At 31.1% G+C, this 72089-nt stretch overlaps 6 protein-coding genes and 1 non-coding gene across 7 annotated transcripts; 2 read left to right on the top strand and 5 right to left on the bottom strand.

Moving 5' to 3' along the window:
• Positions 1 to 5095: 5095 nt before the first annotated feature.
• On the top strand, positions 5096 to 7485 carry LOC140877190 (uncharacterized). Its single transcript, XM_073280722.1, has 3 exons — positions 5096 to 5418; positions 5575 to 6568; positions 6658 to 7485. The coding sequence occupies exons 1-3, from the start codon at positions 5096 to 5098 to the stop codon at positions 7483 to 7485; spliced, it is 2145 nt and encodes a 714-aa protein (XP_073136823.1).
• Positions 7486 to 18477: 10992 nt separating this feature from the next.
• LOC140884079 (uncharacterized) lies at positions 18478 to 19836 on the top strand. The gene is made up of 2 exons (XM_073290746.1): positions 18478 to 18632; positions 18897 to 19836. The coding sequence occupies exons 1-2, from the start codon at positions 18530 to 18532 to the stop codon at positions 19634 to 19636; spliced, it is 843 nt and encodes a 280-aa protein (XP_073146847.1). The 5' UTR covers positions 18478 to 18529; the 3' UTR covers positions 19637 to 19836.
• A 3336-nt stretch (positions 19837 to 23172) lies between these two features.
• Positions 23173 to 23244, bottom strand: TRNAQ-UUG (transfer RNA glutamine (anticodon UUG)). Its single transcript has one exon. It is a non-coding gene; the product is annotated as a tRNA-Gln (tRNA).
• Positions 23245 to 24273: 1029 nt separating this feature from the next.
• On the bottom strand, positions 24274 to 26127 carry LOC140883856 (UDP-glycosyltransferase 708G1-like). The gene has a single exon (XM_073290452.1). It carries the CDS (start codon positions 25728 to 25730, stop codon positions 24366 to 24368), a length of 1365 nt encoding a protein of 454 aa, XP_073146553.1. The 5' UTR covers positions 25731 to 26127; the 3' UTR covers positions 24274 to 24365.
• A 3746-nt stretch (positions 26128 to 29873) lies between these two features.
• LOC140877189 (UDP-glycosyltransferase 708C1-like) lies at positions 29874 to 30780 on the bottom strand. The gene is made up of 2 exons (XM_073280721.1): positions 30741 to 30780; positions 29874 to 30673 (listed from the first exon to the last, which is right to left on the bottom strand). Exons 1-2 carry the CDS (start codon positions 30778 to 30780, stop codon positions 29874 to 29876), a joined length of 840 nt encoding a protein of 279 aa, XP_073136822.1.
• A 16639-nt stretch (positions 30781 to 47419) lies between these two features.
• Positions 47420 to 49068, bottom strand: LOC140883829 (UDP-glycosyltransferase 708G1-like). Its single transcript, XM_073290423.1, has one exon. It carries the CDS (start codon positions 49052 to 49054, stop codon positions 47609 to 47611), a length of 1446 nt encoding a protein of 481 aa, XP_073146524.1. The 5' UTR covers positions 49055 to 49068; the 3' UTR covers positions 47420 to 47608.
• Positions 49069 to 63583: 14515 nt separating this feature from the next.
• LOC140881224 (UDP-glycosyltransferase 708G1-like) lies at positions 63584 to 65240 on the bottom strand. Its single transcript, XM_073286361.1, has one exon. The coding sequence runs from the start codon at positions 65190 to 65192 to the stop codon at positions 63783 to 63785; it is 1410 nt and encodes a 469-aa protein (XP_073142462.1). The 5' UTR covers positions 65193 to 65240; the 3' UTR covers positions 63584 to 63782.
• Between the last annotated feature and the right edge of the window lie 6849 nt (positions 65241 to 72089).

Here is a 72089-nt window from a genome sequence, read left to right as displayed (position 1 = left end):
AATTGAGTTATGAGATTATCTCATAAAAATTTCATGTTAAAATAAATTAGCAAATATCTCTAAATAAACTTTCTAGACTCGTGAATAAAATCGGAACATTAGCTTTAGAAAATTATTAATTTGTTTTCTTATGTATATTATTAATTTGTTTTTGCATATAGAAGTCAACCGAAGCGATGCAAATATGTTGAGGTGATATTTGCATGTTGCCTCGATCACTATCATTTGAACTTTCCAACTAATTATGTGCAGCGCAACACAAATGTACATTTTTAAAAATTAAAAAAAAATACTAATCAACGGTTAATTAATGGAACATTCCCCTAATGGTATATACTCGAATATAGTAGAAAAATTAAAGTTTTCTGAAAAATTAACATGATAGGAGATAAAATACATCATTCATCCCAATTTTACAGTTTTTTGTTTTGTTTTTTGTTTTTATACGTATACGAAGAAAATTATTTTTTCAAAAATTAAATTTACATACAAATTTCATTTTTATCTTTATTTTATTCATTCAAAAAATAGTTTTATGATGTTCTAAACTTAAATAAACAAGATTTCATGTTTGGGACAATAAAAAAATAATCTAATATAACTGAAACGGATCGCAAAAAAATACTTGAATGGTTATAAGATATTTTAAGAATCATAAAAAAAATTCACCGTATTAAATGTATTTTAACTTTAATAAACAATATAATATTAAAGTAATAATAAAATCTCAACCTAACTACCTAAGCCAAGAAGCTCCACACCCAAAAACAAATTAAAATTTATTAGCTAATTGTATGAATCGAACATATGACTTGATTCTTATTTCTTGTCTATAATACCAATTGATGGACGTAGCAATTTACTATATATATATATATTTATGATAATAACCATGCAACTTAAAGTCCATAAAATTTTGCGGGAAATAAAAACGTCATTTTTCGATTACTCTTATTTTGATTTTTGATCAACGTATATGATTGTGACAATATGTACGATGTATATTTTTTTAAAATAAGAATAAAATAGTAAACCAAAAATAAAAAACTTTGTGGGCCGATAATATATTTTGTGGTTGATGATTTCTGGAGAAGAAGAAAAATTCAATATGGATTTGAATTGCAGCAAAGCACTTATTATTATTCTTCTTATAGATGTCTGTTCACATTCGACCACCAATCACGTGATGCCACGTGTGAATCTCGTCGTGGATTTGCGTGTAATAATGATAAATCTGAAGAAAATTATGCACTTCCCTTTTTTCTTTTTCTTTTTTGTTCCTTTTTTTTTTTATGGTTTCCAATTGGGATGGAATCTTATGAATAATTAGAGGCTGAAATTTTATGTATGTATGCATAGATATGTAAAAAGGGTGTTCATATCATGAGAAAAATGAGTTTCCGAGCGAAATTTAAAATATGAATTTTTTTATTAATTTGAACCGTCAAATATATAGATATGTATAATTTCATGATCAAAGTAAATCATAATATTATGTAATTAGATAAGTAGAATATAATGTTTTAATAATTTATTAAAATAACTTATTCAACAATCAATATTTTTTAAAAATACACTCTTCTCTTCTCCCATTTTTTGTAGCAAAGTCAACATTTGTTGGCATTTGATGATGAATGATCGTACAAGAATGAAATTATTTAACTAAATTCATGAACCATATAAAATCATACGGAGTAATGAACTAAAAAACGAACAAAAATAAATGTGTATATGATAGAAATAATAAATTATTGTGATATAAATTAATGAAATAATGATGCAACAATCAATTTGTAAAAAAACTGGACAAAATGTTTCCTTTTGTATGATTGTTTAATTTCATAACTTGCAATCTGAATAATCAACATGATTTAATTAAATGATAAGCAATAAAAACTTCATGATACATCTATTTAATAAGTAATAGAGGTTTGATAGAAATTTTCATGCTCAGATCAAATTGTCTTGCCTACGATGCCACAGGAGAAATGAGATTAAAGTTGAAAAAATTTTATGAACTATGAGAATTTATACACGGTGATTTAAATCAACTGGAACAACAATTTTTCCAACAAAAAAATTATAAATTCTTTTATTTTGTTACATCATTTTTTATTAACTAAAATTATATAGGTATTAAATGTTAATTTCATAAAAATATATGAAAGCTCCACTCCAGGTAGGGCCTTAGGCGGCTCGCCATACCTCGGGGTCTACCTTGTATGTCAAATACTATGTATCATGGTGTAATATTTATCGTTTCTAGAAGAACTGCATGTTGAATCGTAGCTCCGAAGATGTTGCACGATTTAAGATATTGAAGTTTACATTACTAGCTACAACATTTCGATACAGTGAAGTGTTTGGTCTTATACTATAAGATACCGTTTGGTATCATGGATGAAATGTACGATAGATGAATAAAAACATGATGAGATATGGATAAGCAAAACATAGTTATAAATAATATGTTGTTTTGTATGTTTTTTATTTTGTAGAATTATTGTGTTTATTCTCTTAATTGTCATTGTCAATTTCACAAAATGTCACTTATATGACACTCATCATCCACTAATACCATGGGTGGAGAGGTATTTGTCATCAAACCTACATCTAATCTCATATCGGGTCATGAGATATCATTGAGTTAACAAAAAAATGAGAGAAACATGAGATGAGTAAAAATTTGTGTCTCATCCCACTTTCATCTCATGTACCAAACAATACCTTAATATGTAATCTTTCTGTTTTATTGATATGGGCAAGTGTGTGTTCACACGTATTAAAAAAATATTTGGAAAACTAAATTTTAGAAAACAATTTCTCGTTTTATCATTATTTAATGAAAATTTTCATAGAATACAATAATTTACTAGTTTATGATATCAATTTAATAGAGGTGGATTATTTTAAAAAAAAATACGAGAGAAAACATTAAACATGAAACTAAAATATATATATTTGAGACGAATGAAAAATAAAAAATAGCCTAAATAAGTGAAACAGAGTGATAACGTGATGACATGTGTGAGTACGATCGCTCTCGCATGGTTAAGCTATTTCATGTTCACACGAATGTACTTATCTGGTGTTCATATGTTTTTTTTTTTTATTATCAGGCGTTCATACGTGGTTAATAAGATCGTACATTATGTGTTTTACCCAAATCAGGCATCCGATGGTCAATATCTCTACACATGAATATAATTAATAAGATATTGTTGATGTGACAAATCATCGAGCCTGACCGGGTTTGTATGCATCCGAGAGGACTGAGGCCACTCTCATTCATCTAGTTTTTAAACGTAGAATAATTTAGAGAAACAGAAAATATAATATAGAGAATGTGCTATGTTTTAATAGTTCCAACATTTATATTAACTGTTTTTTGTATTTCAAATCACACCAAAAATTATTCACATTTTACTTCTAAATTTAATACATTTTTTTATGTTAAATCTTAAATTACTAAATTCTATCCACTTTTATCTGACATTTTTATCTTCTTTTATCTCTATCTCATTTTTCAAATTTGATTATTTATCAATTTTTATTAAATTATATACATAATATTTTTTTATAATTTTTCTATACTTTATATCAAAACTCTCATATTTTTTCACCATGATAATATTATATTTAAATAATAATTAAATTATCAAAAACGTGAAAATCCACGTGTAATGATCGTCAACTGAGAATAATATTTTTCAAAAGTAAATAAAATTTTACTCACACGAAAAACGATAGAAATTGTCATCGTGTATTCGCCTTGTCGTTTTGGGTTATGGTAGTAATTTTGGGTTGGACTATTCAATAAACTAGCCACTAAGCACACGCGTTGTGTGTGTATAAAATTATTATTTTTTAAATTTAAATATATATTGTTTTTAAAATCTTAATATGGTGACATTTTTTAGACAATCATGCACTCTATTTTAAAGAGCAAATACTATGAACTATATAAAAAAATTGAAAGTTAGTTAGTGAGTATGTTAATGGGTATGCACGTGTGTGTGTGTGAATTTAGAAGTAGATATGTGAAATTTTAGGACTAATTTAGGTATGTGTATTTAATGTTTTTATTTTTATTTTAATTAGCAATGCATGTAATTATAATTTTAAAAAAAGAGCAATTTTTTCAGAACACTTAAAAATACCAAAAATAATTAGTATAACCCTCTCTTGCTTTATTAATAGTAATAGATAATTAATATATTATTATGATTATTATTTGTTAAAAAAAGACTATGATTGCAATCACAGCCAATGAAATTTTTATCGATATTATTAAATGGGGTTTTTGAAGAAAAATCCCCAAACACATATACAATTTTAAATTCAGTCCCTTTGCTTTTAAACTTTTGTCTGCACTCCCTAACACCACAAAATTTTATCTTTTACTCCCTATTTTAATTATTTATTGATTTTACACTTTAAATTTAATTAAAATAAGATATAATATAATAAAATAAAATTCAATGTCTCGGGAATATCATTCACTTCCATTCCAACGAGAATGGGTTCTCTCAGTTGCTTGAAACCCCACGGCTGAAGAAATCCATCAACTAGCGGCACCAATTGACCGAAGTTTGGAAGCGACCGACGACGAGGAACAAGCATAACCAATCGAGCAAAGGTTCGCTTATTCTTCAGATGTTGGATTTATATGAACGATTCTTGGAAAATGTTATGCAGTATTAATCAAAGATGAGTTACTGTGTAGATTTCTGAAAATTGATTGATGTATAAATTTTCAAAATTATTTATTTAAATCTTCAGCTCTAAGCTGGAAACATTAAGACAAATTTGGTATGGGTTTTTAGATTGTTTATTTTCTTAAGTTTAATAGATGGATCTGGATATGGTTTTTATATGTGTTAATGTCTCTTATATTTCATCTTAAAATTTTATTGATATAATTGATTTTGGTAGTTGTGAATTAATCTGTAGTGATCCATCTAAAAATGATGTACAAATCTTTTAAGTAAATAATTTGTATATATATTTTTAATAAATTTGTGTTCATTGTAAATCTTCTTGTAAATTACATAGTTCTGAATTTTGTGTTTTATTCTTGATAGGCACAACCAACATGGAGTCCTGTTCTGGAGGAAATTCTAATTTTTCCTTTATTGGTAGTTGTCAGTACCTTAAAGGCATTTATCTAATTTCAATTCCTAATGGTGCTACGCTGATGGAGTTGTTCCAGAATCTCGGACAAAAATGTCCGAATATTAACCCTGAAACGACGACGTTGCTTTTCACAGCCCCTCACAAGAAGATGGAAGTCACTTTGATTGACAATGATGATGTGCGTAACATGATAAATCTTCATATGTGTATGAAGTTGAATATCATTGAAATGAGAGCAGAAAGAAAGACTGATCAAAGTCACCGTAGCACAAACGTTGGCAGGTACTAATTTTGCATTGTTTTATTATTAATTTTTTTATAGTCACGTATTTGAGTTTCATTTTTGTTGTATAATTACTTAATTTATTTGTGAAAATCTGAATAAATGGACCATGCATAGTTATATTGTCTGAGTTATATTTGTATTGGCGTGGTAAGGGTTCAAACTGAAGATGAGACACATTCGACAAGTGGCTCCCATCTCGAAGTTTGCAGTATGAGTAATTCTATTGATTCGTGGCGTCAGTGCATACGTGGCGTTGGTCAAACATTTAAAGATGCAGCTAATTTCCGAAATTGTGTTAAAAACTATGCCATTGCTATCAGACGTTCATTTTCCTATGTGAAAAATGATAGTCAGAAGATCATTGTTGTGTGTACTGATGCAAATTGTTCATGGAGAATATATGCATCTAAACATCAATCAGATAATGCATTTGGTATTAGAAATTGTAATTTAACTCATAGTTGTGGTGATGACAATTTAAGAACCAGAGGACATCCTAAAGCTGATTCCTCTTGGGTAAGTAACTTGGTGAAAGATAAGTTGAGGGGAGAGCCATCATATCGTCCAATTACAATGATTAAGGACATACAAAGAGATTTTGGAGTGGAAATTAAATACCACAAAGTTTGGACGGGCAAAGAAATGGCAATGAATGAAATTCATGGAACTGAGAAGGGGTCATATGATAAGTTGCGATGGTATTGTCACGCCGTTAAAGAAACCAATCCTGGAAGCTATGCTGAATATGAGATTGACACGATGACAAATAGATTTGATCGGCTGTTCATATGTTTTCACACTTGCCTTGTTGGTTTCGTTTGTGGCTGTAGGCCATTAATATTTTTAGATGGAACCCACATCAAGAACAAGTACAAAGGAAATATTCTAGTAGCTGTTGCAAAGGACGCAAATGATGATCTTTTCACCTTGGCATATGCAGTTGTGGATGCAGAGAATGACTGTAACTGGCACTGGTTTTGTAATCGATTGAAAGATGTTCTAGCTTCAAAAAACGTAACGTTCTTTCATAGCTTTACTTTCTTCTCTGACAGGCATCCTGGTTTGATTAAGGCTATTCAATCTGTGTTCCCTGGTAGTCATCATGCATATTGCTTAAGACATTTAGTAGACAATTTTGTGAAACAGGTTAGTATGACATAAATAAATATTTATTTACTGTTATGTTATATTGACTGTTTGGTTCACAATTTAAATATTATGCATATTTCTTGCAGGTATTGCGGAGGTACCCACTCCATAATAAGAAGAAATGGTCATCTGTATTGAAAAAAGCGGCATATGCCTCATCACGACATGAGTTTTTTGAGCTTATAAAATCTATAACCGAGCCAATGCCAATTGCACAAGAGTTTCTTGTAAATTCTTCACCTGATAATTGGGCAAATGCTCTATTTACGGGTAACCGATGGGGTGTGATTAACAACAATATTGCTGAAAGTTGGAATAGTTGGGTGAAACCTGCGCGCCACCTACCAATTGTGGCAATGGTAGACAATATACGCATCCAAATTATGACAATGATGCACGAAAGAAGAGAAAAATCTTTGGTGATGGATAAAGATTTAACCCCTAGAAAAGAAAAGGATGTTTCACTTGCTTATTCTCAGTCCCGCAGCTTGAAGGTCCATAGGTCATGTGGATTGAAATTTGAGGTTATAGATGGGGATAAAACTTTGGCAGTTGATTTGAGTTCATGGACGTGTTCATGTCGAGGTTGGCAAATCTATAAACTTCCTTGCAAGCATGCATGTGCTTGCATAGAATCAAAGTCGTTGTCGGTTTATGATTTTTGTGACAAATATTTTACGATCGGAGCTTATCGTGAAAGTTATAAATGTGTCATCAATCCTATACCAACATTTGATATGTATGAAGGTTATAATGATGAAGGTGAATCAATTTGTGCTCCTATCGTGCGTAGTCAACCAGGTCGTAGACGAACTATGAGGATCCCTTCTCAAGTTGAACATCGTCTGACAAAGTGTGGAAGGTGTAAAAAGCAAGGGCATAACAGACGTACCTGCAAAGAAGCCTTTGAATGAACAGTTGATGATTTTGTATTGTTTTGTCTATTTTGTTTCTTATCATTCATTAAAATATTTGTTTGTTTAATGAAGTTAATTGAAAACTAACTATTTTTCTTTTATTTTGTTAGTCGTAAGAGGTTGCTACAACTCGAGCATGAAACAAGTGTTGAAGGCCATTGTAGGAGGCGTACAAGATCTGGTCGTGCTGCGTTTTGAGTTGTTTACATTATGTTGGTTAAATTGTGTGTCGGAATAATTATGTAGCAGTCTATGTTGTTACTTTGAGACGCATTATGTTGTTGTTCGTATTCAAGCGTGAACTTGGATTGTGGTACTTTTGGTCAATATATAGTCGTCTACTTTTCCATGGTGCAATGGTGTTTTTATGAGAATTCGTTGGATCATTTTTTTGTTGGTTTATGGTGGTTTATCATTTTTCAAATGGGTCATGTCAAAAAAATTTAGGATGGTGGTACGAAATCAATCAATTAGAAAACAAATACGATTATATATGGAACTTGATTGATAAAATTTGGTACTAACAATAATTAAGTGGGTCATGATATTATAGTTACACAATAAACTTGAAGTTTACAAGAGTTCACATCAAATTCATAAAAGCGATACATCGTAACGATTTTCAATTACAATACTAATCCACATATGCATCAGAAGTCAAGACTACCCATCTAAATGACCCACAGATTGACAAGAGTCATACACAACTAATCAATGAGTCATTATGATAATTAATAACAAGAAAAAAAGGAACATTGCAAAGATAAAACAACCACATCCAAAACAGCAACACACAAATACCATGCTTTCATAATGTTTTCCACCGGCATCACAGTGGTCTTGCGTCATATGCGGTATAGTCGGTGCTGACCCGCGATCAGAAGAAGCTGAGGATTGCTCGTTTACTGTAGAATATATCTTATTTTCGACCGAGAACCACTGCTAAATTCTGAATTAGGTGGTTGTGTTTGTCCGCTGTAATTGTCATACCAAATAAAGCGGTTTGGATGATGAAGATCTTGAGGACATATATAGTAATAAACCCCTGGACGAGTCGAGCGTGGTCCTGCTTTCCGAAGTGACATCTTGCCTCCCCCACATTGGCATTCGGGTGCCTCCTTCAACTCCATTATCTTTGAATATGGTTTTTGGGAAATAATAAAGATAAACACCCAAATATCAGCATTTATAAGAAATCAACTACTTTATCTTACAAACAAGCTTCTCGATTGAAGCATGATTTATACCTTATCAACTACATTATCTTCACAAATTGCTTCCGGACGAAAATAACAAAATTCCAAAAATAAAAACCCAAATGAACTCCATTAGCTTCAAGATAATATACCAGATCTAAGATATATCAAATCGATTTGTTATGGGTTAATGTAAAAAAAAGTACCTTTTGAAAGTAAAGCTTGCCACAGAATGCTTGTTTCCTTCTCCACCTATATCTTATTTTTTAGAGTTGAGTTTTGCCGATTTTCTTCTTAGGGCATGTACTAGGATAAAACCCCAATTTTTAAAAATAATTCAAACAAAAGGACAAAATAGATATTTCCATAGATTCATATTGACATGGTACCGTAATTTTCAAGTAGTGCTTGATTTTGTTATCATAGCGCTGAATTACGGAGGCATAATACTTAATTTACATTCAATTGTACTTAATATATGAATTAAAATATCTTGGGGATGTGCGAGCAACTCATGCAAAATGATTAAATATGATATAAGTCACCATAAAAATTAACTAAATATTAAATTGCCAAAGATCGTATAATTTTTCTGGTAGTGCTCGATTTTGTTACGAGAGATCTCAATTACAGTGGAATAATACTTGATTTACATTAAATTGTACTTGATATATGAATTTTAGTGTCTTGTGGATGTGCGAATAACTCATGAAAAAGATAAAATATGATATAATCCTAACTTCTATTTTATAGTTATGTTATGGATAACAAGTATTGATAATAAAGTTATTTTTGGGTTAAGTATGACATATGTTGATGTGATCTTTCATTGTGTTCAACTATATTGGTCTCTACTTGAGTATTGATCATGCATAACTAAACTATTTGATCCATCAATTGTATTATTATTTGATTTCATAATAATGTCTTACATGAATATATTTTTATTTCTTATACATGACTCATCTTAATCTGATAAGTCATCAGAATCATTAACTAAATATTAAATTGCCAAAGACCGTATAAAATTTCGAGTAGTGCTCGATTTTGTTATCATATCTCTTAATTACGGTGGAATAATACTTGATTTACATTAAATTGTACTTGATATATGAATTTTAGTGTCTTGTGGATGTGCGAATAATTCATAAAAAAGATAAAATATGATATAATTCCTAACTGCTATTTCATAGTTATGCATCAATATGATTACATAGTCACAGAAACATTTATAAATATTAAGTACAAAAACGTGTGTTAACGTAAAATTTTCTGGTAGTGCTCGATTTTGTTATGTGAGATCTTAATTACGGTGGAATAATACTTGATTTACATTAAATTGTACTCGATATATGAATTTTAGTGTCTTGTGGATGTGCGAATAACTCATGAAAAAGATAAAATATTATATAATTCCTAACTGCTATTTCATAGTTATGCATCAATATGATTACATAGTCACAGAAACATTTATAACTATTAAGTACAAAAACGTGTGTTCTCGTAAAATTTTCTGGTAGTGCTCGATTTTGTTATGAGAGATCTCAATTACGGTGGAATAATACTTGATTTACATTAAATTGTACTTGATATATGAATTTTAGTGTCTTGTGGATGTGCGAATAACTCATGAAAAAGATAAAATATTATATAATTCCTAACTGCTATTTCATAGTTATGCATCAATATGATTACATAGTCACAGAAACATTTATAACTATTAAGTACAAAAACGTGTGTTCTCGTAAAATTTTCTGGTAGTGCTCGATTTTGTTATGAGAGATCTCAATTACGGTGGAATAATACTTGATTTACATTAAATTGTACTTGATATATGAATTTTAGTGTCTTGTGGATGTGCGAATAACTCATGAAAAAGATAAAATATTATATAATTCCTAACTGCTATTTCATAGTTATGCATCAACTACGGTGGAATAATGCTTGATTTACACTTTATATCCAAAATACAGTGTTCCCAAAACAAGCAAAGCCAAAATACATTTGTGTTCAAAAACCTCCAACACAAAACACCTTTCTTTTTCCCAAAAAGTTGTCAACGAAATTCAATCTTTTGGCAAGATTGCTTTATCATCTGACAGTATCATAGCAACAATATGTGCTCTATAGGCTTCAATCGAACGATCCTCTTCTTGATTCCAAAATGAAGGATCATCTCGTGCAAAGCATTCACCCCACAAACATGTGAACACACCGCAGTTTAAGTCACCTTCTTGTGCACGACTCTTTTGGAATAAGACATCACCTTTTCCATAGTCACGATGTAGCACGTTCCAAAGATACCCAGCCACAAACTTTGCCTATAAAACATTAAATTCATCAATTAATATTGACATTAACACTTATTTTATAAACACATAAGTTGATTTATGACTTACATAAACTTTGGCAGCACCTTTGGCGAAAGGGGAGGACAATGAGTCTTTCACGATGAAATTCTTTTGAGAAGGAATAAAAACCAGTAGAAACCAGTGATTCCTATAACATATAGGGAAAAGGATGTATTTGCAGCATTCAAGAGTTTGATGTGTGAGATTTGATAGTTTCTCTCTAGTACTTCCACAAAGCTTCGACATGAATGCACCAAATTCAAGATCTTTCACCTTTTTTTCCTTCCAGGTCTCAAGTTTCTCAAGCACACGAATCTGTGTTTTGTCAGAGATAATATTATTATGTTATGAGACTCTAGGTTACTTAAATATTGAAGTACACAGAGAGAAAATAACAACACTTTCCTGCACATATGGAGGCATGCAAAAAATTTCATGACCATATAATCTTCCTTTGGTGCTTAAAATAGTGAAGTACGCGAGAACCATATCTTCACGTAATTCTTTCCCAAATAAGCACTGCAATAATTGAGCTCCATCGAGGAATACATCACTATGTTGCCAAATTATACCACTACAATAAAATAATTATGAAAAAACATATAGGATGAACTAAAATAACTTAAATTCAAGTTATTTTTATAAAAAAAACATTTACCCAAGTGTATCCCCTTTGAGAAATGATTCTATAACATTCCTTTCATCGGTACAAAGCTCTTTATGCCCAGAGTAATCAAGTCTGCCACTGTACTGGCTCAAAGTTTTCTCCACCGCACATGAAGCAATTCCAACAACATCTAAACTTGTGTCTGACTGCACGAATTTAATACTAAATCATACGAGTATATAAAATTACCATTAAAACAAGTATGTGGTTGTTATTCACAATACCAATTCAACATGCTCCTGAGAAACTTCCTGGCAGTGCGACAAACGCATTCTCTTTGGTTGTGGGGTGCTACTAGAATTTCCAATATTCAATTCTTCAGATCCAGCAATACACTAGATTCATCACTATCACCTACAACTTCCTTGACAAATAACTTTGTCAAACTGTCCAACAATGGATCTCCATCATACTCCACCTTTACATTCAAACTCTCGCCACCAAGATCTGCATTTACATCCCTATCTCTACCAGAATAACCACTATTTTCTTTATTCACACCACAATCACCATCACCATCGTCTTTACTCAAAGGAACACCACCTTGAAAGCCAGTAATTTTTTGCTTCAAAGATTTTATCTCAACCTCTAAACTTTTAACATAACACAACAAATCTGCATCCTTCGAATTATAATTTACCTTAAAAAATAATTTATTCACAATAAGTTTATTATTTCACAAGCTCTCAATACAGGACATATTTTAATTATAATCAATTACCTCACCACCAATTTGCATCTCCCCAATCAGTTTTTTTTCCTCTTCAAATGCTACAATCGACACAATCTAATCACAAAAAACAGGATCTAGTTAGATTCACAATCAAATATAAACAAAAGTGTCCATACATAAATATATATATATATATATATATATATATATATATATATATATATATATATATATATATTACCTTGTTACAACTTATCGAATTTAACAAGGATTCAGCCACTTTAACGCTAAGTGGAAGTTCACTTTCTCCCCACTTAAACAACCTTGGAAAACAACGTATCGCACGAGGTTTACCAAGTGATGGGACTCTTTCATAAACCCATGCCTACGACAAAAATTTATGATAATTAGTATTTAATATAAAAGTGTCACAATTTTTACATACCAAACAAACTCACCATCAGCCCAACAATGCAACCATCAACATATGCTTTCTTTCCTATCTTAATTTTTGAATAACCAAGATGCTCATGAATTCCTTCACGCAAGAATCTAAAGGCGGCATCTCCCCATCCATAGTCAAAGAAAGTATCCAAATCATCCAAATACGGAAAAATAAACCTTGGCGTAACATAGTTACTAACAGGAAATATAATTGTGTTGAAAATTAATAAAATATAAAATCTAATAAAATCATCCACACCAATGTCCGAATTGTCATGAACTAATTCCAAAAGCTTATCTTTTATCATTCTTCTCTTAATAGTAACCATTTTTTTTTATCCAAAATGACGATAAAAAAACCCCGATCCCATTTTCAAATCAAGATTAACAGGCTGCCCAACACTAGGCAACCCTATTACGATAGAGAACTCCGGTGAAGTGAATGGAACCATCAGACTTGAGCCAAATCGAAATTTTGAGGTTTCTACTTCGAATCTTTTAAGAATTGAATCAATTCTACAAGTTCCAATGGACAGGTTGGGCATCTTCAGCCAAGGTCCAAGTGGTGTAGCCTTTATCCTCCCCATTTGCCTTTCACTTAGTTTTGGGACTAATTTTTCCATAACATCTAAAATATATGGTGGCGAACAACGTGAAAATGCTTCTTTGCCTCTTGATACAATACCAGCAATAGGGTCATCATTGTTTCTCCTTTTTCGTGACATTCTGATACAAAAAACATACAAATTCACCAATTATCTTAGATAAACAAACAATTCAGAATAGTTCTTATCAAAACTAAAACAAAAAATTAAAAATTCATTATTTCAAATTCATACAGATGATCGAAACCCCAACCAATATATCAATACAATTACAATTTTGAAAATAATACAAAATTCAAACCAGATCCTAACATAATTCAACTCACCAAAAAAATGCATTTGAAAACAAAATAGAAGAAACTCTCACACATATACAAATACCACAAATATTTTTCTTAATTGTCACAGTCGTACAAATAACAAAACTAAAACTTTGTAAACCAAAACCTAACACTAATTTCAACTAAACAATTTCCAATAGTTTCATAGTCGAAAAAATTCATGAAAATTTTTTCGAACCACGAAAGAGCAATTTTGCCCAAAAACACAGAAATATACATTACACAACATAAAACCTAGAAATCGAACCGCTAAACAAAAAAATATTTGTAGTAGTCGGTTTGAAAACCCAAAGTAAAGATGAGCTTACACTTGCTTCGTCGGCCTGTTTTCCCTGTGAGATCGGTTGCTCGAATAAACTCGAGTTCTCCCAGCTCCGCCGTGAGTTTTCCTAGCTTTGTCTCAGCTGATCTCCGTTCAAGTCCCCGTGAATTCGAGCCGCTGTGAGTTTTCCTAGCTCTGTCTCAGCTCTGATCTCCGTTCAAGTCCCCGTGAATTTTCCCACATGCAATTTATGTCCCGGCTCTGATCTCCTTCAAGTCCCCGTGAAGTTCTCAGATGCAATTTTTGTTCTCGATTTGGGTGGGAACAAAAATAATTAATGAAGCAGGGGTATAATAGTAAAAAACCAGTTTAGGGAGTTAATAAAATAAAATACATGCAGCAGGTAGTGCAGACAAAAAATAAATACACGGGGACTGAATCCAATTGAAACATTGGGCAGAGGGATTTAAGCCCAATTAACCCTTAAATAAAATATAGTAATAAATAATTGTAATGATCATACATAGGGTTGGAATATCGAACTAAAATACCGACTTTTTTGGATACCGTACCGAAATTTTTTTATTATATAGATATTTTTTTGATATATCAAATTTTTTTTCAGTATCTATACGGTATGCGTATGGTTTTTTTTATATACAAAAATTTCAAAATTTCAATATCGATATCGGTATGAATTTTTTCCATACCAATATTTTTTATATGGTATACCAAAAACCCACCCCTAATTTCATACACCATAGATCGATTCCGAAACTATATATATACATAGATATTATCACATCAACATGTTACATAAGTAAATATACTCGTAGCTAACCTACTTCTGACCTGTTATATATTCTCGCGATATGGAACAGCTCGATAATGATCCACACAAACCAATCAAGTCAAAACATCAATTTGTCCTTGAAAAAAAAAAAGACATTTTACTACTGTAAAAGGTAACATGTATCCACCATGATTTTTGTTTTAACTTTTTTAAAATCGGATCTTTGGTTCATTCATTTAACAATATTCGAACCCATCTCGATGCAATCGTACCCCACCACTATTTAGGTGCATGTCTACATCTACCAAAGAATGTAAAATTGCCTTGAAATTAAATGCTTTCAGAAAACAAGGGGCAGCTTGCAGAAACAAAACAAGCGAGTGGCTAAAAATTACGCCAAATGGAACCCAAACATTCTAGAATCAAACAAAAAAAATCGTACGTGGTTAAAACACGAACCAGTCCACTAATTCCTTCTAGAAAACCCAACAAATTATTATTAAACCAAGCATTCTAGAATCATAACATATAATTATCGGATAAATAATAGCTTCGAGAATAACATGTGATCCTTAAACAAAGGCAAAAAAATTCCAAGATTCGGACTAAAAATTTAATTTTATCCTTTAGTAAAAAAATTTTAAGTCCAATTATTTTTGATAAATTCAACTAAGTACATGTTTTATTTTTCAAAATAATTTTTATTCATTAAAAATATAAAAATAAATTTATATTAATTTCAAATATTAAAAAAAACAAGTATTTTACTATTTTATAATATATTGATATTTTACTCGTTGATAAATTATTTATTCACATACGATATATTTTAAAAATATTAATAAATATATAATAAAATGGTATTTTTTATATTTATAGTAAATAATTATCCTTATTTAAAAACAAATTGATATATAACTTATATATTCATAAAAATACACTAAATAAATAAATCATATATACGATTAAAATATATTTAATATCAATAAAAAATATAATAAAATTAATATTTATTTATATTTAAATTCAAATACGAGTAAAAAAAAACTTACAAATTTTCAAATCAAATGAAAAAACTGTACGTCATTAGAATCACGTAAATTGAGATAATGAGGGCGGGTTTTTTTTATGAGATTTGTTTTTTCAAAGTATAAATGTTTAATGTTAAACATTTTTTTAATTCCCAACATGACAGTATCAAATTTTTGAAAAACTAAAATGATGATTACATGTGGCAAATTTCAACCTATCCTATGAGTATTACCCAATGGGACAGGTGGATGTATTTTATTTGTTCAAATCATGTGAGCCTCATATAATTCAGTGAGACCCACATGATTTGAACCAACCAGTGATTGCCATCTACCCCATGGTGTAAGGCAAACACTTGTATGCAACCGTTGCACGGGTCATATTCGTGTGACGGATCTCTTTTATGGGTTATCCATTAAAAAGTATTACATTTTATGTCAAAAGTATTACTTATTATTATAAATATGGATAGGGTTGACCCGTCTCACGAATGAGACCGTTGCGCAGGAGTGTTACTCATGGTGTAATACCTATGGGGTCGGATCGAAGCTACCGATTACATGTGTTTCAACAGTTTAAAACCAATATCAACGGGCTCAGGTGACATATTTTTTCTTTATTATATTTTCATATATATTACAATATTTGTTTTTGTATAATTTGATTTGACAATTATTTATCATGATAAAATTTTAAATAAATATAATTTTTTAAATTAATAAATAAATAATAATCATGAAAATAAATTATGTACGTGATCAAATTTTATTAATATTAATTGAACTTAATATCAATTTAGATTGAAAATAAACTTAATTTTTTTTAATTTGATTATATATCAATTAAACCATTTTCAATAGTTCATGTACCAATTTGACATTTTAACAATAGTACCAAAACAAAATTACTCATATTTTATATTGCTGTAAAAGTATTACAATTATTATAATAGTAATATTACTATACTATTAATATTGATATCACATCGTCATTGATAGTTATAACTTTTGAAAAACAACAAGTGTTTGATCATGATCATACATAGGGCTGAGATACCGAACAAAAATACCGATTTTTTTGGATATCATATCGAAATTTTTTAATTATATAGATATTTTTTGGTATATCAAATTTTTTTTCGGTATCTATACGGTATGACTTATGAGTATGAATTTTTTTTATACAAAAATTTCAAAATTTCAATATCGATATCGATATGAATTTTTTTCATACCAATATTTTTTATATGGTATACCAAAAACCCACCCATAATTTCATACACCATAGATCGATTCCGAAACTATATATATACATAGATATTATCACATCAACATATATAAGTAAATATACTGGTAGCTAACCTACTTCTGACCTGTTATATATTCTCGCGATATGGAACAGCTCGATAATGATCCACACAAACCAATCAAGTCAAAACATCAATATGTCCTTGAAAAAAAAAAGAGGAAAAAAAAAAGACATTGTACTACTGTAAAAGGTAACATGTATCCACCATGATTTTTGTTTTAACTTTTTTAAAATCGGATCGTTGGTTCATTCATTTAACAATAATAATATTCGAACCCATCTCGATGCAATTAATCGTACCCCACGACTATTTAGGTGCATGTCTCCATCTACCAAAGAAAGTAAAATAGCCTTGAAATTAAATGCTTTCAGAAAACAAGGGGCAGCTTGCAGAAACAAAACAAGCACAGAAACAAAGGAAGCACGAGTGGCTAAAAATTACGCCAAATGGAACCCAAAACATTCTAGAATCAAACAAAAAAACGATTCGTACGTGGTTAAAAAAATATTACACGAACCACTAATTCCTTCTAGAAAACCCAACAAATTATTATTAAAACCAAGCATTCTAGAATCATAACATATAATTATCGGATAAATAATAGCTTCGAGAATAACATGTGATCCTTAAACAAAGGCAAAAAAATTCCAAGATTCGGCAACTAAGGGGAAAAAGTAGTTCTCTGATTAAAAAATTGAAAAATGATACTTGTCCAAATAAGCACCACAATCTTTCGTATATCAAATTATTTGATGTCTCGTTGAAGTCTAAATATATCTTTCTAACATTCATTCGCGTCCATGTCAAAGCGTCGTGGTTATCTGGATATTAATAATAGATATACATGGTATGAATAGGAGAAAACATAGACTTGATTCCAAGAGCTAATAATATTAAATAAATTACCTCAAATAAAATTAAATAAATAACCTCAAATAATAGTCCGCGAGATACATATATTTTTAATTTTGCAATTATTTTCCAAAAAAAGTGTGTTTAAGAAAGAGAAAAAAATACAAATTGTCTCTCACCATATTCTGAATCTTAAATAAATTGGCAAAATAATGATGTCTATATTTTTTAATTTTCTTTTTGAAATTTTATTTCTGGATGCTTCTTAAAATATAGGGTAATAATGATAATAATAATATATTATATTGACTTAATATAATTTAAAAAATAAAAATATTGTAAATTCACTCGTTAATTTCGATGGGGCCCAAGATGGAGACAATATCTCATTTCACCCCATTTATAAATTAGCTCAGATTCTCCATTCTCTTCATCACATTTGTATTTTTATTATTATTATTATTATCATTATCATTATCATCCACTTCACCTACTCCAAATCCTTCACTAATTTCAATGGAAGTTCTTCACCCGATCAAGGTAGCGATTCCCGCGATTACAAACCCTAAACCCAATCAGATTCATTCCAGGAGACTCAGAGTTCAACTCTCCGTATCATGTAAGTATTACTGGGCTTCGTGTTCTTTCAATTTTGCTCTCAGATCCATCCCCTTTCTTTTGAATCAAAACCATTTTCAAGCTTTTTGACACAAAGGGTTTTCCCTTAAAAGGGGAAGCTGCAAAGATCTACTGAAACTGGTTTTTGCAATTGCTGTGCGAAAGGGTCATTTTACCCGGGTTTCTGGATGATATACTTGGATTTACTGCAGATCATACCACCAAAGTTCAGAGAGATTTACCCATAGTTTTTACTTGATTTCAGGCTCCCAATCAAATCTAAAATCAACATCGATCCAAGCTGAAGAAGGGTCACTTCTCAAATCAGACTGGCGTGCGTTTAGAGCAAGATTAGTCGCCAGCGAACGGACCCTAACGGCTCCGACAAGCGCTTCTCCGTTGGCGGATCCGTTCACTCCGACGGATCGACCCGACCCGGTTGAGAAAAAATGGGCACACCCCATATCCGAGCTGGAGAAAGGCTGCTTACTGATTGCCACAGAGAAGCTCGACACAAACCACATATACAAAAGAACCGTCATCTTGGTGCTATCCGCCGGCCCAACGGGCCTGACGGGCCTCATACTCAACAGGCCATCGTTCATGTCCATCAAGGAGATGAAATCATGGGCCTCGAATATGTCCGGCTCGTTTTCCGACGGGCCTCTTCACTTTGGGGGCCCTTTGTTTGAAGGTCTGTTCTTGGTTGGTGGCAAACAGAGGCCGAGTGGGGTTTTGGACGAAGTAATGAAGGGATTGTATTATGGGACGATGGAAAGCGTGGATTGTGCGATCGAAACGAAGAGGGATTTGGGTGAAGATGGGGATTTTAGGTTCTTTGATGGGTATTGTGCGTGGGAAAGTGAAGAGTTGAGGGAGGAGATTAGGGCCGGTTATTGGACCGTGGCTGCTTGCAGCCCGAGTGTTATTGGTCCGAGTGGTGCCGGCAATGTTGGGCTTTGGGAGGAAGTTAATGAGCTAATGGGCCATAGAAAAGTTTGCTAGGTTTTTACAGTACTTTTCTTGGCAGGCAGAAGTTTTGTTTCATGTACAGTTCTTTTTAGATGTTAGGTATGTAATAGAAAAAGAAAAAAAAAATGAGGCCTGCATTTGGTGAGCCAAAATAGAGAAAATCCCTCTTGTTGATCTAAAATTTTGAGTAAATATAGTTGCTTGGCTAATTTTGAATCTCTCTGCTAGTATATCTTGTTCTTTTACTTTCATTTCAGCAAGATATCTGATTTTAAAGCTTCTTAACATATTTTTGTTGCAACAGATTGTTCCACAAAACCTGTGCTTATTGGATAAATTCTTAAAAAAACCACATGATTATCAATAAGTGCACCGGGACGATCCCGACTTCGATCGGATTCATCATCACTGATGCACAACTTAGCCACAAAGGGCGGACCCAAGTTCAAGTCCACCCGGGCTTTAGCCTGGGTCGGCCCGAAATTTGTTAAAATTTTGTATATAAAAATGTTGAATAATATTGGTTTAATTTGGTGGTAGCCCGATAGTTCAATTCAAAATATTAAAGGATGCGGGAGCTTAGAATTTTTGATCGGATAAACTAAAAATCCTGGGTCCGCCACATAGCTCTGAGTTATGTTTCCTCCTTGTCTCTCCTGCATGTGGAAGTGCAACGAATATGTCCTTCATGAAATTTTCAAACACTAAAAATTTAGAGCATCTGCTATTCTTTTTCAGCTTCTTTGATGTTTTGCTGAAGCTTTTGCAATGGCTAGGAATTCAGTGAAGTCTTCACTCATCATATCATTAGATTGTTCTCCATTTTGTGCCGGTTTCAAGTATCCCGCTAAATTGTGGAATATCCACGTTGAAATATTTTTTTGAAATAAACTTGTAAATTTTATTATTAAGAATGTGAATAATCATCTTTTATAAATTGTATAATATTTTAAATAATTATGTATTGTATTATAAAATATAACACAATTAAATATGTATTCGACTCGATTTTTTTAAAATAATGCATTTATTTTGTGTTGTGTATTTTTTATCATGATTGTTCATTATTTTCATTTGATGTTTATTATAAATAGTAAAATTATAATTCATTATAAATTAAAAGGAGATTAAATAAAATATAACAATAAAATTAATTACAATTTTTAATTATATGAACCGAAAAATAAAAAAATTACAAAAGACTATTATACAATTTTTTAGGATGATATTTTCGTAATTTTATCATCATCTATTTTGCTTTCTCTATCCTTTCTCCAAAATGGAGGATGCAAATAAGGAAAGTTGGAGCATCTCCTTTCCTCTATTTTAGAGAAATCTTCCATCATAAAAGAGGGTTGGAGATGCGCTAATAGTTTTTTTAGGATGAAACGTCTCTTGGCTTATAATATAACAAGCTGATGTTCTTAGCTGCTTTAATTTAATTTCAAATTTGTGGATATTCCGTGTTTCACTAGCAAATAGTTTAACGAGTAGTAGTTTTTAATTTTTGCTTTGTTTATTTTTTTTGGATTTACGAATGTGAACAAACATGACTATATTTTTTTGATTAATTGAAGTTTTAGATATTCTATTTTGGGAAATAATGCGTTTTAAGAAAAGTAAGACATACGATATAATAAAAGGTGATGTTTCAAAAAAAAAAAAAAAAAAGTGATATAAAGTGCATGTAACAAGTAACAACAGCCAAGGGTTTGAATAGTTGAAATGTAAGAATCATCTTGTTGATTGGTTCATCGTCTTGTACGAAATTATGAAAAGTACTACAAAACCAAATAAAGCTCGATGACTAAGAGCATTGTTCTAGAATAAAATAAATCGCTAGCGGCCAAAATTCTTACCAAATAATTACTTACGGAAACCAAAATGCATTTAATAACAAATTACAAGTGGCTATAACATTGCCGAATCTTACATTTCTAGAATGATATAATATTCATTCATTAATTAAATTTACATCTAAAGACTACAAGAAAGAACCATATTTTAAATTAAATGAAGAAATATCTATAATTAGGTGATTATTTAAGTGACTCTGCCCCGCCCCTATAAATCAACAGGCGATCTTATAAACAAAACCTATTAATTCCAACCCTTGCACTATATTTGACTGAATAAAAAAAATATATATGGCAGTTTCAATGATGATGATGATGATGATGATGCCAACATCAATGGACTAGAACATCTTTGTATATCAATTCAATTGATTTTCAAAGAGATATGGTCCATTGGATTGTCCTTCGGGTGGTCTAGAATTGGATTTGGAATCATTTCAAATGATTTAGAATTCATTTTGGTGCTTGGTAAAATTTTAAAATATTATTTAAGAATTTGATTTAATAATTAAAAATAATATTATTTGATATTTATAAAATTCGAAAAGTATACTATGTAAATAAGTTTTACAAAATTATAATTAAAGATAATTTTACTTTGTCCAAACTCAAAGAGTATAGTTTCCCCTTAATTTTATATTATAAAAAATTAGTTATATAAATAAAATCACATCAAATTTCATCTAATTTTTAAACACATAAAATTATATATCTAATCTACACGAATGCCGTATAATCAAAGGGAGTGTTATTTGTACTTAAATTTTTTTTTACACTACATATTATTATTATTATTTTTAATAAGTCATCAAAATGAGCTTTATTTTTTTTTAAGACAAGAGAATCCGTAACCGCTATTTTTCGATGTACACTAGATAAACCTCGGACTTAAGCAATGATCAAAATGACCTCTATTACACTTACTAATGGTAATTCACCGTTAACAATAACATGACCAAAAATGAGAATCAAAATGCAAATAACATGAAAAATGTAGTTCTCCCCATATTATTCGAGTTAATAAGTTTTCCATGTATCTTCTAATAATTTTTTTTCTAATAACAAAATATAATACTTGCTTGTCCTAGAACAATATCTTTCATTTTAAAGTATTTCTAGAAATCTGGAAAAAATATATGTTTCATATTGATTTTATTTTATTTTATTTTTGGATATATTATACAAGATGGTTGAAAATATAAAAAATTTAAAAATTCAAATGGCCAAGTGCTATTTTCACAAATTTTACGATGTTAAATTATATAAAAATAAGTAAAAGTAAAAAAAATATTTTTATTGTGTAATAATATGCCTAAAATGAAAAAAAAAATTAATTAAAATTCTAATGGGGTGCATTATTCGATTGTTGATTCTATTCCCTAGTCAGGTCGAATAAATACCATATTGGTTCCACATGCCGTCGCTAGATTGAGATCTGAGGATGATGAGTACTTCGACTACTTTGTATATATGAGCGGTACGTTTCAACCAATTAAACTATAAGCCCTTACGGATCTCTACATGCAATTTGCTTAATAAGCGCGACAAAGTATATAATTAACAAAATTTGGAGTCCCTTAAGTTACAAAACAATATTTATTTACAAGTGTAAATGGGTTGAATGGTACTGGAAATGTTGGGCTTTGAAGGTCTTAATAAGCCCTTGGCCCCGACAAAAAGCCCAGAGACGAAAACGAGCCAAAAGCAAAAGAAAGGTCCTACCGGGAGTCGAACCCAGGTCGCTGGATTCAAAGTCCAGAGTGCTAACCACTACACCATAGAACCGTAATTGATGTCAGCTTTAAGAAAATTATTTATATTTATAAATACCTGACTCATTTAACATTTAACATGTTTCACTAAAAGAAAGAAGAAGATAAAAGTAACTCATTTATAAAAATATATATATAATAAAGTAACTCATTTAAAATCAGGGTCCATATCTTCAGTTCTTTTTTTTAAACAAATTTATATATATATATATATATATATATATATATATATATATATATATATATATATATACCTTAAATATTTCCGAACAACCTATAAATGCTGTGACATACATATCAACTACTGGAATGGGCTAGCTTCTTAGCATCAAAATTTCTTTTCCTGCTACCAACAATGGTAAATTAATTACCTGAATGGGATAGTATAGTTTCTTGGTAGTTCACGGGAAATTCTTAAATGTGTCACATACTACAGGAACAACGATATTTGTATAACAATTCTTAAAATATAAAAAATTCAATACAAAATTTTCATTTATTAAAATCTCACGATAAATTCAATATAAAATCTCATGATATAATTGTTTTTATCTTTAGCCATTATGCATTATTAGATATATCAATGGTCATAGATGTTGCATTTTTCCCAGTTTATATGTTTGATATGTTGATTAACAAGAAATGTGTTAAGTTTTCTGGGATTTGTAAGATTGTAAAAGATCCAAATGGTAAAACTTCTGGTAAAGTTTCTAAAGCTGGGCTATTACCTGGACTTGCAATTGTACGAAGGAACCAATCAAAGGTGTTTGATAAAATTCCCTTTACTTTGAAGTGAGATTTAACTGTTTTAACATTGGTTTGGAGAAGAAGTTGGATAAGTTGGGAGTTGGGATCAGTGGCTTGAGATTCCTTGAAGGTTGATGAAGGTAAATTCCAATTTTGTGACAGAATTTGGAAAAATGGAGTCAAAATTCTGATTTGCTGATGATGCTTTTAGAATTCATTTCCTTCATTTACGTATTCTTTCCGCCCGAAAATCATGAATAAACCAATTATGGACATCCAGGATTTTTTTGTCGGAGTAATATTTTTTTTATAGAAACATTAACGTGGTTTAAAAACTTTATTTATAACATGGTACACAACTTGTAAAACTAGCAAGAAATATGAAACTCATATTTCTTGGAGCTTCAATTCCTCGGCTAGGAGGCGAAGGAACCCATCGGAAGTCCCACCAATTTCTCGAGCTTTCCGAGCTATTTCTTTAGCTTCCTTTGCTCGAGCTCTCAAATCTTTCCCCAGCATCAGCTCGCCGATCTTTGCTGCTATATCATCTCCGACCACAAGTTTCTCCCCGCCCCAACCCCAATCCGCCGCCCACAATCCTAATCCTGCCGATTCCACCACCGCTGCATTAACCCTTTGGTCTCCATGCTGTGGCCAGGCTAATACAGGCACACCCAATCTTGCAGCTTCTGTTACTGAATTCCATCCACAGTGGCTGATGAATCCTCCGATGGCCGGATGTGCTAAAATCTGATCTTGGTTCACCCATCCCTTTATCACCATTCCTTGTTTCTTGGTTCTTTCAAGAAAAGATTCACCCAGTATCGTTTGCGCATCTTCCTTGTCATCTTTGTCCACTTTGTTGGCTTTCAGTACCCACAAGAATTTGAACCCACTCTTCTCTATTCCATCGCGTAGTTCTAGTATTTGATCTCTGGACAAGGCTGACCTGCTTCCAAAGCTAATGAAGAGTACTGATTCGGGCGCTTGTTCGTCGAGCCATGGAAGATTAGGTGCCTTTTCGAACTCGAAAGAGTCGAAAGGGCCAAGTGCGAGAACTGGTGCTAAATCTGGTACGATTCTTCCACTGTTTAACGCCTCAATGGAGGCCGATTCGAGCTCGGTAAAGGTGTTCATCAGTATGCCTTTCACATTACTGAGACAAGGGATGTTTGAATTTATGACGGCTGAGAAAAAGTGGTTTGAATCAAGCATCGGAGGCGGAATACTTGAGATGGGTACTGGCCCTAAACCGGGAAGCTCAAGATGGCCGTTTTCTTGAATTCCACTAAGCGCTGCTAGCTTGGGAAGGAGAAGCATAAGAGAGAAAAATCTTGCAGAAGTAGTGACCAAAACATAAGTGGAGATGGATTTATCAGAAGCAAAGCTAGAGATGCTGCTCGCAACCGAGAGATCGGATATTATAGCAGAGAGTGGCGGCGATAAAGTCGAGAGAATGGGATCCAAAAGATGAACTGAGTTGCCGATGGCTTCAACCTGCATAAAGAAAGGATCTTCGTTGAAGAACTTGGATTTCTTGAAAGAAAGGGGCTGAAACTCGAGGCGTTTGATGTGTGGATGCAACGCGAAGAACTTGGAGATTTGGTCCGATTCAGCGGCGGAGACGGTGGGGTGGAGGGTGATTAATGTGACCGTGCAGCCACGAGCGGCGACGGTGGCGGCTAGACGGAGGAACGGGATCAAATGGCCGATCCCGGAACAGGGAAACAGAGCTACATGCGGTGGTGCCATACTTGTGTCTTTTGGTGGTAGTTTATTTTTTTTTAAACGTGTCTTTTGGTAGTAGTTGAATTCTCGTTACGTTTTAGATTTTACTTGTCGATGTGCATCCAACCACTTCATGGTGTGGGAAATTAGAAGGATGGGATGAAAGTTGAACCGACGAGTATAAGGTAGATACAATAAATAATGAGGAAAAGAAGCCTGAAATCTTATCCGAACCGACACCATAAAGGGTAATGTGTGTAGCATCCATCATTTATTTGATATGAAACTCTTCATGGAAATTGGAACCCGTGCAATGGAGACTACCACGTGTAAGAGCTGTCAAACGGGCCAACCCATGGCGGGACGGACCGGCTCAACAAAAAATCCACCTTTTGGCGGATCGATGGTGGGCCGACCCACCATCCTGGAGGCTCAAAATCTTCAACCCAACCCAACCCAAGATGAGTTGCGGGTTAGGCAAGCCGGCCCGCGGGTTGTATCACAACAAATAAAAATAAATAAAAAATATTATAATTAATTATAAAAATCATTTCATAAATAAATATTAATATAAACATATTAATAAAAATTTTAATTATTGATTTCAGATGTGTAAATTTTATATAAAGTAATTAATACAAAAAAAATTCACAACTTTTATTAAAAAATACATATATAACAATAAAAATAAAAATAAATTATTAATTCTCTAGGCTCGCTGGCCAACCCTGGCCCGGGTCGCGGGCCAATGCGGGTTGGCCCATCTAGGCCCACATTTTGTTGGGTTGAAAAAATTTCAACCCAACCCACTTAAATTATGTGATGGGCCTAACCCAAATTGACGGCTCTACATAACCGTTTGCTATGGGATTAATTTTGGTAACAAAATTAATTTATGGTAATTATTTAAGATTTTCTTTTGCTAACTTTTTTTATCCCACGTTTGATAATTTTAATAATGATTTGTTTTTCTAAATTTAAAATTTATTTTACTTTATTATTTAGTATTATTATGTACATTGATACATAATTTTTATTTCTTAGAATAATAACTGATAATAATAAAATTACGGATAAAAAGTATTATTATTATTTTTTTTTGCTGCGGTAAAATAATAGTAATTTGATGAAATTAAAAGCTAAAAAACGTGTACTTGTGGAAAAAAATGATAAAAATAATTTTGGTGATAAATTTAATCGGAATTTAATATCTAAAAAATTTATCCTTCAAATAATTTTTTTTGTTTTCATTTATATTTTTTAAGTCAAACTAATAAGAAATTGTTAAATAATAAAAATATTATCATTAATATAATATTATTTAAATTTAAAATCATTAATTTAACTTAATATAACTAAAGTATATATATATATTAATATAAATATATATTATTTCATATAAAAAGATTTAAAAATAATTTAATATTAAAAAAATTTGCCCGTTAATTAATTTTAAATGTCAAGCTAATCATTAATTTATCAATTGTAATATTTTGTCAACTTATTAATATAATTTTTTTACTAATCTTCATATACTAAATTTAAAATTGGAATAATAAATCATTTAAATTATCACATGTGGAAACGTAAAAAATATTAATAAAACCAAATCTTAAATAATTGTAATAAATTAATTTTGTTATCAAAATTACTAACACACTATATGGTGCTGTGGGACTGTGGAAGCCCCACGGTAGGGATCTAAGTCCATATTTGTGTGGTTCACACGGTTCATTTTAAACTATATTCACAGGCATTACCCCATGATAGATCTAAAGGTATTTATTTATTAATATATGTGGGGTCCACTAAAAAATAAGTAAACCCACATTTATTGATAAATGTACACCGTTAGATCTATGTCAAGACAGTGCCTGTATAGATCACACGGTGGATATGTTGGTAGAAGCATAAAAACTTATTCGAATGTGACTCATCGTCATTCTTAAATAAGTAACAGGCGTAACATTTGGAGTTGGTGTATCTTATCAAAAATCAAATATCGTGTCAAAAATTACAACTATATCGTACTGTATCTTTCGGTATACCGAAATTTTCAGTGCCTATAAATTGTATACTGATTATATTGAAATTTGTGATATACCGAAATTTCGATACAATCGGTTTATATCAATTTATACCCAAAAATAACCTTATATATTCTTTTAATTTATAACTTTATTATTTAAAAACGTTATAGCTTTTTTAATTTATAGTATATATTGATTCAGTATTTCAGTATATAGCGAAAGTTCTAAATATCATATTGTTATCGTATCTAAAATTTCGGTATCATTATCGTACAAAAATCATTGATTACAGAAAATTTCGATAAATTTTATATTTTTTGTTCGATACAATCGGTTTATATCAATTTATACCCAAAAAAACCTTATATATTCTTTTAATTTATAAATTTATTATTTAAAAACGTTATAGCTTTTTTAATTTATAGTATATATTGTTTCAGTATTTCAGTATATAGCGAAAGTTCTAAATATCATATTGTTATCGTATCTAAAATTTCGGTATCATTATCGTACAAAAATCATTGATTACAGAAAATTTCGATAAATTTTATATTTTTTGTTCGATACAATCGGTTTATATCAATTTATACCCAAAAAAAAACCTTATATATTCTTTTAATTTATAACTTTATTATTTAAAAACGTTATAGCTTTTTTAATTTATAGTATATATTGTTTCAGTATTTCAGTATATAGCGAAAGTTCTAAATATCATATTGTTATCGTATCTAAAATTTCGGTATCATTATCGTACAAAAATCATTGATTACAAAAAATTTCGATAAATTTTATATTTTTTGTTCGATACAATCGGTTTATATCAATTTATACCCAAAAAACCTTATATATTCTTTTAATTTATAACTTTATTATTTAAAAACGTTATAGCTTTTTTAATTTATAGTATATATTGTTTCAGTATTTCAGTATATAGCGAAAATTCTAAATATCATATTGTTATCGTATCTAAAATTTCGGTATCATTATCGTACAAAAATCATTGATTACAGAAAATTTCGATAAATTTTATATTTTTTGTTCGATACAATCGGTTTATATAAATTTATACCCAAAAAAAACCTTATATATTCTTTTAATTTATAACTTTATTATTTAAAAAAGTTATAGTTTTTTAATTTATAGTATATATTGTTTCAGTATTTCAGTATATAGCGAAAGTTCTAAATATCATATTGTTATCGTATCTAAAATTTCGGTATTATTATCGTACAAAAATCATTGATTACAGAAAATTTAGATAAATTTTATATTTTTTGATACGATAAACTTGATATAAACATTTCGTTAATTTTTTAACTCATTTCTGGTAGCATCCACTGTATAAAAACTATAAACCAATGTTTTTAAACTGAATCGGATCGTTCGGTTCGATAGCAAACGGCCCCGGATCCCGTTCGGAATAATATCAAAAATTGTTTTTCCTTTGAAGTCAAAATTGCTCGGAATTGGTCAACCCGGTCAAAAATCGGTCGAACCAACCTTGAATCGGGGAATCGGTTCGACCCGTTCACCTATTTTTTTTTAATTAAATTGATTTTTTCTTTACCATCACAACCCCACACTATAACTCTCTTACAAATTATTCAAGTTCTATGTCGAACCAACTAAATATCTGATACTGATACGATCGAGTTCAATAAATTAAAATGAATTATTTCGGCCCAATCAACTCTTGATCAATATTCAAAATAATTATTCAATCAAATACTTTTAAATTAAAAATTATATTATATACACACAAAATATAATATGTGTATACACCATGACACAAGCGATATGTCCAGTTAATTCAAGATATTCTTCTTCATAACAACCACAAAATAAGATTTTGGATCCGAGAAAATCCGGAACAAAAGGGAAATCACAAGAAGACTTCAAAATATCAACTTATTCAAAACGAATTTTGGAGATACAACAACATCATGAATTAAACTCATGCAAACTGGGAGACACCAAACAATCAAACAAACCTCAATCATATTTCTCTGTCGCCTCAAGTACTTCGCTTAGTCCTTGAAGCATCACGTCCAGACCCCCACCATTTTCTCTGTCACGTGCAAATTTTTCTTTCACCTCCTTAGCTATGACACGAAACTGTACGTCCGTCATCAGCTCACTAATTTTTTTCGCTACGTCGTCTCCGGCCACCAACACCTCCCCATGCCAACCACCCCAGTCCGGCCTCGATCGTCTCTGATTCGAGCTCGCCACACGAGTTGATCAATATGGCTTTCGCATGACTGAGACAAGGAATATTTGCATCTAAAAGGGCAGAAAGGAAGTGGTTTGAATCTAAAAGTTGAGGAGGAATACTGGAGATGGGTACTGATCCAAAACCGGGTATCTCGAGATGGCTGTTTTCTTGAAATATTACGCCACCTTTTTGAAGGAGAAGCATAAGAGAGAAATATACTGCAGAAGTAGTGGCCAAAACATAAGTGGAGATGGATGATTTATTAGAAGCAAAGCGAGACATGCTGCCCGCAACCTGTAGATCAGATATCATAGCAGAGAGTGGCGGCGATAAAGCAGCGAGGATGGGATCCAGGAGGTGAAGTGAGTTGCTGATGGCTTCAACCTGAGCAAATAAAGGATGTACGTTGTTGCGGAAGTTGGATTTCTCTAAAGAAAGCGGTTGGAACTGGAGGCGCTTGATGTGTGGATGCAATGCGAAGAAGTTGGAGATTTGGTCTAATTCCGCGGCGGAGACGGTGGGGTGGAGTGATAAGCCCGTAAGACTGGAGATGGACTCACAATTGGTGGGCCAACAACTTGAAGAATGGGCCAACAAAAGGATAATTGATAAAAGTCCAGTCCAAATAATGGAAGACTCAGAAATTCCCAATACCACCCAAGTGCACGAGGAAGATGAAGGAGAAGGTAACCAGCGGCCAGAGCCTAGAAGACGCAACCAACCTACATGGATGAAGGATTACGTCATAGGATAGAGAAAGCATCTTTTATATCAATTGTAGTTAGTTACGATTCTGTTCAGAATGTTTTCTCCTGCTTTTATCGCTCATTATTTAAAGATTGTAAAAAGAATATTTGGGATTCATTCAGAAATATTATCAACAGATAGAGACCCTAGATTCACTTCGCACTTCTGGCATAATCTGCAAGAGGCACTTGGTACTCGATTGCATCTGAGTACAGCTTATCATTCTCAGACCGATGGACAGTCAGAGCGAACTATCCAGACGTTAGAGGATATGCTGCGAGCGGTAGTGCTAGACTTTGGCACTAGTTGGCAACAATCTTTGCCTCTTGTCAAGTTTTATTACAACAACAGCTTCCAAGCGAGTATCGGTATGGCGCCTTTTGAGGCTTTGTATGGTAAGAAGTGCCGATCTCCGTTGTTTTGGGATGATTTGTCCGAGTCACCAGATTTGGGACCGGAGATGCTTAGAGATATGGCAGAGCAGGTTAAGGTCATTCAGTCTAGAATTAAGTCAGCTCAGGATAGACAGGCGAAGTATGCGAATGTCAGGCGTAGACCTCTGAGTTTTGATCAGGGAGACCGAGTTTTTCTAAAGATTTCACCTTTCAGAGGCACTGTAAGATTCGGTAAGAGAGGGAAGTTATCTCCGAGATTCATCGGGCCGTACGAGATTCTCGAGAAGATAGGCGATCTTGCCTACAGACTTGCACTTCCTCCGTCTTTATCTGGTATTCACGAAGTTTTTCACGTCTCTATGTTGCGAAAGTATCATCCAGATCCTTCTCATATCCTTTATCCTGACGAAGCCGAGTTAGACGAGACTCTGAGCCACTTTGAGCGAGCGATTCAGATCCTTAATCGGAATGAGAAGCAACTCAGAACCAAGTTGATTCCGTTGGTGAAAGTGCAGTGAAGCCGTCACGGCGTCGAGGAAGCGACTTGGGAGACAGAATCTGATATGAGACAGCAATTTCCGGAGATATTCGGATGACGTGAGTTCTTCTTACTGTCTTTAGTTATTTATTCTATCTTATGAGTTGTGGTTCTCGTTGATTTCGAGGACGAAATCTCTTCTTAGTGGGGGAGAATTGTAACGCCCCGTTTTTTATCTTAAATGAGTTTATTTGAGTTAATCGGAGATTACAGAGTTCAAGAGCCGACTTGATTTTGATCAGGGTCTTTTTTGCAAATTTTGGAAATTTCAGGGACTAAAATGCAAATATTGGATTTTATATATTATCTACACTTATAATTGGTTTGACAAGTCTTCTCCTCCTTCCCCAAGAACGTCTCTTCCATTGAAGCCGATCCATTGAGCCTCCAAGCTTTCTGATTTCAGTCTGAGCTCGATCCGGCCGTTGGAATTTATTTTTGAAGGCAGTTTAATGATCACGGCTGCGAGAGCTTCGTTCTATCGTAAGTTTTTCTACGATCAGATGCATTCTAGTTTTTGGATGTTGTTAGAATCGTTTGAGATTCGAGTATGTTGTTCTTGACAGAGTTCTGATCGTTTATTATCTGTCGGTTTTGAATTAGAGCGACGTTCGGATTTGTTATGATTTTTGGAAGCCATTTTCGAAAATGTGGATTTTGAGATTGATGGGTTTGCTTTGTTATTGTTGTTTAGGGCATTGATATGAGGTTATATCGGTATTGAACTGCTGTCTGCATTTCCGGTTTGTTCAGTTTATAGTCGTTATGCCGTCGGTTTGAGTTTTGGATTTTCGAATCGTTTTTGAATTGTTGAAGCATTGGCTTGTGAGTGATCGTTGTAGTTGATCATCTCTTATCTTCGTACAGATTCGTTGGAGTTGTCGAGTCCTGTGTTAGCAGCATTTGATCGTCTAGAGTTTGGACGAAGATCGGTAAAGAGTTTTACCTTGAACAATAGTTGTTGTTTAGATTGGTTAGTCTTTGATACAATGTTTTGTTGTAGCTTTTCCAGAGTTGGAGCTATTGCATTGAAAGGTAAAAGTAGTCATCGTAGCGGGATAGCATACTCGGGACAGTTGGTTCTCGAGTTTCCCTTTCAAATCACATATTGCATGTACACTTGTTCTAGCATGAGGAACTTGTGTCTTGTTGATTGATTTTGCTTTTGACTATGTGGCTTATGTTTTATGTTTCTGCTATGCATTCATCTTGAGCGTACGTTGATTTCAGCGGGCAGAACCGCCCTTTTTGTTTGGACGTTTGGGAACTATGATTGAGTGGCCTAGGTCGTAGTCGTTTCGCCTAGTGCTAGCATATTCATTATAGTTGCTCAAAGTCTAGAGGAGTGAGATACGTGGCACCACTTCGATTGGGAGAGTCGGTGAGTCGTCACGTGATCTCATCCTCGGGATCCCAAAAGCACAGCATCAATCCCTCGTTTATCAGATTTGATATCCCGTTTAAAGTCATGCATTCATTACGTTGAAATTGATTACGTGTTGCCTTGGAAGCATGTTTACTGATTTATTACTTGTTATGTTGTTTTTTACTGGGAATATCATTCTCACCGGTTTATCCGGCTGTTGCTTTGTTTTGTATGTGTACTTGGCAACAGGTGGGGCAGGATCGAGTCAGGGAAGACCCGGTTAACTTCAAGAGGGAGAGTTAGTAGTGGGACTCGGTTTTAGAAGTCGAATCAGCATGTTTATCTAGTTAAGATTTAAGCATATTAGAACTCGAACTTGTTATGTTGTTATTCGGTTTGTAATCTTAGAATGAAGCATGTTCTATTAGTTTGAGATTGTATAACTTTAGAACTACTTTATATTGGATTATGCATGTGTATTAACGTTTTGAGTTGCGTTGTAATGCATGATTTCGTTTTGGAAGTGTTGGAGTCGAGCCTCCTAGTTTTTCTACTGTTTCCTAGTTCTGCATCAGGGGGCGCTCGGGCTACATTTTTTAGCCGCCCGGGCGCACACCCCTTCGGGCCAAACAGCAGGTTGCTGTTTTGGGAGGCGCCCGGGCTGCAGTTTTTAGCCGCCCGGGCGCACCTCTTCTGAAAAAAAAAAATTTCTTTTACTTTAGTCTTGGATTTTGTATGTTTAATTGTTGTTTAATCCGAGATAAGTTGTTTAGAACCGAGGTCTCACAAGAACTCTTGGGCCTTGTCTTCATGATCATGAAGAGTTGACGATGGAATTCTCATTAAAAGGGGAACGTATCTGTTTGAGGGGAAACAAGTTACCTGAGCCAGATGAATAACTTATAATCAAATGTGTATACTGTTAGGGAGTTCCTCTATTACAGCTTGCTATACTATATCTCAAAATGCATGGGAACTTCAAAGCAAGGAGGGGATATGGGAAGAGGATGTACAGGAGTTGTTCCAGCAAATCCCTGAACAGGGGCAATTGTTGTTGCGGAGATATCAGCAAGTTTTTTCTGCACCCACTGTACTTCCACCTCACCGGACAGTAGATCACCGAATACATTTAATACCGGGCACCACACCCATCAATGTGAGGCCCTACCGCTATCCTTATTTTCAGAAGGATGCCATGGAAAAAATAGTCCAAGAACTGCTGGACTTTGATTCTTTGATTTTATTCGGCCGAGTACCAGTCCTTATTCATCGCCGGTGTTGTTGGTTAAAAAAAAGGATGGTTCGTGGCGGTTTTGTGTTGATTACCGTGCCATCAACGCCATCACCATTCGTGACAAGTTTCCCATTCCCACCATTGATGAGCTTCTTGATGAATTGGCAGCGGCCCGAGTATTTTCCAAACTTGACTTACGTGCCGGGTATCACCAGATTCGGATGAACGAAAAAGATATCCATAAAACAGCTTTCCAAACACATGAGGTCCATTATGAATTCATCGTGATGCCGTTTGGGTTATCCAATGTGCCCTTCACTTTTCAAGCGGCAATGAATCGTGCCTTTAAACCGTATTTGCGAAAATTTGTCATTATTTTCTTTGATGACATACTTGTCTATAGCCAAACAGAGTTGGATCATGTTGAACATTTACAGCTGGTATTGGAGTGTTTATTAAATCCAAGGTATTTTGCGAAATGGAGCAAATGCAGTTTCTTTCAAACCACTGTGGAGTATTTGGGGCATTTGGTTACAGGTGGCGCGGTGTTGGCAGATCCAAAAAAGATTGAAGCCATGATCCAGTGGCCATTACCCAAGAAACTTAAGCAATTAAGGGGTTTCCTGGGAATTACAGGGTACTACCATCGTTTTGTCCTTGGGTATGCCACTATCGCAGCTCCTCTCACCGAGTTGCTCAAAAAGGATTCGTTCCATTGGACGGAGGAAGCTAAAAACTCTTTCGAGGAACTAAAGAAAGCACTGACAGTTGCCCCTACATTGAGGTTGCCAGATTTTTCTAAAACATTTGTTGTGGAAACAGATGCTTCAAAGGTGGGAGTGGGTGGGGTATTAATGCAAGATGAACAACCGATATCATATTTCAGCAAAAAATTATGTTCCAGAATGCAAGACTCATCCACCTACGTGCGAGAATTATACGCAGTTATCGAGGCAGTAGCCAAGTGGCGACAGTACTTGCTTGGGCAACAATTCATTATTCGAACCAATCACAAAAGCTTGAAGGAAATACTGACACAAGTCATCCAAACACCAGAACAACACCAATATCTGAGAAAATTAATTGGGTATCAATTTTTGATTGAATACAAGTCAGGGCGGGAAAACTCGGCTACCGATTCTTTGTCGAGGGTGCATGAAGAAGAGAACAAAAGGGTGGAACCAGTCCTCTTTACAACCATGTCTAAACCTCAGTTTGTCTTCCTGGATGTTTTATATCAGGAGAATCGGACAAACTCCAAATTATTGGAGTTGCACCAGCGTATGAGTGACCATCCACAAGTATCTGACTCGAAGTTCACAGTGAGGAATGGGTTGCTCTTGTTTCGCGGGCGGTATTATTTAGCTCCTGATTCTTCTTCAAAGGAGTTGGTGATGCAAGAATTCCATAGTTCCCCCATGAGAGGCCATGCTGGTGTAAAACGCACATTTTTGCGCCTATCAGCAAACTTCTATTGGGAAGGGATGAGAAAGTCAGTACAAGAATTTGTGGCTAAATGTTATGTTTGTCAAACTACCAAATACTCCACTGAGAAACCATATGGTCTGTTACAACCAACTGAGACTCCCGAACAAATATGGGAAGACATAGCCCTGGATTTTATAACAGGATTGCCGCGATCGAAGGGGTATACAGTCATTTTGGTGGTCATTGATAGGTTTATGAAGTATGCTCATTTTGGTCTCTTGCCAACATCCCACACAGCAAGTCAGGTTGCGGATTTATTTTGTTCAATGGTTATACGTCTTCATGGCGTACCCCGGTCCATCATTTCGGACCGCGACCCCCTCTTCACCAGTCAATTCTGGCAAAAAGTGTTTGAATTGATGGGCACCAAATTAATAATGAGTTCATCGTACCACCCACAAACCGATGGTCAGACGAAGGTGCTAAATCGGTGTTTGGAACAATACTTGAGGGCGTTCACTATGGAAAAACCCACTATCTGGGCAAACTTTTTATGTTGGGCAGAATATCACTATAATACCAGTTACCATTCTGATATTGGAATGACTCCATTCCAAGCCGTCTATGGCCGATTACCACCAACCATTCCAGTTTATGTTTGGGGGAGTACTTCATTGGCCATAGTCAAATCGGAGTTGTTGGCACGTGATGAAGTGTTGAGGAAATTAAAACAACATTTGAGTGTTGCACGACAGCAAATGAAGCTACAAGCAGACACTTCCCGCAAGAAAAAACAATTTCAAGTTGGGGATCTGATCTTGGTTAAGCTTGCCCCTTAACGTGATGAATATAAAAGTTGTAGTCCTTGATCTCAGATTTCCAACTCCATCAAAATCAATCAATTCGGAGTTGTTGGCACATGATGAAGTGTTGAGGAAATTAAAACAACATTTGAGTGTTGCACGACAGCAAATGAAGCTACAAGCAGACACTTCCCGCAAGGAAAAACAATTTCAAGTTGGGGATCTGATCTTGGTTAAGCTTGCCCCTTATCGACAAACTACTGTAGCTCGCAGATTGCACCCAAAACTCTGCAAAAGATATTTTGGACCTTTTCCTGTCATGGCTCGAGTGGGACAGGTAGCTTACAAGCTGCAGTTACCACCTACAAGCCGCATTCACCCCACATTTCACGTATCACAAGTCAAACTCTATCAAGAAGATGTTCCCAACCACATTGAACCACTGCCTGAGTTCAGTGTTAACAACCAACCACTATCTTTGCCTCTGAGCATTTTAGCTACTCGGATTATCACTCTTAATAATTAGAAAGTGAAGCAAGTGTTAGTGCAGTGGTCTGACCAATATCCAGAAGATGTCACTTGGGAAAACTTTCATGAGTTCTGCTCTCTTTACAATCAGTTCAACCTTGAGGACAAGGTTGATTTTGAAGATGAGGGGAGTGATAAGCCCGTAAAACTGGAGATGGACTCACAATTGGTGGGCCAACAACTTGAAGAATGGGCCAACAAAAGGATAATTGATAAAAGTCCAGTCCAAATAATGGAAGACTCAGAAATTTTCAATACCACCCAAGTGCACGAGGAAGAGGAAGGAGAGGGTAACCAGCGGCCAGAGCCTAGAAGACGCAACCAACCTACATGGATGAAGGATTACGTCATAGGATAGAGAAAGCATATTTTATATCAATTGTAGTTAGTTACGATTCTGTTCAGAATGTTTTCTCCTGCTTTTATCGCTCATTATTTAAAGATTGTAAAAAGAATATTTGGGATTCATTCAGAAATATTATCAACAGAGTTTTGTTCTTGGGAGTTAGGCACAGACTCGAAGTGTGCGTAATCAAATCCTATCATGGAGGGTGATTACGGTGACCGCACAGCCGCTAGCGGCGAGGGTAGCGGCTATGCGAAGGAATGGGATCAAACTGCCCATGCCAACTCAGGGAAACAGGGCTACATGGGGTTGCGTCATTCTTGTGTATTCTTTTGTTGGCCTAAAACTCTTGTTATGTATCAAGAAATTAAAATGCAACAACAGAAGTTATAGACATAAAAAAAAAAAAAAAAAAAGTCGCTACCATGACCATGTAATTCATCTGACATCAAAGTCCTAAATTTTACATATATTTTTGTTATATGTAGAAAATGCAACAATAGAACTTATATGATCCATAAAAGAAGTCATTACGAATGTCATACAACATGGTTGTACGCGATGAGTGGTGGAAATGGAAGTCTTAATTTGCACGATAATTCAAGCGAAAAAATTTATAAAATAAAATTGTGTATCTAATAAAATTTCGGTTTTTTCAATCAATTTAATTTTAACATATATAATCCGTAATTGAACTATATAAACTTCGATTTTATTGAATTAACAAAATTCAATTTTTGGCTCGATTATGTGTTTGATTATTCGGTTTTGGATTTTCGTTTTTTTTTTAACCAAAGTTTGAACACCCCTAAATTCCGATGCTCCAATCATAAAATATGAGTGTATAATTAATGAGTAGATATCTTGTGAGACCGTTTTATGGATCTATATCCGTGATACGGATCAACCGTGCTCATATTTACCATGAAAAATTGATACTTGAATATAAAAAATAATATTTTTTCATGATTTGAGCCGGGTTGAGATCCATCTCGTTAATTAGTGAGATGGTCTCCCAAGCGTTTTTGTCATAATTTATATTTGTGATCATCACATTTCATTAAGATAAAGAAGATAGACATCTCATTTTTAAAAGAAAATAAATTATGCAATATTATCTAGATCAATGTTGTAAATATTTGAGATTTGATTTAGAGTGTCTTTGGATTAAGAAGCTAGAAGAGAAAAATGTTTTTATTGTTCAAATGTATTTGGGTAGATCTGCAGTGCTTTTAAAAGCACATATATTAAGCCAAAATAAAGTGCTTTTTTAAAAGCTCATATTTATAACTTCGCAAATGTTTTTTTTTAAAAAAAAACTTAATTAAAAAAATGCTTTCAATCTATTTATTCAAATACAAAATTATTATAACTTTTACTTAAAAAATTATTTTTTAAAGCCAACTTAAAAAATCATTTTTAAAAGCAAAATTTTTTTGTAACCAAACTGGCCTCACTATATCCGAATAGATATTATGAATAACTCAATATTTGTCAAATTTTCAATCTTTGTATGATGGACATACAACATCTATAAATATTAATAGTGACATACATCCTATACAGTTCCTAAACCAAAAGTCAAATTAAGAATCAGTCCTTTGTCAAACTACCATAATACCCTCTTTTGTTTTATTAAACCCCATAATACCCTTTTCTTTTCCATTATTTTATCTTTATTCTTCTTCACTGCATTTACCTAAACCAATATTACCCTCTTTTTTTTTTTAATCGAACTCGCATGATTTTCGTAGATACTATTATTGTACATTTTTATCTCGTTATTTTTTTTTCTTTTTTCACATTGTTGAAACCATTTAGTTTGATTTTGTTTTATGAAAATATATTTTTTTCTTTAAAAATAGTGTTTAATAATATCCTTAAATATATCCATAATCGTGTTCAAGTTATGCCCAATTTGTTAGAAATTAAAATAAAATGAATATTTGAAATATTTGAATAAGTAGGCTTAAAGTAAAAAAATTAATTAAGTTTCGATTCTCTATTTAAGTAATTGAACGTCAAAAAAATTTGATTAATACCTACGGAGAATTTCATAGTGATAATGATTTGGATTTATAATTTGTTAAGATTAATTATTTATTTAAAGAAGTAAGTTTTTTAATTATGTGGTAGATTTTCAAATGTCACGAATTATTGAATTTAATGCTAGGGAAAATTATTTATCAATTAAAAATAATCTAATGAATTAGTTATAATGGGGTGTCAAATTGTATGCCTATCAATTGTTTGTATTGATGTTTATAAGAGATAACATTTGAATGATTAAAGTGTCTACAATGACATATGGACATTAGTGTGCATAAGTTTCATTATGTTATAAACCAATTCAAATATTTGTAATGTTGTCAGTTAATTCTGAATCTCTTATGAATTGTACAAATTAAAAACCTCATTTTAGTAAATCAATTGTGAAATATTTTTTCTATAATTCTTTGAAAATTCTTAAAATTCATAAGATCTTCTCTTCTGCTATTCAAAATGTACAATAATCAATAACATATATTTATTGGATCTTTTGATGCAATTACAGACCATATGAGATAATTCGGATCAATGAATAACAATTGATTTCAATGCCCTTAATACACATTTCAAAATTAAATCAGTTGTGATTTCAATCAATAATTATTAAATTCTGTGTGTGTTATACGAATTATGCGGAGGTTTGTTTTTTTTTTAAAAAAAAAAAAAAACTTTTTTGAAAAATGAATCAATATTAGACAATTTAGACAGATTCAATTAAAAAATGTTGGTACAGTTTTGTGAAATCAAGGTACAAAAGTATGCAATTTAATTATTAATTAAATAAAATTGAACACTAAAACAATTAAATTGAGCATTCTAATGGATGAGATCATTTAATGTCAATGTTAAATTCAAAATTATTGAATATTAATGTTTCATGAAATCGAAGTACTACAAACTGGTAACTAATCTGGGAATTAATTAAAATAAATTGAGCGTTAAATAACATAAAAAATGTGGGTATTGGAATGAATGATTGATTCCATTTAATTTGATTTCAGGGATCGATTCAAAATATAAATATTGTTTTATATGAATGATGACGAAAATGTGTTATTTTGTATCAAATATTAAGTTCATAGTGTTTTGTTCTTGAATGATACAAAATATAATGGTAAGAAGTTATTTTTTTTAATTCTTACGCATTAATTTGATAAAATATTTCAAAAAAAGATCGCATTGTTCTCCGAAGTTTATATGTCCAGTTTGCTATGTTTTGTACTTATTTAAGTACTATTTATACCGAATTCAAATTATTCTGTACCAAAAATAAGCTATTTTGTGTCAATAATTAAGTTGACAATTTTTGTTTTTAATAGATAAAAATTATGATAAAAAATTATTTTTTTTCCAAGTCTTATGCATTAATTTGAGTAGTACTTGAGGCACACGCATTGCGTGTTTAATATAATAAACAAATATTATATATGAAATAAATGTAATGTATTTATATTTTTAAAGTGTTTTTATATAAATAATGTTTAAGATTGAAGTTTAAAAATCCGAAAATATTATATTTTTGTAAAACTCTTATATTTGATATCAAAATAAAATTGTTAAAAAATATTTTTTGTAAATCTCCCTTATTACTCATTTTATCAATTAAATTAAATACTTGAAATCACGTATATACTTAAGTACATCAAATATACAAATGTTACAATAGGATACACATTGGAAACATTAGAGCACATATGTATCAAATATGAGTAGTCAGTCACACAAAATATACTAATGTCAAATTGATATAATGAGAAATAAATAATCAATTACTTGAAATCAAGTACAACTTGAAGTATATCCAATACAAACATGTTAAAATAAGGTACATATTGAGGACAATAAAGTACATGCATACGTATCAAATATGAGTGCTGGGAATTTTTTGCCCAACCTAGGAAGTGTACACATCTTGATGCACATTCAAATAAAATATGGTACATTAAATTTACAATTGGGTACGTATAAGAGTCAATCGAGCACATCATCTATAGATTCAACAAAGATAATTACCCTTTTATGTAATCACTTAAATTAGTTGGGTAAATTTCATGGTGAAATTGACATTTTTCGTGATTTTCTTACTGTAAATATTCTATCAATATATCCATTCTATCAAGTACAGATCCAAGTAAATAAGGTACAATAGTATTGAAATAAGGTACATAACAAGGTGAATATAACACATATTTCTCCAATTTGAGTATTTACACAAAAAAACTACACTAATGTCAATTGATAAGTAAATAATAAAATAGTTAAACAAGGTACATATGTAAGTAAACCAGGTACATCCAAGTACAAATATGGTACATATAGGAGTTAATAGAGCACATTGATTGAATTTGAGTATTCGATGGAAAAATTGTTGTATCCACCAAACGTAAATGTGATTAGTTATTTTAAATATTGAATTATAAATGAGATTTTCACACAAGAATATATATTAAAATTAGCAACCATGTGATCAAATTCTTGGTAAATGATTCATGAATGTCTATGGAATGTTTATATGCTATGACTTCAACTAGAGATCACCAATATCTCAATTCCTACCCATTAGTGGTGTGTATAGATATATATATATATATATATATATTTGAGATACTAAAACCATATAATAACTATTCAAAAAAGTTTCACTTATATCAATTGTCAAGTATAATCTAAAGATTTAATTACTCACTTTAAGATGGTACATTTCCAAGTAAATAAGGTATAATAGTATTAAAATAAGGTACATAACGAGGTTAATATAACACATATTTCTCCAATTTGAGTATTTACACAAAAAACTACACTAATGTCAATTGATACCTAAATAATAAAAGGGAAAATTGCAAATTTAGTCCTGTATGTTTGTCACTTTGCGATTTTGGTCCTTTATGTTTTCACATTTCAGTTTTAGTCCTGTATGTTTCGATTTTTGGCAATTTTGGTCCTTTTTCTTCGAAAATGCTGACGTGGCACTGTACACGTCAGCTCCACGTCAGCATTGAATTGGTGCCACGTCAGCGCCACATCGGAAAAAGGACTAAAATTGCCAAAAAAATAAAGATAGCGGACTAAAACTGCAATCTGAAAATATAAAGGACCAAAATCGCAAAGTGACAAACATACAGGACCAAAAAAGCAATTTTCCCATAATAAAATAGTTAAAGAAGGTACATATGTAAGTAAACCAGGTACATCCAAGTACAAATATGATACATACAGGAGTTAATATAGCACATTGTTATCGAATTTGAGTATTCGATGCGAAGATTGTTGTCTCCATCGAATGTGAACGTAATTAGTTATTTTAAATAGAATTATTAATGAGATTTGACACATAACATATATTAAGATTAACAAATATGTGATCAACTTCTTGGTAGGGTTCATGAATGTCTATAAAAGGCCATCGTCGTTTTGATCTAAACTCATGTACAATTAATAATTAAGATTTAGGAAATCAATTTCTTATCATAATTTTCATCAACCAATTAAACGATACTAACACCATTATTGACACAAAATATGTCAATTTCAAGATAATTTAATGCGAAATTAGTATTATCTGTTATAAATTGGGTACATAACCTGAAAATTTGAGTATAAATTTGGAGAAAAATTGTCATCGTCTTAATTCAAATTCATATATATTATTAATGAATAACATATATGAAACAACTTCTTACCATAATTTTAATTTACCGATTAAAGACACTAACAACATCGTAATGGATACAAGATATGCTAATTTCAGGATAATAAAGCAAATGCAGTGTTAGTTTTTTTAAATTTGGTACATAACCTAAAAATTTGAATATGAATATTAAAGGGAATCGTCGTGTCTTAATACAAACACATATGTATACTTAATTTAAAAAAATGTGTATACTTAATGAATAAGAGGTAATAATCATTAACGATTTTTATTTGGGTATCATTAATGTGTATTTAAGTATATAATATTTACTTATGTTATTCTTTTGAATAAGGCCACTTCATTTTAGATCATCCAAATTAAACCGTTTGCACTTTGATTGCACAAAAAAATGCTTAAATTTTTATTTAATTTTCAAATAACAATCCGCATACTTATTGGGCTGAATATTGGTATCAAATATTCTTATAAATTTTAATATCCAATTTATGAGATTTAGTGCTCAATTTATTCTAATTGGTACCCAAATTTAGGTATTTTAATGCTTCAATTTCATAAAAAAATACCCAAAAATTTTGTATTGAACATTGACATTAAATGATCTCATCCATTCGAATATTCAATTTACTTATTTTAGTGCTCAATATACTTTAAATATTACCCAAATTAGATGTTTTTGTACTTTGATTTCGTAAAATAGTACCAAAATATTTTGAATTGAACGTGTCTATTGTTGATTCAATTCACATATAAATCGATGTTTCACCATTATAACTAACTAATATTTTATATATGAGATGCACAGATTATTAATTTGTATAGTTAACAATTAAAATTAATAATTATTAGTGCACGTTTTAATAATTTATATAAAATTTTGATATAATATGTTGGGTTTTTGTAACACAAGAAATCTTGATTTTGATGATAACAAAACTTGTTATTGTGTTTCTAACATATTTAATCTAGTGTGAAGTTGCTAAACTAAAAATGGAAGCCAAAACTCAAAGTTAGCAAAACTGAATCTCTGGCGAGCTCTACTATTTTGATGATATCTCATGGATCAGAGATGAAATTTATTATCCGCCAAAAATAATACAAAGTAAACTCAATTTGGAACATATTGTATTTCACGTCAGTTGAGTAAACACGGATGTTATCTAGATCAAACTGACGTCGCAATACCAAACTGAATTGCATCAGTTTAGCAGAAATACAGAAGCAGTTTACATCGAGCAGTTCTGGTATATTGGCTATATTGTGCAACTCAATTATCCGAATGGAACTATTCACCATGAGTTGGAAAGGCAAGACAATGATCTACAAATCATTTTCACAAGTTGAAGACTGAATCGGATCCTATGGAGATGCTAAACTGCGTTGAAATTACTGGTTTGAAACATAAATTATGCAAAGCAGAATTTCTAGAATAGACTGGTATATTAAGCATAACTTTCGCATATGAACTCCGAATTGAGTTATTCTTGATTCTATGGAAAGATAAGAGAAAGGGCTACAACTTTTATGTTTATCACTTTGCCCAAAAATCAACGGATCAAGAGATATAGCACTAAACTACTCATATGCACTCAACTGATTTTGTGTTAAACCGATTTTGAGCAGCTCTGGTATTTCGAGCATAACGTTTGGATATGAACTCCGAATTTCACCCCCTCTACACACCGTGACTGATCCTATCATAATATAATGAATATATTTAAATTTTAAATATTAAATATTATAAAAATTATTATATCAAAAAAATTTCTGCCATTTCAAATAATTTCAAATGAGAAGATAAGTCTTTTGAAATTAAATTAACTTATTTATTTTGGTTGGGTGTAATTGTTATTAATAAATTAAATATAAAAAAAATCTTAAAAAAACCATATATCATTTTTCTATTAAACTTTTCAATCAATAAATATTCTCAAAAATTCAAAATTGATTAAAGTATAACAATAATAATAATAAAAAGTAGTAATAATAATAATAATAATAATAATAATAATAATAATAATAATAACAAATTACGAACAATCAATATACCAAAAACTCATTTAAAAAGGTTTAAAAAATTAATATTATATTAAAATTGTATATTTTATTTAATACAATAGAAAGTATAAAAAACTAAATTTACAAAAGTAACACAAAACTCAAAATCATAATTGAAATTAAATGAAAAGAGTCCAATTTTAATTTTATTTTTTAAAAATAAATAAATAATACTTCACATTTTATTATGTGTTTATTTTTTTAATTATTTTTGAATATTTAATGCGATGGATGAATGCATCAATAATAAATATTTTATTTTATAGTGTACTATTTTTTTGCGGGAACTTCATATATATATATATATATATATATATATATATATATATTGGAAAATATATCTCACAATTAAACATTTAATCAATTTAACGAAATAATTCATCTACGCAAATTATAAATACAATTCATTATCACATGGAAATTCTCTATAGCATCAATGAAAATTTTTGACCTCCAATTGCTTAAATCGAGTAGAAAATAAATTTTTATACTTCTAGTCTACTCATTTAAGTATTTCATGTTTTCATTCTACTACAACAAACAAATAATAACAAATTGGGTGTAACTGGATCATAATTATGAATATGTTATAGATATTATTAAATAATAAAAAAATTTGACAAAAAAAATTATATTTCATAAAAAAAATTAAACCAAATGTTTTCTACTGTGTGAAAGAAAGAAAAAAAACAAAAAACCTTAAATCTACCGTGTGAAAGAAAGAACAGAAAAACAACCTTAAATTAAATGGGTTAAAATGTATAATGATTGTAGTCTACAAGAATTTCTCAATTTATTTATCATCATCATGCACCAACCTCTTTTTTCTCGTAAATAGAGCAAGTCGGAAGAAAAAGAAACTCATAAAAGGGGTATTTTGGGGATTAGAAAAATAAAAGAGGGTATTATGGTATTTGGTCTGCTTTAGGGAGCTCAAAGACATAAATAATTGTGTCAGGGAGCATGAACATAAAAATGCTGACAGAGTGACTGAGGAATAACTCAACATTTGATTTAGGTATTTTATGGCAATTCACCCTTAAAAAATTCATTGTTACACAAATAAAAATTAAAAATATAACAAAATTCCTCACAAATTTTACCAACTCGTACGTCTCATTGGAAACTTAAAGACCAATTTTACTTTTATGTCAAGTTATTAAACTATATGAATTAAGAAATTTTAGATAGATGTCTTGTTTATGTGTAAATAATTAATAGATTATATTATATTTAATTCATACTGTTATATTTAAATTTTGATTTTTTTTTTTAAAAAAACACGATCAGAATGTTTGATAGGAATAAGAAATATGAAATGCTACTTGTACACATTGAATTATATGTTGGTTACACATTAATTCGCTTTGAAATTACAAAATTACCTTTCACTTTGTCTTGAAAAAAAAATTTCTTTCAAAACTACATTTAGGAATTAGGATAGTTCAATAATTTTATGTGAAATGTGTAATTCAATGTGTGATTCTCAATATACGTTAACATGATTAATTTTATTTCTTAATTAAACTCTTATCATAATTAATATTTTCGTTTTACAAAAATCACTCTGCATTTGGAATGCGAAGACACTCGATGAGAAAACTTCCACGGTTGTTTGGGTAATGTACATAAACATATCATGTGTCTAAGCCCAACATGTGTGTCACACACGTGACAATATAATTTCGGCCCAGACAACTTTTGATCAATGTTTAAAACTCATCACTCTCGATAAACTGCACATAAATATAGAGATTGATATCATGGGAAAGTTAGCAACTACATGAAATCGGTTAACGTGTCATGTTTGTACATTTAATAAATGAATATCACCTCAAACGATGATCATGTAGTTGCTCAATATATATATATATATATATATATATATATATATATATATACTAATAATATTGTTAACTGGAGTTAGTCTATGCTACACCGGAAATGTCTCTCACCATATTTCAATACCATTAGATCACGTGAGACTCATATATTTTTATGAAAATTGACATATGTCTTAATGATCCAATGATTGATATTTGACCACATCATAGGGGGAGAAGTACTCCAGATATAGCATAGAATAATTGACACATGTCTTAATGATCCAATGGTTGATATTTGACCACATCATAGAATGAAAATCTAATCTCACACTGTCTCATCTTATATGTCCAGTTAACGGGATTATTCTATGCTATATTTGAAGTACTTCAAATATAGCATAGAATAATTGACACATGTCTTAATGATCCAATAGTTGATATTTGACCACATCATAGAAAGAGAAGTACTTCAAATATAGCATAGAATAATCCCGTTAACTGGACATATAAGATGAGACAGTGTGAGATTAGATTTAAATAGTTCGAGACGAGCATATAATCTTCATAATCATTACAATAGAGTCATTCCAAAACACTACCAAAGTCTTGAATGGGATGAATCCTAGCAATTAACCGGAGAAATAAATTTGACCGGTTCAACTTATTTAATAGGGACACGGAAAACAACCCTCATTTCTCTGTTGGCTTAAGTTGGTCGATTAGGCCGCCAAGCAGCACATCCAAATCCCCACCACTTTCTCTTGCCTGCCCAATTTTTTCTTTAACCTCTTTAGCTCTGACACGTATTTTCTCGTTCGTTGTCAGCTCGCTGATCTTCTTCGCTATGTCGTCTCCGGCCACCAACACATCCCCGCACCAACCCCAATCCGCCCACAGGCCAATGCCTGCCTTTTCCACCACCTTCGCGTTAAGCTTTTGGTCCCCAAATAGAGGCCAAGCTAGAATAGGCACACCCAATCTCGCAGCTTCTGTGACAGAGTTCCATCCGCAGTGGCTGAGGAATCCTCCGATGGCGGGATGTGCTAGAATCTGATCTTGATTCACCCATCCCTTCACCACCAAACCTTGTTCCTTGGTTCTTTCAAGAAAAGATTCACCCAGTATCGTTTCTACATCTTCTTTATCATCTTTGTCCACTCTGTTCGTTTTCAGCACCCACAAGAATTTGCACCCGCTCTTCTCCAGTCCATCGCGTAGTTCAAGAATCTGGCCTATGGGGAGCGCTGTTCTGCTCCCGAAGCTAACGAAGAGCACTGATTCGGGAGCTTGTTCGTCGAGCCAAGGAAGATTAGGTGCCTTATCGTCCTCGAAAGATTGTAAAGGGCCGATTGCAAGAACTGGTGCTAAATCAGGGATCGCTCTCCCACTGTTTAATGCCTCGATTGTTTCTGATTCGAGGTCGGCACACGAGTTGATCAATATGGCTTTCACTTTACTGAGACAAGGAATATTTGCATCTAAAAGTTCTGACAAGAAAGTGTTTGAATTAAGCATTGGAACCGGAATACTCGAGACGGGTACTGCTCCTAAACCGGGCAGCTCAAGATGGGTGTTTGCTTGAAATTTTCCGCCACCCTTTTGGAGGGTTAGCTTGGGAAAGATAGCCATGAGAGAGAAATACATTGCGGAAGTAGTGGCCAGAACGTAAGCAGAGATGGATTTCTGGGAAGCAAAGCGACACATGCTGCCCGCAACCTGGAGATCGGAAATGATAGCAGAGAGCGGCGGTGATAAAGCGGCGAGGATCGGATCCAGGAGATGAACTGAGTTGCTGATGGCTTGAACCTGCAAGAAAAAAGGGTCTCCGATGAGGAACTTGGAATTCTCGGGAGAGAGCGGCTGGAACTGGAGGCGTTTGATGTGCGGATGCAATGAGAAGAAGTTGGAGATCTGGTCGGATTCCGCGGCGGAGACGGTGGGGTGGAGGGTGATTACGGTGACGTTGCAGCCGCGAGCGGCGAGGTTGGCGGCGAGGCGAAGGAATGGGATCAAGCTGCCCATGCCAGTACAGGGAAACAGAGCTACATGGGGCTGCGCCATTTTTGCGTTAATTTTTTTTTTTTTTTTTTTTGGCCTATTATCCAAACATAGTGAACCGAATGGAAGATTCCCCATGCCCCCCTTGTATAATAAATTAATAATAAAATAATTCAATAAATATTTTATTCAGTTTTTATTAAAATAAAAAAATACAAACAGCTTGTCCTATTCTACGTCACGTTTGCTGGTCATTTTACACGCCAAGCATAGAAAAATAGTAAATCTATAATTTATTCATTGTGCAAAAGGAAAATGTAATAAAATAATAAATTGGTCGTGAGTTGGATGATGCATCAACGTGATGAGTCATCTTTAAAAAATATAGGCATGTTATGTCATTTTAAAAAAAAAAGTTAGAAAAAAATCAAGATTCTTTTCTCTGATATTTCGATCTATTTCCATCCCACCTCGAGAGAGAAAAACTACAATATATGACTCTCTAAAAAAAAAATAACTACAATATATGAAAAACTACAATATATTACAGATCAATACAAAAAAGAATACATGTGAGGTTTCCATTTTCTGTCTCCTTTTCAAATTGCATACAAGTAACCGCGCAACAATTTTGGTGGTTAAATATCTTTGTAGGGACTAATTTATATTTGGATTGAGTTTAAGTCGATCTCACATGGACTATTGTCTAATTACTAAGATATAAATTATTTAATTTAATCTACACTAAACCAAAGAAGTGATTTTTTTTTATGAATTACTCACCTAATTAAAATAAACCAACTTAATCTAGGGCAGAAATTGTTATTACATTAAATAGTATAATGAACTCACGACAAACTCAAATTTCAAGAAAACGATTAGGGATATATAACGGTACTAAACATCAATTATTGTTACTTATTTGATTTAATCAAGCACGAATTATTCATGGTAACGACGAAATTCTATCATGATCAATATTTTTGAAGCTATTTTCGATATATTCCCTTTCGAGTCAAGATTAAAACAAAAAAATGAAATTAATTGGTAGATTAAAAACAATAAATCCATGTGAACAATAACCATAAAAAATAAATAAAAACATCAATCAAGTAAATAAATATGAAATAAATTTTTGATGATAAATTTTTAAAAATAAAATAAAATACACTGAAAAAAAAACTAAAACTTCATTTTTATTTTATTTTTTAAAATGTTTTGTAATTGAATATAAAAAATAAATACAAATAATAACCAATATTTTATTTATAAAATAATGTTTCTTACTTGAATTAAATATAATTAAATGATAACATCGTAATTTCCATATGTTTGAAAGTTTTAGTTCTGTTATTTGACATTCTGAATATTAAATAATATTATATTTATATATTTATAAAAAAGCTTAATTAGTAACCTAAAAAAATTAAACTTATAATTTTAAAAAAATTTGATAAAAAATAATCCATCATTTTAATTTCTTTATTTAAAAATTATTTATATAATAAATTTTTTTAAAAAAACTTTAATCAATTTCGATATTTCTATCTAAGCTTTCTTTGTGTTAATTATTTATTTTTATAAAAAATAATTTCTGTTCAAATATTTTAAAATAAAAATACAATAGTATATACTTATGTTGTAGATATGCTATTATTTTAATTTTCTTCTTTATATTTACTATAAAATGTTTTAATTCCTTTTCACTTTCTGTTCCTAAATATGATAAATAAATAAATAAATAAAAAATAATTTGAACCAGTTTTGATACATAATTTATTATTTTTTAAGAAAGATGTTTTATAGGTTCAAATTTTTAAGTGTTTTATTTTTTTTTTTATTAAACAAAATGGATTTCTACGTATAGATAAATATTGAAGTGTGATGTTGTTTTTATTTTAAAATATCATTAGAAGCAAAAGCTATAAATGTTTTTGATCTCCAAGCTTCTAGAACCAAACCGTTTTTCAGTCCTTATTTAAAGTCCAAGGACCGAAAGAGTTGAGTTAAATGTTTGGTTTGAGATATGGTATAAGTAATATATAGATAAGTAGTATAATGTAATTAAAAATAAATAAAAAATGATAGTTAAAATAGTATTGGATTTGATTGATAGATTATGATTTATTTGATTTGATTGATTAAATTTTATATAAAAATATTAAATGATTATTTTGTCTATTTAACAATAAATAAAATAAAAATTATATTATTTATAAGGGATAATATAGTAATTTGAATTCAATGATTTGATTGATGTGAGATAAATAATTAATGATTTGATTGATATAAAATAATTTGTTAATATATAGATAAATAATATGATGAGAAGAACGTGAGATGAGATGAGTTATACATATATTAGTAATATGGTAAACAGAACGGTGTGAATACATTATATATTTCTATAAAGTCTAAAAATATATATTTCCATTTCCGTATATACGAAAGTTTCTGTCGGTGTGAATACATTATTGCTTCAGATTTGCATTTGTTATGAATTGATTTGGGTCACAGCGACCGTATTTGTTCTAGAACATGTGGGTTGAATTATTTGTTTTGTTACTGTTTGAACTTCTGTGTTGGTCAAATAAAACGTGAAATCATAAGGATTTAGATATAAAATCTTTGTAGGACTGTGAACTGAATTATTTGATCTGCAATGATTGTCCATGTGACGTGGTATTTTGAACCACTTTTGGGGAAATTTGACCTTTGATTTTTTATTTTTTTTTGTGAGGTCAACATTTTTTTGTGGATATTATAATAATGGGAAAAGATGTGGACGAATATGGACCCTTCCCTTTACGATTGGGGCAAACGATCGAAGTTCTTGGTTATTATGGCCAGAAACGATTTTCACTTTTATAAAATGTTGAAATCCTAACGTGTGTGATTTCAACCATGGTGAGTTTAGTTGTTATGTACTTTTGGGACAAACAACAACTCGAGAATCCGTCGATCGGCGAAACTTAAGTCGGATTATGTACTTTTGGGACTAACAACAACTCGAAAATCCGTCGATGGACGAAACTAAAGTCTCCGACTTAATTACTATCAACTAACACAAGTATAATTTAAAAGCCTCTTAAGTTGGCTTATGTGCCTGTAGTTTTTAATGTGCAGATTCAATGGGAAGAAATTGGAGATATGGTCTTATTCGACGGGCGGAGTTCGGTTCGAAAGTGTTACTTACCAATCACTTTGTGTTATATCGAGACAGTGCAACCAAATTGGCAAATACTCGATGCCCCATATTACGACGACGATACAAAAGATGTAGTTGCTGCCAATTGTAAGACAAAGTGATTTTCGTTATATCAAAATTATAATTGGTGGTAATGATACAACTCTTTATTGCATCTCAATAAATAATAATATAATAAATAATTAAATTTTTAAAATACAAAAATCTTGTCTTATTCTAAGTCACTTCTGCTAGCTAATACATGCATCAAGCATAGAAAATTTTGTAAATCTATAATTTATTTAGGAGAATTGTTTTTTTCCCATTAACTTATCATTTTAGACGTAGCAGTTTGACAAATAGTATTTTCCAATAACATTTCATCGGTTTGCTATGCAATATTAGCGTTTTTTTGATGTCACGTCAGCAATTTAACAAAAATAATAAAAAATTAAATTTAATATACTAAAACCAAACACTAAAAACTTAGTGAATCAAAATCCAAAATGAACAAGTCAATAAAAAGATTTTCCCCATTTATTTATTATGTACAACGAAAAATGATAGAATAAATCAATCCGTGATAATACCAGTGGGTTTTATTATACATTGTTTTTAATGCACATGATGATGAGCATATGATAAGTATAATATAAATGATATTTTACAATCATATTTTTGACAATCATGATTGATTCATAATATAATAAAATAATAATCACAATGATTATTCAAGTTCAAAAATATCAAACAATATATTATTTATCTTTTGCTACGTCTACTTGAGCTTATTAAACACGAGACAAGGATATTAATCTCAATTAATCTGGTGCTTGTAAAAATAAATTTTTGTTACATTCAAGAACTCGTTAATAAAAAAATTTGTATATGATGTTTGGTCTTTAACTCCAGTACGTATAACAATATATTCTATATAATGGAAGGAAAATGAAAAACTCTTAATATACCCTTCCTTCAATTCTCTTCAATCATACTAAAAGGGAAAATTGTGATTTAATAATTAATCAAAATTTTAATCGCAATCTTAATCAATTAAACTAAACAAATTATTATTTATTATTTTCCTTTTGCACGTACGCAATGCATGATTAAACTGTTGAAATATTTGTCTACCATTTTATTAAGAGTAATGAACTATTTTAAAATTTTAAAATATAGATAAACACTTGATTGAATTTTAAAATATTGAAAAATTAAGGATTTGGTGCAGATTTTTAATTCAATCGTAGATGTCGTATCCAAGTTTTAATATTCGCCAAAGTAACTATCTTTACACAAATCATATTTCGACAATAAACACAACCTTTATACATTATTCATCTATATTATATCATACTCATGAAAGTATATAAACGCACGATGGAACATTATTTTTTTGAAAAAAGAAAAAAGATTAAACACGTTGTTTCTCTCAAAAATCTCCGATTTAACCCCACTTGTTCCAATAGGGAAAAAAGCTACGGTATACTTTGGATCATTGCATAAAAAGTACATATAAGGTTGGCATTCTCTTTTTTCCTTTCCAACTAATATATTCATATATATGAAAGTTTTAATCAGTGTGGGTATGCTAATACGCTATTATTATTATTGTTGTTGTTGTTATTTTATGAGGGGAGAATCTACGGTTGATATCTTTCGATGCGTACTGTGTAAACCTTCAAACTAATGTAATAGTCTGCAAATCATAATGTCAGGTAAACCGCACTGGAAAAACCCTGTACAACATGCTAGTCCAAAAAAATATTGTTAGAGAGAATCGAACACCTGATCATTGGTCAAGTACTTATCTACTCTACCAACTTGAACAAACTTGGCACATTGTGGCTATGTTTTAATTTTATTATTATTTTTAGGATGTAGGAACCCGCAGTCGTTATTTTTCGGTCCGCACTGACTAAACATCAGACTAATGTAGTAGTCTGCAAATCACACTAGTCAGATAAATCGCCATGATAAAACCTGTATAACCAACTAATCCAAGAAAATGTTTATACGAGGAATCGGATATCTGATCAATGAATTGTGGATGTTATTGCTTCATGAATAACAAGTGGTTGAATTGATTAACATGGGATGAATAAAGACAAAATGGTAGGTTGGTATAGATTGTAAGGGCATGACTGGTATACTTGAATGAAATAGAGTTGGAATATAATCAACTTTGAAATGGAATAAGAACAGAAATAGAATGAAAATTTTATTCCATTCAAATGATTGATATCGAAAAAATAAAACAGGATTGGAATAGAATTATTTTTAATTATAAAGTCATTTTTCACTAAAATTCAAAATAGTATCTACTCAAAAATATTTATTATCGATTAAAAAATAATTATTATAATTATTATTTAAAAACAATAAAAAAATTATAACTGTTAATAGTCCATTAATCATTATAAAATTATCTTTATATTAAAACTAACATAAATATTAATCTTAATTTAGTAATTATTATTATTAGTATTTTATTTATTAAAATAAGTGTCTTTTAATAAATATTATTATAGTTATTATTTAACAATTATTTTAATATATTATACATTTTTATAATATACGTGATATTGTTAATTTTATTTATTTGGTTATTAATATTTTCATAATCATTCAATTGTCATAATTTTATATTTATAAGTGATAGTGTCCTAATTCGATAACATTTTATTTTTATGATTATTATTTTAGGAATATTTTATTAAGCTAAATAAGGAAAATAGTTCATAAATGGAGAAAAAATAGGAATAAAAATGATCATTACAATCCAAAATGTATGGAATGACTATTCCCATGACTATGGGAATTGTCATTTCAATGGGAATAAACATCCACATTCCAAAATCAAACCAAGCATGATTGTAGGGAATGAGATGAGAAAGTTCATTTCATTCCTACCTCATTCATTTCTACCAATCACACCCTAAGGATTTTATTTTAATTGCACAATCATCGCTATTTGTTTTGATATTTATCATTTGATCCAGATAATTTTAATTGTTGTTTGATCTCTCATTATTTTAATTTGATAATTATGAAATTACCTCTATTTTAATATACATCTTAAAACAATTAGAAAAGACTGTACAAGCACGTAACGTATACATCGGAACACTAATATGAATTGATTACTTGGTCCACGTTTAATTATCGCATGTGCCCAGTGACCATACTCTTCTAGAAGACGGGGGCCGAATTATTTCATTTGTTTACGATTTTTTATTTTTATTTTTATTTTTTTATGAATCGAAATTTTTCTTGTGTGTGTAAAATCAGACATGAATTTATAACGATTAAGACAACTTTATAGGACATGTGGACTGAATTATTTGATTTGCAATGCTTCAGACAGGTTTGGTCGGTGTCTAAAAAAGGGGTCCTTCGATACTATAGTGGGATATTACCACACCGTATTTGTGTAGCCATAAATTGGCCACACATAAATTATGTGGAACTCATATCAATCATATGGGTTTAAGAGATAATTCGATCTTAAAGAGGGGTACTATCCTCCGTAGGGTGTCAAGCCATGATTGGGCAAAAATCATGTTGAACCCACATGATTAATGTGGGTCCCACATAATTTGTGTGTGTGACCAATTTAAGGTCACATAACTACAGTGGGGTAGGGGTGTTATCGAACCGAGCTCTACTCGAGCTCGAGCTCATTTTTACTACTCGAGCTCGAGCTCGAGCTCGATCGAGTTGTAAAATATGAGCTCGAGCTCGGTTGTAGTTCGAGTACTCGAGCTCGAGATTTTATATTATATATATATATATATAAATTAAAAATAAATAAATAAATAAAATATTATATTATATATATTATAAAATAAATATATATATAAATATAATAAATAAAATTAATTAAATATTATAAATAAATTAATCTATATATATTATATTTATATTATTTATATATATATATATATATATATATATATATATATATGGCTTATCGAATAGCTCGCGAGCTACTCGATCACATAGTTTCAAAACTCAACTTGAGTTCGATTGTATGCTCGAGCTACTCGAGCTCGAGTCGAGTTTTGACCGAGCTACTCGCGAGTTGCTCATGAGTATCCTAATAAGATATTATCGAAGGACCCCTAAAAAAGGACTCTTTATCAGGAAATCCACCGTTGAAAAAAAAAAAAAGAAAAAGGGAAAAAAAAGCCTAACCACATCTTTTCGGTGACCTTCGCTTGTCACGTCAAACAACAGAAAAAAAGTTATTCAATTTTCCACATTAAAAAAAATCACAAACAAATATTTACGGACCGATCAATTCAAAGTTCTAAACTAGTATTTAAGTGATCTTTTTGAAAGAATTTTTAGAAAGTATTTTTCAGCTATTATTTTGCAAATTTTCAAAGGTAGTGTTTGGAAGAATTTTTAAGATGAACTTTTCAGATTTTGTTTAACAAAATTTTGAAACTGAGAAGTGATTTTAAAAAATCTTCCAAAAACTATCAAAATTTTGTGAAAGAAAAGCTGAAAATTTTTTGCTAAAAACTCTCTTAAACACTATCTTAATTGTCTTCCTGTTCTTAAAAAAAAAATTGTCTTTCTGTGAAATTATACTTTATATATATATACACGTAATTTATATATGATGTATTTTTAATATTCATTACTTATATTTCAAAAAAATAATTAATATAATTTTTTAAAACTTTTATTATTGAAATTCATAGATTCAAATAGAAGAAACACAAACGTTTAATTTCATCATGGAATGCGATGTGATCAACAACATTAATTATTAAAATTTCAATTACATAATGCTTCGATGGAAATAAAACATATAATTTATAGTCATATTGAAAACAAACTAAAATACGTCTAATTTATATATGTCATGTTTCCTTTTAAGATTGCACCATTAAATTCTTCTACATTAATTCATAAATTATTTCACGGATCGATATCGTGGTATGCTTATATGTGCTCGATCAAATCGGATCGAACATGATGGTTATAAACTTGATTTCGAATTATTGCGGAGAACCTTTCATGGTGGCCAACTAAGCCAATAGGAGCTTTTAGAGCTCCCACTGGTGTTGCTATTATTGTGGTTAGAGACTTAAAGGCTAAAGCGTCTTGATTTCCAATTATTTCTTCAATCTGTTTTTCCCCCTTTTTTATTTTTATCTGGAGATGCACACTTAGGAAGCATTTGTAACCTAAGAATTCAACAAACTATTCAATGAAAAATTTAATAAAAATATCGTGGAAAATTGCATTTTTAGTATTGTCAGTTGATCTGATTTTGGTTTTAGTCATATAATTTTTCAAAGCTTGGTTTAGTCTAATAACTTGGATTTTTATTTTGGTTTTGGTTCTTTTTTCATCGAAAGTCACTAGCTAAATCAATCGAATATTACTTGTTTGGTTTCGATGTTCTCCTATAAGACTCGTGTGATTAGAATTAAGTTTATATTACACATATTTAAAAAATACCAAATAAAATATAAACAAAACGACAAGGTTTTTTTTTTTCAGATTTGTAAATATTGGGAGTCGTTTTTTTTTTTCTCTTTTATTTTTGCGTGATAGATTTTAATATAACATATGGTTAATTCTTGTCAAATGAGTCATATATGAGAGTATCAATGTCAAATAAGTAATCTTCGACTGATTTAGTGATTTTCGATGTAAAAATGACCAAAACCCAAACAAAAATCCAAATATTGAACTAAAATCAAACTTTGAAAAGTTATAGGACTAAAGTCAAAACCAGACCAACTTACTGTACTAAACTTGCAATTTTCCCAAAATATTAGAAAAATCTCAAGAATTAAATTAAGCAATAATTCACACTACCATATGATAGAGTTTCTTTTTCCCTAAATTATTAGACCCGAGAAAATGGGCCGGAGTCGGAGGACCTTTTTGGCCTCTTTTTAGCACGGGTACCACTATTGTTTATACCAATTACCATTATTCTCGCCCACAGGGGCATAGGCGAGTTGGTAAGGCCTGAGGTGACGTGGGAAGAAATTCTCCAGCGTTGCGGGTTCGATCCTCGTGTGGAGCATATTCCTCATTGAAATATTTGGGGGTATGCTCTGAAGGTTGGACCATGTTGTTCCCTCCCTCAGGTCTCTGCCTACTCGTGCACATCCCTCGATTTAACCCTCGCCTGAGCCAATGGGCCTCTAACTCATGTGGAATGGGGTTCCCTTCGGGGTCAACCCTTTAAAGAATTACCATTATTCCCTCTTCCAAGAAATATGAAGATGAGGGTGAATGAGTTGCTCAAGGATTGCCATGTGATTTGTTCACGTGTCGTGCTACTCTTTCCATTTTTGGCCGGAGGGTATCGGAATTATCTCCTCTTTGCACTCTCTCACACTCACAAATGTTTTTAACACACTCCTCACACGTCCAGGAATAAACATTTGGAGCATGGAGATATTAACGGGTGGCCTAATTATAGACAGCCCAATTATGGGTGGTCCAACACACACGGAGGGTCTGAGCTCTGATACTATGCTAGAAATGAGACTTGGACCTAACTCACCTCAAAAGCTAGCTCAAAAGGTGAAGGTTGTTCTTGTCTATATTAATGGTTCCCAGGAATTGTATTCTACCGACGTTGGATAATATTCTAATAATATATATTCAAGAAAGGAAGCGAAAAATGACTTGTCTTTCGATTCATTTGGAATCATGAAAAAAAAAATGGAATGACAGAGAAAGTTAGCATTATTATTGTTTCTTTAATAATTACAATTTATAAACACTATGTCGGTCAAAGCAAAAAAATCTTACGTAAACACGTCTCCAACGTTTACCCAAGAAGACACCAATTTTGCATTTTCTTTTCCTAATTATGGCATTCCAACATTTACACGGAAGACACCAATTTTGCATTGTCTTCCCTAATTATGGTATTGAATTTATGAAAACGGTTGGAGAGAAATTTTTGGCTTGACTTTTGTGATACGGTCTCACGAATCTTTTATCTGTAAAACGAGTTTAACCTTGTTCACACTTCCGATTAAAAAATAATAATTTTGATATAAAAATAATTTTTTAATAGATGAATCAACTAAAATATCGTCTAATAAAATTGATCCGTGAAATCGTATATTTTGCAGTTATGATCTCTTGTCTAAAACGCAAGAGACAGATCTGAAACCAAAATCTAGAATGAAACATAACGCACAATCGATATTTTTGTTTTGTTTCAAATATTTGATGAAAGTTGTATGTCAATAGATTAATCTGACAAATTAATTTGAGTTTTTTTTATTAAATAAATATTGTTCTACATATATTTGAAGTAATACTATATTTTTAAAATAAAAAAAAATTAAAACCTCCTTAAAGTCTTGATTCTGAATCGACCAAATCATGAAACTCACTTTATTACCGATCTGACACAATGACCTTGCAACCACGAGCCGCGACGGTGGCTGCTCAGCGGAGTAATGGGATCGAACTGTCCATCCAATAACAGGAAACAGAGCTACATAGGGTGGCGCCATTTTGTTTATTTTTTGATGACCTTCGCAATTTATTTACTTGTGTTTATCAATACAATGCTTCAATTATGTCCATAGAATTAAAGGACTTCTAAAAATATAAACGAATTAAAATAAAACCAGCAATTGCGTTAATCAAATTTATAATTTAAAATAAAATTTATATTTAAAAATGTAGTATAAAATAAATGTAATCAAAATATGTTTATTTAAGTTAACCAATATTTCTATATATAAATATAATTGATCACAAACAAATTTATTTAATCATTTTAATTTTTTTAACCGTTAATTTTTTTTTTAATTTTTGTCTTCCTAATATTTTTTTAGCTGGTCATAAAATTCGAAAACTAAAATTAAAACTTTGCCTTTCTGATAAACAAAAGTATCATATTAATAATAAATAAATAATGATTTTATAAAAACATTTATTAATTACATAATTAATTTTAAAAAAAAATTGGTACATGGACACCTGCAACATGCAGGTCTCCAAGTGAAGGTGCTGGCCTCATCTAGAAGGTTGATGCCCTGGATACAAGCTAGAAGGTTGATGCCCCATATAATACTAATAATAATAATAATAATAATAATAATAATAATAATACCCAGGGGCGGATTTAGAAATTTTATCAAGAGAAGGGCAGTCAAACATAATAAAAGATCATATATACATATATATAATAATCATATAACAAAAGTTAAATACAGTACTCTCATTTAAATAATATTTTTAGATTTCAAATTTTACTTACAATTTACCCCTACAACTTGACATTTTTTCAAAATAATTAATAATAACTTCACTTGACAAACTAATATATATATATATATCTTCAGTATAATTAATTAATATTCGTAATAATCTTTCCAACAAAAAATTTTTTCATCACTACAGTTATTGCGACTCGTAAATTAAAAGTCAAACTCATAAGCTTGTTAGCTAACAATTCTTGCTTCAAAAATTTAATTTTAGGTTTAAAAACTTAAAACTCATTTGTGTTTAGATTTAAAAACATATTGATTGAGCTACAATTTTTTTACAGATTATGAGCCACAAATTTTTGGGTCACTCTCCACACATTAAAAGATGAAGATTAATTTAAATTTTTTGACACTCTTTCATATTTCCGTGTTTGATTCTTAATTTATTTTCATAAATTACAATTTTTAAACTATAAATATATTACTAATTTATATTTTAAAAAAAATCAAGGGGGCAGCTACCCCCTTGTCCATAAGTGGAGCCCCTGATAATACCTGTCACAAAAATAATAACAGTAATAATAATACCTGTCAAAAAAATAATAATAATAAATAAATATTTAAAAACAATACAAAAATTTTGTCCTTCTCTATGCGTCACGTCTCCTAAAATTTTTACACGCAATCATAGAAAATTTAGTGAATCTATAATTTATGATGCACAAGGAAAAGGTGTTAGAATAAACTATTGCTTTAAATTAATAAGCAGTTGCATGCATTTATTTTGAATTGATTATTTGGTCCTCGTATTTATTTCTCTCATGTGCTAACAATGAAGTACTTGTTATATTTTTTTTAGAAATGTGGGCTATATTGTTTTGACTATAATGATTTAGTGATCAAATTTTTATACGATGATTAAAAAAAATATAATTTTTATATCAAAAATATTATTTCATAATATAAATACTGTTGTTTTGTACTGTAAACATGGAGATTATTAAAATTGGAAGACCAACAGACCCAACTTTGTCGGTATTCGGAAATCGAATGAAATTAATCCAAATAAAAAACATCAAGTCAAACATCAAATGCTAGCTAGATTTAGTTTTTATTATTTTACATTAATCAAATTATTAATTATTTATTTTTTATTAATCAAATCATTGGATTTAAATTATTATATTATCTCTTATAAATAATATTATTCATATATTTTATTTATTATTAAAAGAACAAAATTATAATTTATTATTTTTATATAAAATTTAATCAATCAAATCAAATAAACTATATCAATCAAATCAAATACTATATTAACTATCATTTTTTATTTATTTTTTATTAGAATATATTACTTTTTTATGTATTATATATCCTATCACTCAAACCAAACAGAGCCAAACACATTATTTATCTGTAAGCACTTGAAAAATAAGTACATAAACACACATTAGTTCTATTTATTTTCATGCGGTGTAAAACATGTGATGTAAAATCAGTACGTTATAACACGATACTAAAATGTGATCCTCAAATCCCTCCAAAATTTAACGCTTAAAAAGCCATTGATTATTACAATGAAATACCTTTATTCATTGCATGAAGCTTATTAATAATCAAATCAATCCAACTTAACAAATGGAAACTTGAATCTGACTTCGTCGGTATCCAGAAATCAAATCAAATCAATCTAAATAAAAAATATCAAGTCAAACGCCGTATTCTAGATTGATTTTTAATCATATTCTATTTACGCATTTTCATGCAATTAATGTAAAACATGTGATGTAAAATTAGTACGTTATTACATGATATTAAAATTTAGATCCTTAAATCACTCAAAAAATCAATATAAATATGAATGTGTATATATGAATGTTTAATATATATTAAAATCAATACAAAATTTTTAATCATATCTATATATATGTGTGTGTTTGCAAGACAAAATTAAACATTATATTAAAATAACAAAAACTTTTGCATGACGGTTTATATATCAATTTTATAAGATTAATTTTTTATTTGAATCATTTATAATTAAAAAAATGTAGATCCTCAAATCCCTCAAAAAATTTAATGCTGAAAAAGCCATTGATTATTATAATGAAACACCTAATTAAATTGCATGAAGCTTAGTAATTAATCAAATCAATTAAATCCAACTTAACAAGTGGAAACTTGATTCCAACGTTGACGATATCCGGAAATCAAATCAAATTAATCACAATAAAAAAATATCAAGTCAAACATCATATTCTAGATTCATTTTTAATCATATTCTATTTACGTATTAGTTCCTAGTAAGTTCTTGATCAAAATAGGTACACACCATACATTATTTATATTTATTGCTTCATGCAGTGCAAATAAAACACTTGATGTAAAATTAGTACGTTATTACTGATTACATGATAGTAAAATGTAGATCTTTAAACCCTCAAAAACTTTAATGCTTAAAAATCCACTGATTATTAAAATGAACACGGCCAAAACCTTATTAATTGCAATTTGCATGAAGCTTATTAGTTATTCAAATCAATTAAATCAATTTGCATGAAGCTTATTAGTTATTCAAACTTTTATCATAAATGTATTGGATAAAAAAACGATTATGTTTTGATTTTAACGATATGATCATAAATAATACATAGATAAATAATATAATGTATTAAAAATGTAATAAAAATAATAATTAAAATAAATATTGTATTTGATTGATAAATTATAGTTTATTTGATTAATTAAATTTTATATAAAAATGATAAATTATTATTTTAACTATAAATAAAATATAAATAATATTATTTATAAAAAATATATATTGTAATTTAAGTTCAATGATTAAATTGATTTAAAATAAATTATGAATGATTTGATTGAGGAAAGTCTATGCTAACATATGGGCAGCGCCCATGTGCGAATCAAGGGCCTTTTTTTTTTTTTCTTCCAAGTTATACATTGACTAATAATATTATCAACAAAATGGTACTAACGCATCGAAAAATAGCGACCGCGGGTTCCCACGTCACAAAAAACAAAAAAACAAAAACAAAAAACAAAAACAAAACAGTACCTAATACAATATTTTTACAAGACTATATATACAGATTGTACGTATTAACTTCACTTGTAACAAATCGAATCTTCAATAATAGCAAACTGGAGAAATACAAGAAGTGACGAGATATGAAAATACAATAAAACTTTTACAAATAGAGAAAGAAAGAAGACCTTCAACAAATTGTGAGTTCATGGAATCACTTTCGGAAGAAAGAATCTTTTTTTATTCACAAAAAAGAAAAGAAGTAATTTCTCAAATCACCTCAACAAATCAAATCTTGATTAATACTAGCAATACGCAATATAACAAATGGAAACTTGAATCCTAGCAATTAACTCATAGAAATACAAGAAGTGACACGAATCTCTCGAAGAAGAAAAAAAGACAAATAAATTTTGATCACTTGGAGGAATCAATTAAATCGGGAGACCCCAAGCAAACCTTATCTTTATTTTTCGGCTTAAATTCGGCAGTGAGGCCTCGAAGCAGCACATCAAAATCCCCCTCACCAATCTCTCTCGCGTGCGCAACTTTTTCTTTCACCTCCTTTGATTTGACACGTATCTTCTCGTTCGTCATCAGCGCGCTGATTTTTCTCGCTATGTCGTCTCCGGCCACCAACATCTCCCCGCGCCAGCCCCAATCCGCCCACAATCCGATGCCCGCCTTCTGGACCACTTCCGCGTTAAGCTTCTGGTCCCCATTCAGCGGCCAAGCTAGTATAGGCACGCCCAATCTCGTAGCTTCTGTGACAGAGTTCCATCCACAGTGGCTGAGGAATCCTCCGATGGCGGGATGTGCTAGAATCTGATCTTGATTCACCCATCCCTTCACCACCAAACCTTGTTCCTTTGTTCTTTCAAGAAAAGATTCACCCAGTATCGTTTGCACCTCTTCTTTATCATCTTTGTCCACTTTGTTCGTTTTCAGCACCCACAAGAATTTGCACCCGCTCTTCTCTAGTCCATCGCTTAGTTCAAGAATTTGGTCTATGGGAAGCGCCATCCTGCTCCCGAAGCTTACGAAGAGAACTGACCCGGGAGCTTGTTCGTCGAGCCATGGAAGATTAGGTGACTTTTCGGCCTCGAAAGAGTCGAAAGGGCCGATTGCTAGAACCGGTGCTAAATCAGGTATGACTCTGCCGCTGTTCAGAGCCTCGATCGTGTCTGATTCGAGCTCGGCACAAGTGTTCGCCAATATGCCTTTCACTTCACTGAGACTGGGGATGTTTGAATCGAAAAGGGCTGACATGAAATGGTTGGAATCCAACAGCTGAGGTGCAATACTGGAGGTGGGTACCGACCTTAACCCGGGGAGCTCGATATGGCCGTTTATTTGGGATTTATCGCCGAGCGGTAGCCTGGGGATGAGAGCCAGAAGAGAGAAGAATATGGCGGAAGTGGTGGCCAGAACGTACGTGGAGATGGATCTTTGGGAAGCGAAGCGACACATGCTGCTGGAAACTTGGAAGTCGCATATTATGGCGGAGAGCGGCGGCGACAGAGCGGCGAGGATCGGGTCCAGGAGATGGACCGAGTTGCTGATGGCCTCCACCTGTATGAAGAAAGGATCTATGTTGAGGAACTTTGATTTCACGAAAGAAAGAGGCTGGAACTCGACGCGGTTGATGTGGGGTTTCGCGGTAAAGAAACTGGCGATCTGGTTCGATTCCGCGGCCGAGACGGTGGGGTGGAGTGTGATCACGGTGACCGTGCAGCCGCTACCGGCGAGGGTGGCGGCGAGGCGGAGGAATGGGATCAAACTTCCCATTCCGGGACATGGAAACAGAGCGACATGGGGTTGCGTCATTGTATTTGTTTTGTTTATTACTTTATTTTGGGCACGTAATAATAAAGCGAGCGAGGTGATATATAGGGGGTTTGTGACGCGTTAGCAATTAGTGCTCATCAGGGTTTGTGTTATGGGTGACGTTGCATGTACATGAAGATTACACGTTGGGTTACGCGTTACACTTAAAATTACATAAATATTTTTAATGTAATTTAGAAATATTTTTTTCAAATCAAGTGGAAGGATAATTTTGTACTTTTATGTGTAGTGTGTAATCCAATATGTAATTCAACGTATTCATGTACCATTTCTCTTGTGTTATTTGCTCTCGAACAATTGTTTTCTATCACGTGTTCCATCAATTCTCCATAACTTTCTATATTTCTTTTTTTTTTTTGATCAATTTATTTTAATTCAATGTCATGAGTCTCATGACCATCTCACTGAAATTTCGAGATTACTAGAGATGTGTCGACGTTTTTATTAATTTCATCTGTTTTTAAATCTTGAACATGTATATATTCGTCTGAAAATACGTATGAACAAAGTGTAAATACTCAAGTTACGTTGCATTTTATTAAATCATAACTTTAATATGACACGAAATCACATTTAAGGGAGTACTGATAAGTCAAACTATTATATAAATCTCAAATAGCAAAGTGATTATTAACTCGAGATTTTGATCTTTTAGCATCAATTAACTCCTCGAATTAGATGGAGCTAAACGAATCTTTAATTTGGAAAAAAATGGCTATGCATTAAAAAGATATTCCAAATTAAATAAGTAGTTGCATGGATGTAGACTGGGTGGTTATTTAATTATTTCTCTCCTGTGCTATCAACGACTTTTTTTTTTTTTTTTTTGAAACGTGTTGATTGCATTATTTGACTTGTTAAGATTTTCTCTTGAAATAAAAAATTTGTTTATTTTGAAATAAATAAAGTATAAAGGATAAAAAGAATCGAAATATAGAAAGTAGGTGGATGTGAATATTTTGGAAAAGTCCACACTCTTCTAGATTGAAAAATCCAAGAAACTATGCAAATACGATATGTGCTTGCTCTTGTGAGACTGTATTCTAGTTAATTTGTTCTTCTCATGCTTCTTGTCGTTATTCTCGGGTTTTTTTTGTCCTATGATGAGTCATGGGAATCGACAATCCATATTTATATTTATATTAACTAGTATTTCGCTGCACGCGTTGCGTGCTCGTACATTTCGTTTTTTTAACAAAAAAAATAAATAATAAATTGTAAAATTAAAAAATAATAAAATATAACGTTTTCCTAAACAAATATTCACAAAAAATATATATATTATAAAGTGAGTGTCATTTTTGTAAATAAAATAATATCAAAGAACACAAAGTAAACTTTTAATGGCTAGAAAAGAGGAAACCGTATAAAATGACTATTTTGCCCAATATTTTTGGTTTTATTAAAAATTAAGTTAGGAGATAATGGTAATTTCAAATCAAATTTCACCAATTAATTGAAAGTTTGTTAATTAGAGGGTCTCTAATTTAATAAGATAATAAGATGTTGGTCTTTTATGAGATCGTATCAAAGATATTTATTCGTGAGATAGGTCAAATTCACTCATATTTATAATTAAAGAGTTATATTTTTGACATAAAATTAATACAATATCACAGGTGACCTTATTAAAAGATACGTCTTACGAGATTTATCCGTAAAATCATCTAACAAGAGTTTTTATGTTTATATTATTATAAATCTAAAAGCTAAATTGTCAGTAAAAAAATAAATTCCCAGAGTAACAAGTTATAAAAGAAAATGCATACATGCATTAATGTTTTTTTAAAAAAATATTTTCACCCACAGCAGGAAAATATTTGAAAGAAATAAGTAAATAAATACAATTAAATGTGAAAATTTTTCCATTTACTTTCTTAAATTCAAATTTGAATCTGATCTCTCTTAAAAATATATAATATATTTAAGGGAAAAATGGTCATTTTGGTCCAATAACTTAGACCACATTTGGTTTCAGTTCTATAAGTAGTAAAAGTTTGGTAATAGTCCAATAAATTTTATTTCTTGGCTATTTTAGTCCTATTGCCACCGGAGAGTCTAATTTCACCAAAAATCGCTGAGGAGGCATCGGAATAGGATGACATGTCATTTACATTTGATGATATTTGAATTTTTGGCAAACGTTTGCCACATCATTTAATTACACATAATTAAATTTAAAAAAATAAAAAGGAAAGACAAATCAATATATAAATAGAAATGGGAGGGAAAACTCTCTCATTTCCCTTCAAATAAATAAATATGAGAAGAAGCCGCATTGCACAAGAAACCTCTACACACAAAAGCAATGATTGGAAGTCATATGTCCATGTAGAAGATGTCTTCCTTCTATTTCACGACCTCACAATTGAGATTTAAGTCTCCATTGAAGCATCGTGTAGAACATTTGCAATAGAATCTTGAATCTAATTTTTTCCTTTCCCATTAGTTTGCAAAAAAATATAAACTTTTTCATTATGAAAAGTATTTTATTATTCAGTTTATTTTTTTTGTTTGAACAACAATATTTTGTATAATTATTTAAAATAAAATATATTTATATATAATCAATAATATTGAATAAAGAATTTGGCTTCAGATTAGACGAAGATATAAATTTGTTCTGAATTCCAAATTTTTTGAAAGATATTTTTCCCTTCCGTATTTCTCTCTTTATTAATTCAACATTTTATATTTTATCATCAATAAAATCTAATTATATTGGTTCCAAGGCATTGGAGCAGAAAGCCTGGAAAAGAATAGTTCTTATGCACGAAAATGAGCTTCAATAAAATTTAATAATAATGGATTCAATCAAATCATGCACTGAAATGAGTTGCAAATTTTATACGAACGTTTGCCAAAAATTCAAATATTACTAAATGTAAATGACATGTCATCCTGTTCCGATGCCTCATTAGCGATTTTCGATGAAATTAGACTCTCTGGTGACAATAGGACTAAAATAGCCAATAAATAAAAGTTTTTGGACTATTACCAAACTTTTATTACATATAGGACTGAAACCAAAAATGATCCAAGTTATAGAACCAAAATGATCATTTTCCCTATATTTAAAGGTCTTCACTCTGCATTAATTATATAACTTCATTTGATTTTGGTTATGTTTTTAGTTTTATGTTACTTTTTGAAAAATATTTATTTATTATTTAAAATCTTTATAGGTTAATAATATATAATTTTGAAATATATTTGTTTTTTTTTTTATTAATAACAACTCCACTCAACTAAGGCATTGAATGCAATATTGGTAAATAAGTCAATTTGAAGACAAAATGTTTTTTTTTTTCTCGTGTAAAAGTTATCTCAAATTACATAAATATGTTTGATATAATAATATTTACAATAATATTGAAAATTTAAATATATTCATTATGTTTATGAATAATTGTAAATAATTATTCAAATATACTAGTTCTATAGGACATTTTCAGTTTACAAAAAAATTATAACTAATGATAACGGTGTAACTAGAATATTTTAAATCGTACAAAAGGTCAAACTCATGTTTAAATGAGTAACACTTCTGCTCATCCGTGAAACGAGTCAATCCTACTCATATTTTTAAATAATAAGTAATAATTTTGACATTAAATATAATATTTTTTAATGGATAACACATATAAAAGACATGTCTCAAAAATGATTCTTAAAACTGTCTCATAAGAGTTTTTGTCTCTTTAAATTATCCTAATAGAACGAGTATTACAACCAATTCTAATAATAATAATTACATAAAAATGGCATTTTGTTTATCGCACACGGCACAACTGAATTTATATGAATGTTGCCTGCCGTCTGAATTATTGCTTGAAATTAATAAGAGTAGCTCATTGCATTTATGAATCGATTGTGATTTATTATTATTATTACTATTTCTCTTTCTTTGTTTATTTATTTTTTAACCCTCTGCATTGAATTATTTCTGTCTTTGTCAAATGAAACGTGAATTGAGAACGATTTACACATAAAATTCTACAGGATATGTGAACCGAGTTATTATTATTATTATTTTTTTTTTTTGGGAATTATCAAATTGAATTAAACGCGTCATTGTCGACGGTGGACTCGAACCTCACCAATGAATCAGACGTACGGTTATAATAATTATTTAAAACGTGAAATTAAAATTGGCAGACCAAAAGAAATCAAATTTGATCAGTACTATTATTTTTGGCAAAAACTCTTATGAGACGGTCTCAAGGGTCATTTTTATGAGACGGATCTCTTGTATAGGTTATCCATTAAAAAATATTACAATTTATGCCAAAAGTATTACTTATTATTATAAATATGGGTAGGGTTGATCCTTCTCACGGATGAGACCGTCTCACAGGAGTGTTACTCATTATTTTTTGGGCAAAAACTCTTGTGAGACGGTCTCATGATTTAATTTTTGAGACGGATTTTTTATTTAGGTTGTTTGTGAAAAATATTACATTTTAGAGTAACACTCCTGTAAGACAGTCTCATCCGTGAGATGGGTCAATCCTACCCATATTTATAATAATAAGTAATACTTTTGGCATAAATGTAATAGTTTTTAATCGATAACTCATATAAGAGACCCGTCTCAAAAAAATGACCTTTAAAATCGTCTCATAGGAGTTTTTGTCTACATTTTATGTCAAATGTATTATTTTTTATTGTAAATATCTGTGAGACCGTTTCACAAGAGACCTGATCATTTTTTTTAGAGTACTAGTTCATTCCTTTTTTTCCCCCAAAAGTATTAGTACAGTATTGATCTAGATTACAGAGATATAATGTAACAGTCCACACTAGTGACAGGACTTTAGGCGTCTCGAGCAGAAAAATTACAAAAAAACTTCTAAATTTATCTGATATCCCTGTAAATGCTCGGGTCTTGACCCGGGCTCAATATGTGGCTCGAGAAAGTTGAATCAAATATATTATTCCCTTATCTAGATATCAAAATATATCTCAAGATAAGGAAACAATATTTGATAAGAGAGAACATTTGAATTCAAAAAGAAAACAAATCTTCCTACAGTCTTCCCATTCGAATAGCTCTACATTGAGTTAGACATCGGAGTGACCATGCCGAAAAACGCTTACGGTGCCTATTCACAAGCTGTTGATTGTGTGCAAGAGACCGGCTCCAGGGGCGTAGGCAGAAAATTTTAATCTGGTGGGCAAAATTTTTTCCATAATATATGTATAAATGCATAAAAAATACAGCACATTACATTTGAATATGGTCAATAAATACTAAAAATACTAAATAACACAATTTTAGTAAAATTTAAAGATTGTTTTTATGCATATGAGATTTGAGCTTATAACATCTTATATTATATTTTTTTCAGGTAAATAACTCCAAACCCATTTTAACACTTGAGTAACACTCCTATGAGATGGTCTCATCCGTGAGACGGGTCAATCCTACTCATATTTATAATAATAAGTAATATTTTTTACATAAAATATAATATTTTTTAATGAATAACATATATAAGAGATCCGTCTAAAAAAAATGACACTTGAGACCGTATCATAAGAGTTTTTGTCTTAACACTTATAAATTTTAAAATTTATATTTAAATAAATATTATTGAAAAAAATAATAGATGATCAATTTATTTCGGATATGAAATACAATACCAATTTAATTTATTCAAAACAATCACAACTCAATTTTTGGCTCTTCGTTCGACAACTTTACTTAAAATTTATATCACAAAATACAGTGTGACAAAATGTTTATTTTCGTATATTAAAAACTAAAGCAACAAATAGTGGTTAAATCGAAATAAATATAAGAAGATTGAGAAGAGATAATTTTTGGGTTAGAGAGCCGAGCAGCTTTTATTTATATAAAAAAAATCAAGGGATTAAGTTGATTTATTTGACAAAAGTTTTTAATAATTAGAATTCATTAGTATTGAGCTTAAGTAATAAAACATTTGAGACAAAAAAATTTGCTGGGAAAGAGCACACCTTTGCACTTACATACCTCCGCCCTTGACCGGCTCAGTGACGAAGTCACGATGGAAGGAGAAGATCTAACTGAGAAAGGTTGTCACGTCTACTCAATTTTTTTGTGTTATCATTATTTAAATAAATTAAAAAAACTACCAGCAGTTAAAGAAAATCGAATCTGAGACCAATATTGACAAGTACTATTATTATCAGTACTAATGCTCGCCATGCGTATTTGTACGGTTTAAAAATTATTTAAACGTGATAATTTTAGTTCTTTTTTTCAAATTAATGAATTTTTAATAATATTTTTTTTATTAAGAGTGACTGTCATCTAAAAAATAAGAAGTATAAACATAGATTAAAAAAATACATTTAATAATTTAGAAGATTTTGGAAAATAGATAATGTTACTCCGATATTTTTATTAATGTCTACGTCTTTGTTTTGGTTTCTTAAATAACCCCCAAAAAAAAAAGTAATAGATTACGATTTTTTTCCCTTACGAAATCTCATGCAGGCCACCGAATTATCGATCCCACACTTTACAAGAAGTTGCTTTAAAAAAAAAAAAAAAAGATGCATGAAATCGGAAAACTCGAGGCCGTCCTTTTAACTTTTTTTTGATTAAAAGGCGGACCCTGTTGTTTTATTTCAAACGTCATTTGATGGATAAATGATTGAATATTGCTGTTCAAAAAAGCATAAAGCTTTATTTGTAAAAATAAAAAAGGGGCTTTTCACTTACGGTGAATGCTGATACCATTCTGTGATATGATTAATTGTAACGCATAGATCTGTGGAAAATCTAAAACGATCCATTTTGCAAATATTCTTCAAGTTGTTTTTGGATTTAACGATTGGATTTGAGTGGATTTAGTTTCAAATCCATTATATATATTTGGTTCAAAT

This window comes from Henckelia pumila, chromosome 2, assembly GCF_033568475.1.
Source record: "Henckelia pumila isolate YLH828 chromosome 2, ASM3356847v2, whole genome shotgun sequence".
NCBI lineage: Eukaryota > Viridiplantae > Streptophyta > Magnoliopsida > Lamiales > Gesneriaceae > Henckelia > Henckelia pumila.
Note: the sequence above shows the minus strand (reverse complement) of the source record. Positions and strands in the feature narration are given on the sequence as shown.

Coding starts and splice junctions, on each gene's coding strand:
- LOC140877190 (XM_073280722.1), top strand. CDS start 5,096: ATGGAGTCCTGTTCTGGAGGAAATTCTAATTTTTCCTTTATTGGTAGT. Junction 5,419..5,574: donor CGTAGCACAAACGTTGGCAG/GTACTAATTTTG, acceptor TGGCGTGGTAAG/GGTTCAAACTGAAGATGAGA. Junction 6,569..6,657: donor TAGACAATTTTGTGAAACAG/GTTAGTATGACA, acceptor TATTTCTTGCAG/GTATTGCGGAGGTACCCACT.
- LOC140884079 (XM_073290746.1), top strand. CDS start 18,530: ATGGAAGTTCTTCACCCGATCAAGGTAGCGATTCCCGCGATTACAAAC. Junction 18,633..18,896: donor AGTTCAACTCTCCGTATCAT/GTAAGTATTACT, acceptor ACTTGATTTCAG/GCTCCCAATCAAATCTAAAA.
- LOC140883856 (XM_073290452.1), bottom strand. CDS start 25,730: ATGGCACCACCGCATGTAGCTCTGTTTCCCTGTTCCGGGATCGGCCAT.
- LOC140877189 (XM_073280721.1), bottom strand. CDS start 30,780: ATGAGCGATAAAAGCAGGAGAAAACATTCTGAACAGAATC. Junction 30,674..30,740: donor AAAACATTCTGAACAGAATC/GTAACTAACTAC, acceptor TCATCCATGTAG/GTTGGTTGCGTCTTCTAGGC.
- LOC140883829 (XM_073290423.1), bottom strand. CDS start 49,054: ATGGGGAATCTTCCATTCGGTTCACTATGTTTGGATAATAGGCCAAAA.
- LOC140881224 (XM_073286361.1), bottom strand. CDS start 65,192: ATGACGCAACCCCATGTCGCTCTGTTTCCATGTCCCGGAATGGGAAGT.